General features: G+C 47.3%; 1 protein-coding gene across 1 annotated transcript; it reads right to left on the reverse strand.

The window, feature by feature from the left end:
• Nucleotides 1-5,930: 5,930 nt before the first annotated feature.
• Nucleotides 5,931-41,142, reverse strand: LOC144000271 (glycine N-methyltransferase-like). The gene is made up of 5 exons (XM_077494002.1): nucleotides 40,962-41,142; nucleotides 40,523-40,636; nucleotides 16,148-16,290; nucleotides 15,954-16,072; nucleotides 5,931-6,264 (listed from the first exon to the last, which is right to left on the reverse strand). The coding sequence occupies exons 1-5, from the start codon at nucleotides 41,125-41,127 to the stop codon at nucleotides 6,093-6,095; spliced, it is 714 nt and encodes a 237-aa protein (XP_077350128.1). The 5' UTR covers nucleotides 41,128-41,142; the 3' UTR covers nucleotides 5,931-6,092.
• Between the last annotated feature and the right edge of the window lie 30,947 nt (nucleotides 41,143-72,089).

Genomic DNA, 72,089 nt, shown 5'->3' on the forward strand with positions numbered 1-72,089 from the left:
TTACAATAAAAACAAACAAACCGCTTAATTTACAAAACATTTGCTAAAAAGAAAAGTCTTCAACCCCTTTTTAAAATTTTCAGTAGACTGAGAAACCCTCAAACTATCAGGCAAAGCATTCCACAGACGTGGGGCAGCAGCACAAAAATCCCTATCTCCCATTGTTTTCAACCTAGTTTTTGGAATCTCTAAACAATTCAAATTAGTTGAGCGAAGGGAACGCGGTAAATTTTGTAATCTAAGAAGTTCCTTAAGATCAGGTGGAGCTTGTCCATGTATGCATTGATGGACAAGAAGAGAGACCTTATACTCAATCCTTGTAGAGACCGGCAGCCAATGCAGAGATTTTAAAATTGGAGTGATATGCTCATGCTTCCGCACTCTCATTAGGATCCTCGCTGCAGAGTTTTGAACATATTGTAAATTCTGCATGCTCTTTCTCAGAATCCCAATGAGAAGTGCGTTGCAATAATCCAGCCTGGAGGAGACAAAGGCAAGAATCAACCTTTCAGCATCGGAAAAAGAAAGGATAGGACGAAGTTTAGAGATATTACGAAGGTGGTAGAAAGAAGTCTTGCATACTTGATTTATATGAGCTTCAAAAGTGAGTTGGGAATCCATTTTTACACCAAGATTAGTGACAACAGACGAAACTGGAATTTTAGAGCCTGAAAAGGCAATACTTGTTATCAGCGATGATTTAATCTGGTGAGATGTTCCAATCATAATAAACTCAGTTTTGGAGCTTTTTAGTTGCAAGAAATGTTGTTCCATCCACTCCTTTATCTCCTCCAGACAGGCGGTAAGGACTGATAGGGGTGACTGCACTGAAGGAGTTTCAGCTGCAGCTTTTACATAAAGCTGTGTATCGTCAGCATAACAATGGAAAGAAATATTATAACGATTTATAATATGGCCCAAGGGAGTAAGATATAGAATAAATAAAATCGGGCCAAGCACTGACCCTTGGGGAACTCCGCAGGTAACCACATGCGGTTTAGATTTAAAATGACCCAATGTAGTTTGTTCAATCCTATCTGTAAGATACGACTCGAACCAACTGAAGGCTAAATTTTTTAGTCCAACATTATAACGAAGACTATCTAAAAGAATGCCATGATCGACAGTGTCGAACGCAGCTGACAAATCCAACATAATAAGTAAAGACGGAGAACCGGCATCAGATGACATAAGAAGATCATTTGTAACCCGAACAAGAGCGGTCTCCGTACTATGAGCAAAACGAAAGCCTGATTGACATTTTTCAAAAAGGCTGTTATGCTTGAGATGATCCTGAAGATGACTTGCAACTGCTTTCTCAAGTACCTTAGATAAAAAGGGAAGATTAGAAATAGGCCTATAATTAGAAAGGACTTCCGGATCAAAAGTGGATTTTTTAAGCAGTGGTCTAATAACAGCACTTTTTAAAACGGAAGGAACATGGCCAGTTCGAAAAGAGTAATTTACAACAGCAGTAATCAATGGACTTAAAACTGAAACATACGTTTTTACCAGTGGAGTTGGAAAAGGATCCAAGGAACAGGTTGTGGGCTTCATTCGCTTAACAATACCCTGTACCTCTTCCAATGACACCTCTGGTAAATGATCCATTTGTCGGGGCACAAAACAATTTAAACGGACAGTTTCATGGTTCCTTGCAGCTGTCTTCAAAAACAATAAACATTCAAGTTCAGTACCAGTATTTGGCCGCTAGAAGGCGCCAAATACTAAACCAAAGAAATGTCCATAGGCTTGTGTTTCTAGCCTGAAAACACACATTATTAAGCGAGGATGTCAGCGCTACAGCTATTTCACCGTTTCATTGTTTTTTCTGCTCCATTCTAAACCCTGCGTGTCTTTCTCCAGTTTGTAATGAGGAGGAAAAAAAGGGGGGAGGAAGAATGACAAATTTTCAAACCAATAATACTAACCGCTCTAATTCTAGCCAAGTTTGTGACCCAGTAGGACAACTGTCTTTCTTTGATGGAATTTGAATCAGCAAGCAGCAGTCTGGTGAAGGACGCTCCAATAAGAACCTTTTTGTCAATGATTCCAGGTAGTACACCCCAGATGGTAAGATGCAGGGACCACAGTTATTAAGTTCCCTCATGTCTGGCTTATTGCCAGATGAGGTTTGATGGAGGTCAACCAAGACCAGAGTTATACTTTCCTTAGCAGCTGTCACCTACATTCTCCGCTGATGGGGTAGGTGCAATCACTGTAACATGAACTTCAAAAGGCCCCCCACAGGGTTCATAAGTCCCTCCTGGACCCGGACACAATAACCAGTTTCCATTCTAACCAGGTGACTGGGCCGTTGTAAAGAAGCTTGAGGGACAAGTCCAGGCCGGTCACTGCAAGAAGCTGCTCAACTACACCAAAGGATGAGGAGTATCTTTGTTTATTTATATTTTTAAGTGTATTTTCCAACCAGCTAAGAAAGTGAACAGGACACATGGTGGGTCTACTCCGGGTCTCCACCGAGCTCTAGGGCCCCAGAGATGACAATGGTACATGGTATATAGGATGTTCATATTGGTGTGAGGAGTTTTGACAAACCAGTAAAATCCACACAGACACTTGTCTATAGAATTTAATGATACATTTCTAGAGGGTAAAATGAATTATAATTTTAACAATCACTCTGGTTCTTGCCAGTTTTGGTATCGGGATAACTAGGTGGCCCACAAGTGTGCTTCAACTTTAGCTTGTTATTAATGCGAATCTACAGCTTATAAAGGTAATTCCCCGAAGGCGAGAGGTTCATGTGTGCTGGTGAATCTCATCCCAGCATCTCATGTCATGGCCGATCACGAGGATCTGATGGTGCGAGAGAAGGGAGGAATGGCGGGGGCAGCTAGAAGGGAATCGTTCACCAACCCCAACCAGGTCTGGGCATGGTTCCCTGCATGTACAAGGTGGGGGCTTAAAGAGGAAGTAAACCCTGATGAGTGGTACTTCCTCTTTCATTCCCTGCAAAGGCAAAGCATAATGGACTACTATGCATCGCATCGCATCACATCACATAGTAGTCCATTGTGGGTCACTTACCTGACACAGGAGCCAGCGAAGTCACTGCTGTCCCCTGTAGTCCGGCGCATCCATCTTCTCGGTGGGTCTCACAGCTCTGCCGCTGTCATTCGGCGAAGCCGTGATGACGTCACTCCCGCGCATGCGCATGGGAGCCGAGACGCGTGGCATCTTCGTTATTGAGAATGCCACGCTCAGTGCGCCTGCGCACCGCTGTCTACGGCGCATGTGCCGTAGACAGCGGTGCCCATCCTCGAGCAAATATCTCCTAAACCATATAGGTTTGGGAGATATTTCTTGAACCTACAGGTAAGCCTTAATCTAGGCTTACCTGTAGGTCAAAGTGGTTTGTAAGGGTTTGCAACCACTTTAAGTTTATGATACGATTGAACAATTTCTCATCCGTTGTAGATGAGATGTTCATTTAAACTGTTGAAGCCACAAGGAAGACCCCACAGGAACAATGGTAGACCAGACCTTTCTATTAAAAGATGGCCCATATAGATACGTTTATATACCTGCAAGGCAAAGCCAGAGCTATAGCTAGTGAAAGTTGAAATCCTTTTAAGGGTCTAGGAATCGTTGGGAATTTTTTATTTTTCATAGTTGAAGGAAGTAGGGGTATATATTCTCGTTTTTATTTCTATTCCTTCTGTATGTCGTGATGAGGAGCTCCTGTTGCCTGATTGGACGAGTGAACAGAGCCCGAGCGGATGACCACATCTTCCTCACCAAGATGAGACTCCCACGTACCAGACACAGAGGATCCCAGACCAACCGGCGATTACTACAGCTCACCATGTCGTGTCCTCCCTATAAGTCATCCCTCCTGAAGAACAGAGTCTATAAATCAAGCCTTGTTATGAACTCGTATGGACTGTAAGGACTAATTTCCAGGTGTAAGAAGAAGATCAAGATTCATCAAGGGACACATGGGAGTATATGACAAAAAGAAGGAGCTGTTGTGGAAATTTTTGCTTTAATACACTCATGTGAGGGTATTCACACATATAGACATTGGTGGAAGACCATTGGCTGCGGAAACCTTCCCGTGGACACAGCGGATCTGTTTGCTCTTTTAAGGATGTTTGTTTATGCCTCACCAAGGGACTGGCCACTCCATGGCGACCGCATTTAAACTCCTAAGTAACCATACAAAATTATGGCCCACTGAGCCATGACAGAGTATGGCTCCCATCATTGGTAGCAGTGGGAATGTGCGCACGATCGTGTTTGGGGTCATGTAGTTAGTGTTCAAATTGTGAGTCCTTCGTGTCTCACAGGATGCTTGCAGCATGACCCTGAACACAAGAGTCTGCACAGGTCTCTACTGTATTTCTATTTGAATATATACACATGTGTGTGATTGGTTCTTTTGAAAGAATACAAGTGTCTGATTGACTGATTCTGAAGCCACCACCTTATTTTGTTATGCATGTTTTTAGTATAAATAAAAGGATTCTATTCTCTGGAGGATTCTGCTAAGCTCAAGGTAATACTAGCGTCTGTGTCTGTGTTACTCTGAGATATACAAATCGCGCTTTCACGGCATTATATAGAGAGCTGTTTTTGTGCTTTTAAGCGCAAAGAAATGATATGCTTATAGGGAGAAGCTTAAAATTTCCCTGACAATAGAAGATTTTGTTGGTGGTTCACGGATATTTAATTTTAATTAAATTTTCTTTGGAAATCATTTATATTGGACATTTAGTATTATTGCTTCAGCACACGTTTATGAATTTACTTATAATTTTTAGCACTATTATTGTTTATTTATGCAAATATGGTTATTTAGAGCACGGTATGACATTTATTTGATTTTCTTCAACACACAGTATTAGACCTTTGGTTTCACTACAAGCTGCTCCTTAGCCCTTGTACACACGGTCGGACATTCCGACAGAAAATGTCTGATGGGACCATGTTGTCGGATAATCCGACCGTGTGTGGGCTCCATCAGACTGTTTCCGTCGGAATATCTGACCAACAAAGTTTTCCAGCTTGGCTATAAAATTTTCCGACAACATGGTCCGATCGGACGTTTTCCGATCGTGTGTAGAGAATTCCGATCGGACAAAGTGCCACGCATGCTCAGATCAAATTCCTACACCAAAGCTATTGGCTACCAGCCTGAACGTAGTCCCGTCGGAACTAAATAACGCCATCACGTTCTGAACGATCGGATTTTCCGACAACTTTGTCCGACCGTGTGTATGCAACAGTTTTGGACAAAATCCGTCGGACAAAATCTGACAGATTTGGTTGTCAGAATGTCCGACCCGTGTGTACAAGGGCTTAGAGGTTTAATTTATTTACTTTAATGGGTTCAGAGTGCACAGCTTATGGTATTTCCTATATTTTTTCACTTGTGTCTGTCTGTGACCAGTCTGATTCGAGTCAGGGAACCCCCAAATGGTTTTGCCTCTCACTACTTTGTGTGAAGTCCCAGTACGTCTTGATTGTCTTTTTTCTTCATTGGAACACCCGATAATATTATAGATGTGACCTTCATACATGACAAGACAACAATGTTGGGAGGGCGGACATAGGCCTTCTGGCTTGGTCCAACCTCCATTGGGGGGGCCTACCTTCGGGGAAGCCCCCATAGTACCAAGTATCTAGGAGGTTCTGTTTCGGCAGTCCTCCCGGGGAAAGGAGGTCTTCTGGTTTCGGCTGGAAGACCACTGTTGAGTCTGGTATCTCAGTCCCTGTCTGGAGCCTAATGCCCCGGGGGATCAGGGTATGGTCCTTCTTTTGGAGGACATCAGGCACCCGTCTGCACTTTTTAGTGTTCACTCTTTATGTGTGTGCACTTTTTTTTATGCACCGGGTGGAAGTTTTTTGGGTGTGTTTGCACGCCATGGGCTTTAAAAAAAAAAAAAAAAAAAAAGACAACAATGTAAACAATATAGAAGACAATTTAATTAGCTCTTTGCAGTAGGATATCACTTGAACCTCATACATTTCATTATTGAAAGGGAGACCCTTCGAAGTTGAAGGGCTTAAAGCTGATTTCATGTTTTTAATCCGAATGGTCAGAAGACATCAATGTGCTGGTGACCTCACGCCATCCTCTTTGTCACATGGATGAAGTAACATGGGTCGGTCTCTTGTCCTGGGGTGAAGGGCAGGAAGTCTCCATACACCATGTGCTCACACTGACCCCCAAATGCCTCATGTAGAAGGCCAGTAAAGGATTCCAGGCGGTGAGGGTAATAAGACAAGCGGAATTTGCTGTGGAAACAAAAGGTGACAACACTGACTAATCTTGGACTCATCAAAGGTGCATGATCTAGAAAATATCCATGAAATAGTAATGATGGTGGCACAGGAGACTCCTCCAGGGACCGTGGGTATGTGGCACCACCAAGGGGGAATGGCTGTAATTTTTAGCTGAAAATGTACCTCTCGTTCCTGCCAATGTCATGTTTGTCTCTCTGTGTCAATGGTTCCCCCCTCGGGGACCTCCATGTCATTCCTGTCAATTCCCAAACTGTACCCAAAAAAACACTAATGGTATTTCCAGCTGTGACCCCCCTTCTGCCTTCCCCTGTGCCTGTTTGTCACTTCTGTTGCTGGGTATCGATGTCAGAAGAAAGGACTGGCGTCAGACAACCTGACCTCCTCTGCCCATCACCCCTTTCATTGCCTGTGCTGCCACTCCCAGGAGCTACCACAGTCCTGGCTGCTGAGCCGGCTGTGTGCTCAGGACATCCAGGAAGGAAGAAACATGGCGGTGAGTGTCCATCTTCTTCATTTCAATAAATGAACAAAAAGCTTCAACTAGGCTGAACAGGGGGGCACAGAGTGAACAGGGGGAGGGGGGCACAGAGTGAACAGGGGGAGGGGGGGCACAGAGTGAACAGGGGGAGGGGGGGCACAGAGTGAACAGGGGGAGGGGGGCACAGAGTGAACAGGGGGAGGGGGGCACAGAGTGAACAGGGGGAGGGGGGGCACAGAGTGAACAGGGGGAGGGGGGCACAGAGTGAACAGGGGGAGGGGGGGCACAGAGTGAACAGGGGGAGGGGGGCACAGAGTGAACAGGGGGAGGGGGGCACAGAGTGAACAGGGGGAGGGGGGGCACAGAGTGAACAGGGGGAGGGGGGCACAGAGTGAACAGGGGGAGGGGGCACAGAGTGAACAGGGGGAGGGGGGGCACAGGGTGAACAGGGGGAGGGGGGCACAGAGTGAACAGGGGGAGGGGGGGCACAGGGTGAACAGGGGGAGGGGGCACAGAGTGAACAGGGGGAGGGGGGGCACAGAGTGAACAGGGGGAGGGGGGCACAGAGTGAACAGGGGGAGGGGGCACAGAGTGAACAGGGGGAGGGGGGGCACAGAGTGAACAGGGGGAGGGGGAGCACAGAGTAAACAGGGGGAGGGGGAGCACAGAGTGAACAGGGGGCGCAGAGTGAACAGGGGGAGGGGGGCACAGAGTGAACAGGGGGAGGGGGGGCACAGGGTGAACAGGGGGAGGGGGGCACAGAGTGAACAGGGGGAGGGGGGCACAGAGTGAACAGGGGGAGGGGGGCACAGAGTGATCAGGGGGAGGGGGGCACAGAGTGAACAGGGGGCGCAGAGTGAAAAGGGGGAGGGGGCACAGAGTGAACAGGGGGAGGGGGGGCACAGGGTGAACAGGGGGAGGGGGGCACAGAGTGAACAGGGGGAGGGGGGCACAGAGTGAACAGGGGGAGGGGGGGCACAGAGTGATCAGGGGGAGGGGGGCACAGAGTGAACGGGGGGAGGGGGGCACAGAGTGAACGGGGGGGGGCACAGAGTGAACAGGGGGAGGGGGGCACAGAGTGAACAGGGGGCGCAGAGTGAACAGGGGGAGGGGGGCACAGAGTGAACAGGGGGAGGGGGGGCACAGGGTGAACAGGGGGAGGGGGGCACAGAGTGAACAGGGGGAGGGGGGCACAGAGTGAACAGGGGGAGGGGGCGCAGAGTGAACAGGGGGAGGGGGGCACAGAGTGAACAGGGGGAGGGGGGGCACAGGGTGAACAGGGGGAGGGGGGCACAGAGTGAACAGGGGGAGGGGGGCACAGAGTGAACAGGGGGAGGGGGGGCACAGAGTGATCAGGGGGAGGGGGGCACAGAGTGAACAGGGGGAGGGGGGCACAGAGTGAACAGGGGGAGGGGGGGCACAGGGTGAACAGGGGGAGGGGGGCACAGAGTGAACAGGGGGAGGGGGGCACAGAGTGAACAGGGGGAGGGGGCGCAGAGTGAACAGGGGGAGGGGGCACAGAGTGAACAGGGGGAGGGGGGGCACAGGGTGAACAGGGGGAGGGGGGCACAGAGTGAACAGGGGGAGGGGGGCACAGAGTGAACAGGGGGAGGGGGGGCACAGAGTGATCAGGGGGAGGGGGGCACAGAGTGAACAGGGGGAGGGGGGCACAGGGTGAACAGGGGGAGGGGGGCACAGAGTGAACGGGGGGCACAGAGTGAACAGGGGGAGGGGGGCACAGAGTGAACGGGGGGCACAGGGTGAACAGGGGGAGGGGGGCACAGAGTGAACGGGGGGCACAGAGTGAACAGGGGGAGGGGGGCGTAGAGTGAATGGGGGATCCGTTTTTGTGTCTGCTGTTTGGATGGCTGATATTTGTTCTGGAGCTCTGGCTGAATATCTCATTCATCAAATAAAGCCAGAACAGGCTAAACATATCTGAATAGTTGACTGTCTATAAATTGAAGCACTATATCTGGAGGTGCAATAAAAATGTGAAAACTTATTTTGGGACCCTGGTGGTCACTCTAACCCTATTGCTGGGATTGGGGGATGGGACAGCCACCATCTTTAGCAATTAACCCAGAACCGCCAAAAGATATCATACTAATCGACTGAATTAAAGATGGAAAGCTACATTTTAGGACAGTATGAATGCAATTTTGGGAGAACAGATAATCAGCCGATCGATCGCACAAGAGGTAATTGTAATTTTCAGCTTGCTAAACAGGTGTAAATCAATAATACATAATGGTCAGGATAGCAAAGATCATGCATGCACAGCAGAATAATGAAATCTGCACAGAAATATGAAAGCTGATAGACACATGAAAGCTGTACAGAAATATGAAAGCTGCACTGACAGACCTAGCCGGGACAGAGGCTTTTGGAGAGGATTGAATGCTGGCCTCTGATTAAGGGCCCTGGATTTTAAGGGAACAATACTCTTTGCAAGGTGAATGAGAAATGCAGTCTGATCTGTACTAATCTGACTCAATCTTGTATATATGTATATATTGTATATGGTCTCATTTTGTTGTGAACTCTTTGCTGTGATCGTTTGGGGTGTTGCTGTATTCCAATGTTCTATTGTGTCTGCCTCAAATATTATGGGATGTTTATCTCTATGGAGGGGGGGGGGGGATTCCTCCAGCAGCCCCCCCTGCTGATAAGACTGTTTACTGATGAACACACCTGACCTGTGTGTCTATTGTCATTGGACAGTTTACCCCGCCCTGTGTTCCAAGAGTGGGGGAAGACTCTCTGAGTTATTTTATCTGTTTTTTCCGTGTGTGATAATAAATCAGTTTGTTGTTTGCCACTCCAAAACTGATGTTGTCTGGTGACTATGTAGGCTAAAGGGTCTTGGATTGTGTGGTGCCAGACAGAGGAAGCATTTACAGCGGACATCTTGAATAAGGGGGTCCATCACATTGGCTGGCAGCGGTGGGATTGTGCTTCCTTGCTGTAAACACATCCAAACCATCACCTGGATCCAAGGTCCACATAGCAGGAGAGGAGAGGTACAGATACGTCGTCATGGAAGAGGAATTCCAAAAGGAGGTTGCGAGAGATGCAGATACAGCACAGAGGAGCAGTACCAGAGCAGGTCCTGCTGGGATGGTATCATTCTGTCCGCCTACAACTCTGGAAGGAAGCTCTAGCTCTCAAGCAGCACCACCAGGTAAAAAGTCTCCCTTCCATCCATGTGAGGTACTGGTCGCAGTATAAAGTACGAATGCTGTTATTGGGGGAACAACCAAACCAGAAGTGGACAGCTGAGTTAAGCAGGCTGATCCCGGCAGAAATGTGGTTGGACGAGAGCTACAGAGCCCTCCGGTGGTATGTAGCCCAAGTGTGCCCGTGGACAGTGGATGACAGCCCCACGGAAGGCTTTGACTATGATAGCCTGGGATTGTTGTACTGGAGGCTGTCCAGAAAACCCGACTTTGGGAGTGATCCGGAGTGGCGTTTGGAGGAAATAATGGAACACAGAGAGCAAAGACTGAATGTCTCAGAAGTTCCCTGGGCACTGGAAGACTTGGAGTTTCTGGCCGTTCAGGAATGGGAGTTGGAGATCACCTACAGATGGCTGCTAGACTGTGCTCAGTGCCGGGGCTGGTCTCCCTTTGCCTGGGACTATCAGGAAATACCAGCTGACAGCTCTGAAATCCTGGATGAAGTGAGGGCAGAGTAATAGAGTGCTTTGCAACCTACCAATGCAGCTACGGATGCGGAGGTCTTATGGCGGATGCAGCAAGTGCTGACTGACCTTGATGATCCTGTTTCAGCACAAGACGAGGTTGGATGGAGGAATGTGCCTGTCCAGCAGCATGCCAGAGAATCGGCAGTGGAAAATCTGGAGATTTCCATCCCCAAAGCTGAAGTGCTGACAACAGGGCAGAGCTCTGCTAAGCTCTGCCCAGCACCGATGGCATCTTCTGGGTTCCACGAACAGGAGATGGTGAAACTCTATCCTCAGCTCCAAGTTTCAGAGACAGGGGATTTGATAGACTTTTCTGCTGAGGAAGAACAACCTGGTGAGCCCCCAGCAGAAGAGCTGGTATTAGGGCCAAACTTCACTGTGCTCTGCCCAGCACCAACAGCAGTATCTGTGGGACAGAGGGTCCAAGGCCTCTGCCCCATGTCTGTGGCAGTTCCGGAGGTTCAGGGTGAGAAGGTGGTGGTCACTTCCCAGCAGCAGATCAGGATACGGGGGGGGGAAGGGAGAGGAGGTGTTCGTCGTCCCTCCCCAACAGTTGGCCAGGGTGGAAGAAGTGGACTTTCCTCCCCAGCAAAGATCTGTGCACCTGGAAGACAGTGATAGAGAAATGTCATCCCAGCAGTCAGATAAGGGAATGGAAAAGGAAGCAGCCGGCTCACCTCCCCAATGGCAGTTACACCATTTGGGAGTGGAGGAAGCCAGCCTCCTGCCACAGCGATTAACCAGAGCGGAGGATGTGAAGTCCTCAGCAGAAGTTCTGGCAACAGGTCAGTGCTACCAACCTCTGCCCAGCACCCGCAACTGTGGAGTTACAAGAGACTCCTCCAGCTGAAGTGCTGGCCACTGGACAGAGGGTACAAGACCTCTGCCCCACACCTGCAGTAGTTCTAGGGGCCCATGGTGAGAAGATGACGGTCACTCCCCAACAGTTAGCCAGAGTGGATGATGTGGGGCCCTCAGCTGAATGGTACTGGCCCCTACACACAACTGCAGCTTGAGCTGATATCGTTGGATGGGACTGCGGTCTCCACGCACAACAACCCAGTAGAAGGGCTGGCAACCGGGCAGAGTACTGCTGGCCTCTGCCTTCACCTAACATAAGAGGAAGTTCCTGTGAAAGTGGATGGGACTGCCCCAGGGGACATGTATCAATGCAAAAATAAGTTTTAAAAGCAGCTGTTTTTTTCAGGAGCAGTGATTTTAATAATGCTTAAAGTAAAAAAATACAAAAGTGTAATATTCCTTTAAATTTCATACCTGGGGGGTGTCTATAGTATGCCTGTAAAGGGGCGCATGTTTTCCCGTGTTTAGAACAGTCTGACAGCAAAATTAAATTTCTAAAGGAAAAAAAAAGTAATTTAAAACTACTCGGCTACAATGAATTGTCGGTCTGCAATACACGTAAAAGTTCATTGATAAAAACAGCATGGGATCCCCCCCACAGGGGAGCCCCGCAACAAAATGTAAGAAAAAAATGGTGTGGAATCCCCCCAAAAATCCACACCAGACCCTTTATCCGAGCACGCAACCTGGCAGGCCGCAGGAAAAGAGGGGGGATGAGAGAGCGCCCCCCCTCCTGAACCGTACCAGGCCACATGCCCTCAACATTGGGAGGGTGCTTTGACGTAGCAGTCCCCCCAAAGCACCTTGTCCCCATGTTGATGGAGATGGAGAAGAAGAACACTGAAGGAAGACCAGAAGAAAGAAGATGAAAAAAGAAGAGCAAAGAAGAGTCAAAAACTGTATTGTTTAATTTGTCACTTTTTTTGTGAAATGGTAGGGGTATTTGTACCCCATTACCAATTCACACAGGGGGAAGCTGGGATCTGGGGGTCCCCTTGTTAAAAGGGGCTTCCAGATTCCGATAAGCCCCCCACCCGCAGACCCCCACAACCACCAGGCAAGGGTTTGCGGGGATGAGGCCCTTCTCCCCATCAACATGGGACAAGGTGCTTTGAGGAGCACCTTGAAAGCACCCTCCCAATGTTGAGGGTATGTGGCCTGGTACAGTTCAGGAGGGGGGGGGCGCTCTCTCGTCCCCCTCTCTTTTCTTGCGGCCTGCCAGGTTGCGTGCTCGGATAAAGGGTCTGGTATGGATTTTTGGGGGGACCCCACACCATTTAAAAAAAGAAAAATTGGTGTGGGATTCCCCTTAAAATCCATACCAGACTTGAAGGGCCTGGTGTGGAATTTAGGGGGACCCCCACGCATTTTTTTTTTTAAATTTTGGTTCGGGGTTCCCCTGTGGGGAAATCCCCATGCTGTTTTTGTCAATGAACTTTTATGTGTATTGCCGACCGACAATTCATTATAGCTGCGAGTAGTTTTAAATTAGTTTTATTCCTTTAAAATTTTAATTTTGCTCTGAGACTGTTCTAAGCACAGGAAACATGCGCCCCTTTACAGGCATTCTATAGACACCCCCCAGGTACAAAATTTAAAGGAATATTTCACTTTTATTGTTTCACTTTAAGCATTTTTAAAATCACTGCTCCCGAAAAAACTGCCGTTTTTAAAAACTTTTTTTTGCATTGATACATGACCCCTGGGGCAGGACCCGGGTCCCCAAACACTCCCCTGGGGCAGGACCCGGGTCCCCAAACACTCCCCTGGGGCAGGACTCGGGTCCCCAAACACTCCCCTGGGGCAGGACCCGGGTCCCCAAACACTCCCCTGGGGCAGGACTCGGGTCCCCAAACACTCTCCTGGGACAGGACTCGGGTCCCCACACACTCCCCTGGGGCAGGACCCAGGTCCCCAAACACTCTCCTGGGGCAGGACCCGGGTCCCCAAACACTCCCCTGGGGCAGGACCCAGGTCCACAAACACTCTCCTGGGACAGGACTCGGGTCCCCAAACACTCTCCTGGGACAGGACTCGGGTCCCCAAACACTTTTTATGACAATACCATGCATATAAGCCTTTAAAATTAGCACTTTTGATTATTCATGTTCGTGTCCCATTGACTTTAATGGTGTTCGAACAGATTTTTTGCCCGTTCGCATGTTCTGCTGTGAACCGAACGGGGGGGGGGGGGAATGGGGTGTTCGGCTCATCACTACTCAGGGATGCTGGGCAGTCGGCCCAGATCCCCAACAGCTTGATGGAGTGAGCCCAGTCACCCTGCCTTCTCTCCGGCAGCTGAAAGGACTCCAGGGAGAAGGGCCAGGTCTCCTCCTGCGTTAGTCTCCTTCTACAAGGGGAGAAATGTGACAAACCTAGCCGGACAGAGGCTTTTGGAGAGGATTGAATGCTGGCCTCTTGCGTTTTGATTATGGGCCCTGGATTTTAAAGGAACAATACTCTTTGCGAGGTGAATGAGAAATCCAATCTGATCTGTAATAATCAGACTCAATCTTGTATACATGTATATTGTCTCATTTTGATGTGGACTCTTTGCTGTGATCGTTTGGGGTGTGGCTGTATTCCAATGTTCTATTGTGTCTGTCTGCCTTAGATATTTTGAGATGTTTATCTCTATGGAGGGAAGGGGGGATTCCTCCAGTAGCCCCCCATGCTGATAAGACAGTTTACTGATGAGAAGATGAACACACCTGACCTATGTGTCTATTGTCATTGGACAGTTTACCCCGCCCTGTTTTCCAAGGGTGGGGGAAAGAGTCTCTGAGTTATTTTATCTGTTGTGTCCATGTGTGATAATAAATCAGTTTGTTGTTTGCCACTCCAAGACTGGTGTTGTCTGGTGACTGGGTGGGCTAAAGGGTCTTGGATTGTGTTGTACAGAGGAAGCAATTACGGCGGACATCTTGAGTACGGGGGTCCGTCACATGCACAGACATGCATTCCTCGTAGCAATGTCTCAGGGTAACATGTGACTGCACAGCGTAGTCTCTAGAAAACTCTAATAGTGGTGGCACCCTCCCCCGTACTCTATTCCAGAACTGGATCTTCTCCCTTATAAAGGGCCATTGGTGTGCATCCAACGTAAGGTTAGAGGGACCCTCAGTAAACTTCACTGCCACTTACCACCAAGGGGGGATGGGGGTTATAGAAACACTGCCACGAACCACCAGTGGGGGATGGAAGGTTTAAATAACACTTTACCTCAGCACAAATGTGGGGGCTATTAGTATGGTGTCTGACACTAGTGCTGGGAACAACTATTTCATCCACTGACACCAATGATGGGAGTTATTATTGAAGCTCTGACACCAATGATGGGAGTTATTGTTGCATTCTCTGACACCAGAGGGTGTCTCATTGCATATGGACAGGCATTTGGCCAATACACAAGTGCATGTTTATCCACTTGCAGCCCGGACCATTTTGCTGGTCAAAGACCAGACCACTTTTTGCGATTCGGCACTGCGTCGCTTTAACTGACAATTGCGCGGTCGTGCGACGTGGCTCCCAAACAAAATTGGCGTCCTTTTTTCCCCACAAATAGAGCTTTCTTTTGGTGGTATTTGATCACCCCTGCGGTTTTATTTTTTGCACTATAAACAAAAATAGAGCGACAATTTTGAAAAAAATGCATTATTTTTTACTATTTGTTATAATAAATATCCCCCAAAAATATATAAAAAAACTTTTTTTTCCCTCAGTTTAGGCCGATACGTATTCTTCTACATATTTTTGGTAAAAAAAATTTGCAATAAGCGATTATTGATTGGTTTGCGCAAAAGTTATAGCGTTTACAAAATAGGGGATAGTTTTATAGCATTTTTATTAATAATTTTTTATTATTATTTTTTTTACTAGTAATGGCGGCGATCAGCGATTTTTATTGTGACTGCGACATTGTGGGGGACACATCGGACATTTTTGACACATTTTTGGGACCATTGTCATTTATACAGTAATCACTGCTATATAAATGCAGTGATTCCTGTGTAAATGACACTGGCAGTGAAGGGGTTAACCAGTGGGTGGCAGTGTAGGGGTTAAGTGTTCCTAGGGGTGTGTTACTAACTGTGGGGGGGTTGGGCTTTCATTTAGTGAACACTGATCTCTGCTCCAATCACATGGAGCAGAGATCAGTGTCACTAGTTGCTAGGCAGAATGGAGAAAAGCTGTTTACTCGGCATTTCCTCCATTCGGCCGCTCCGTGAGACGATCGCGGGGATGCCCGCGGCGATCGAGTCCGTGGGTCCCGCGACCGGACTCACGGGGGCAGGGCGGCATTACGCCAATATGCCTGCCCGTGCCATTCTGTCGACGTACATCGTCGTGCGCTGGTCGGGAACCGGTTAAGGCATCACCATCCATGCCATGGTTGGACCTTCTGACACTTACAGTATATCTACAATTGGCCTAACTCAAAAATGAGCATAAACCTAAACACCAACTCTTATACTATACAACTCTGACACCAACTCAAAGACTTTTACAATAGGTCCAGTAGAAGTTGAAGAGCAGCTCTACTCCTATCTTGCAGAAGGTTCATAGGAAATCCATTGTGTGGAATAGTGGTCAGGGTCAGCACATTGCAATGGAAGTAATATTGGGAATCAATACCTGACGTCAGCCTGGGACTCCTCCGTGGCCGGAATGTGGACTGTGTAATCCAGCGTCACCATGTGTGCTTTGTTATTCACCAACAAGACGGAGGTAGAGATGTCCTGGGTCAAGTCACTCTGTGGAGACATGAAACCACATATCTGTCAGCAGGAAGTGTAATACCAGAAGAGTCCTGTGGAGGCGCCCCTCACCTTGTAGTAAATGTTCTTCCCCTGAGGAGCACAGCCAGTGTTCAGGATGTAGTCATAATTTCTATGATCAATAATAAATATTCCTCCCGGTCGGACCATGCTTGCAATGTTGCGAAGAGCCAGACGCTGGTCACTCTGATCTCCTAATATGAAATAAAGCGAATGGTGAGTATAAATAACTCCACAAACCTGTCATACTGAGGGTCCTCTGAACCCATCTACCACTGAGGGTCCTCTGACCCCATCTACCACTGAGGGTCCTCTGACCCCATCTACCACTGAGGGTCCTCTGACCCCATCTACCACTGAGGGTCCTCTGAACCCATCTACCACTGAGGGTCCTCTGACTCCCCATCTACCACTGAGGGTCCTCTGACCCCATCTACCACTAAGGGTCCTCTGAACCCATCTACCACTGAGGGTCCTCTGACCCCATCTACCACTGAGGGTCCTCTGAACCCATCTACCACTGAGGGTCCTCTGACTCCCCATCTACCACTGAGGGTCCTCTGACTCCCCATCTACCACTGAGGGTCCTCTGAACCCATCTACCACTGAGGGTCCTCTGACTCCCCATCTACCACTGAGGGTCCTCTGACCCCATCTACCACTAAGGGTCCTCTGAACCCATCTACCACTGAGGGTCCTCTGACCCCATCTACCACTGAGGGTCCTCTGAACCCATCTACCACTGAGGGTCCTCTGACTCCCCATCTACCACTGAGGGTCCTCTGACTCCCCATCTACCACTGAGGGTCCTCTGACCCCATCTACCACTGAGGGTCCTCTGACCCCATCTACCACTGAGGGTCCTCTGACCCCATCTACCACTGAGGGTCCTCTGAACCCATCTACCACTGAGGGTCCTCTGACTCCATTTACCACTGAGGGTCCTCTGACTCCCCATCTACCACTGAGGGTCCTCTGACTCCCCATCTACCACTGAGGGTCCTCTGACTCCCCATCTACCACTGAGGGTCCCCTGACCCCCATCTACTACTGAGGGTCCTCTGACCCCATCTACTACTGAGTGCACTCTGACCCCATCTACTACTGAGGGCACTCTGACCCAATCTACTACTGAGGGTCTTCTGCCCCATCTACCACTGAGGGTCCTCTGACTCCCCATCTACCACTGAGGGTCCTCTGAACCCATCTACCACTGAGGGTCCTCTGACCCCATCTACCACTGAGGGTCCTCTGACCCCATCTACCACTGAGGGTCCTCTGACCCCATCTACCACTGAGGGTCCTCTGAACCCATCTACCACTGAGGGTCCTCTGACTCCCCATCTACCACTGAGGGTCCTCTGAACCCATCTACCACTGAGGGTCCTCTGACTCCCCATCTACCACTGAGGGTCCTCTGACCCCATCTACCACTAAGGGTCCTCTGAACCCATCTACCACTGAGGGTCCTCTGACCCCATCTACCACTGAGGGTCCTCTGAACCCATCTACCACTGAGGGTCCTCTGACTCCCCATCTACCACTGAGGGTCCTCTGACTCCCCATCTACCACTGAGGGTCCTCTGACCCCATCTACCACTGAGGGTCCTCTGACCCCATCTACCACTGAGGGTCCTCTGACCCCATCTACCACTGAGGGTCCTCTGAACCCATCTACCACTGAGGGTCCTCTGACTCCCCATCTACCACTGAGGGTCCTCTGACCCCATCTACCACTGAGGGTCCTCTGAACCCATCTACCACTGAGGGTCCTCTGACTCCATTTACCACTGAGGGTCCTCTGACTCCCCATCTACCACTGAGGGTCCTCTGACTCCCCATCTACCACTGAGGGTCCTCTGACTCCCCATCTACCACTGAGGGTCCCCTGACCCCCATCTACTACTGAGGGTCCTCTGACCCCATCTACTACTGAGTGCACTCTGACCCCATCTACTACTGAGGGCACTCTGACCCAATCTACTACTGAGGGTCTTCTGCCCCATCTACTACTGGGGGTCCTCTGATCCCCATCTACTACTGAGGGTCCTCTGACCCCATCTACCACTGAGGGTCCTCTGACCCCATCTACCACTGAGGGTCCTCTGACCCCATCTACCACTGAGGGTCCTCTGAACCCATCTACCACTGAGGGTCCTCTGACTCCCCATCTACCACTGAGGGTCCTCTGACCCCATCTACCACTGAGGGTCCTCTGAACCCATCTACCACTGAGGGTCCTCTGACTCCATCTACCACTGAGGGTCCTCTGACTCCCCATCTACCACTGAGGGTCCTTTGACCCCATCTACCACTGAGGGTCCTCTGACTCCCCATCTACCACTGAGGGTCCTCTGACCCCATCTACCACTGAGGGTCCTCTGACCCCATCTACCACTGAGGGTCCTCTGACACCATCTACCACTGAGGGTCCTCTGACCCCATCTACCACTGAGGGTCCTCTGACTCCCCATCTACCACTGAGGGTCCTCTGACTCCCCATCTACCACTGAGGGTCCTCTGACCCCATCTACCACTGAGGGTCCTCTGACCCCATCTACCACTGAGGGTCCTCTGACCCCATCTACCACTGAGGGTCCTCTGACCCCATCTACCACTGAGGGTCCTCTGATCCCATCTACCACTGAGGGTCCTCTGAACCCATCTACCACTGAGGGTCCTCTGACTCCCCATCTACCACTGAGGGTCCTCTGACTCCCCATCTACCACCGAGGGTCCTCTGACTCCCCATCTACCACCGAGGGTCCTCTGACTCCATCTTCCACTGAGGGTCCACTGACCCCTCATCTACCACTGAGGGTCCTCTGACACCTCATCTACCACTGAGTGTCCTCTGACCCCCCATCTACCACTGAGGGTCCTCTGACTCCCCATCTACCACTGAGGGTCCCCTGACCCCCATCTACTACTGAGGGTCCTCTGACCCCATCTACTACTGAGTGCACTCTGACCCCATCTACTACTGAGGGCACTCTGACCCAATCTACTACTGAGGGTCTTCTGCCCCATCTACTACTGGGGGTCCTCTGATCCCCATCTACTACTGAGGGTCCTCTGACCCCCAACTACCACTGAGTGTCCTCTGACCCCATATACCACTGAGGGTCCTCTGACCCCAATCTACCACTGAGGGTCCCCTGACCACATCCACCAATGAGAGTCCTCTGACACAACTATCTACAACTGAGCGTACTATGACCCCATATACCACTGAGGGTCCTCTGACTCCCAACTACCACTGAGGGTCCTCTGACCCCAGTCCACCACTGAGGGTCCTCTGACCCCCATCCACCACTGAGGGCCCTCTGACCCCAATCCACCACTGAGGGTCCCCTGACCCCAATCCACCACCGAGGGCCCTCTGACCCCATCTACTACTGAGGGTTCTCTGGCCCACATCTACTACTGAGGGTCCTCTGACCCCCCATCTACCACTGAGGGTCCCCTGACCCCATCCACCAATGAGAGTCCTTTGACACCCCCATCTACCACTCAGGGTCCTCTGATCCCATATACCACTGAGGGTCCTCTGATCCCATATACCATTGACGGTCCTCTGACCCCATCCATCACTGACAGTCCTCTGACCCCATCCATCACTGACAGTCCTCTGACCCCATCCACCACTGATTGGCTACTAATGTTGGCATAGTGTGCTAGAAGAGTAATGTCTTTTTGAGAGTAGGTACATTTTCAGGCTTGGCTGGCAGAAAGACCTGGGTGTGTTCTGGTGATCTGGGTTGGGAGTGGCTCAGAGTAGAGCTGGGCGACTCACAGGCAGTATCACCAATACCTCTCACTTCTTTCCACAATGTTCTGGTACTTTCTGTAAAGAAAGGTGGAGAGGGGATGTGGAGCCACCTGGGGTATTCTTAGGAGCCCTGACCAATCCCCAACTTGGATGGACAGGGAGCAGGCCTCCCTAATTATGGATCAGCACTAAATGGGTCGGCATATAGAAAAATTGGTTGGAGATCAATACTCACTATTAGTGTTCAATATACCTGTGTGATGTCCCAAAATGTGCAGGGGCTCACCAGTAGTAAGTGCGGCCTCTGTGCCTAAATACTATAGAGAGACTCCCACTGAGAAGAGACACAGGCCGACCATGCTGCTTAATAAGGGATACATTTTATTAGAAAAATATATTTAATACAAAAGGGGCCAAGACCAGGTCCCCAGCACCAACACCAAGATCATAATAAAAATAGACAACGTTGTCTGTTTAAGAGCAGCTGCATCACGCTTCAGCCATGCATGCGCACACCATTGTATTAAATATATTTCTCTAATAAAATGTATCCCTTATTAAGCAGCATGGTCCACCTGTGTCTTCTAAATGGGTCAGTCCAGCTGGGGAGGAGTTTTTTGGGACGAAGTTGGAGATGGAGTGTTAGGCTGTCGGTGCCTTGGAGGGATTTCTCTAGTCGGGGGAGGGGGGGGGAATGACCTTGGGCCTGGGCTTGGGTGCGGACAGGGCCCACTTTCAACCCACAGAGGCGGTCTGGCCAGAAGGCACAGGAGGAGCAAGAGAGGACAGCAGGAGAACACTGCTGGGTAAGTCTCCAGGAGTTCCACAGAGGCAGCCAGGAGGGCTGGTGAGTGAGCGCACCATCAGGAGGACTGGGAGGCATGCCTGAGAGGACTGAGATAGAGCAGTCTGGGATTGGTGCAGAGCCAGTCTGGAGGATGGTGGTGGCACGGGCAGTGGAGAGAGGCAGCTGCAGCCAGGAGGGCTAGCAGTGCCCAAAGAGGTGGTACTGGCAGAAGTAGCCACAGGTACAGCTAGCACTGCAACTTTCTATATTTTGCTACACCATAGGGGTCCGCAGTCCCTGCCTGTAAAGGGCCTTTGCTTTGGGCCTGGCTGAGCCAGTGTCAGCCCTACAGTGCTAGCTAGTGTACGGCCCCCTTGAGAGAGAACTGCTTGGATTTACCTGCTCATCTGCATTACCATGACCCTGTAAACCTTCCAACCCACCTGATACTCTGGATTCAGACATCTTTCCACCAACACCTTTAAATGACATGTCACACAGATCAATATGTTTATATTAACTCAGATTTTACTGGAGTAGCAAAGTAGTATTCATTTACATGGAGGGCAATGGATCAATCAAGTTCTGAATAACAGTCCAGACTATGTAGAAGAATTCCCCAGAGACAGCTTAAGAACAGTTTAACAGTATGAAGATACAATATATATATATGTAGTGCCGGTATTTTTGCCATGTAATGTTGTACAATAGGCAATGATGCTAGAATGGTATTTGGCTTCCTCTGGTGTATTCAATCTAAAATGACTTGTTTCATTTTCACCTGTTAATTAAGCAGGAAGTGATTCACTTATTTACTTTGTGAAAGGACTCACCTACCCACAATGCCCACTCACCTACCCATGAACACTGAGGCCGCGTACACACGCGCGGACTGTTCGCCCAACTTTGTCCGTCAAACAGTTTCGGCAAACAGTCCGCTCAAAATTAGCATGGACGGACATGGCCACACACGACGTACGAACAGTTTGCTGAAACCGTGCGCGATGACGTGAACGGCACGTACGACGGGACGAAAAATACGACGTCCTATACACTGCATTATAGCTTTCGGCGTGTTAAGCCTTTCTGAGCATGCGCGGAACTTAGTTTGTCGAACAAGCCTACACACGAGCGGACTGTTCGCTCAAACAAAGTTTCAGCGGACAGTTTTTCAGAATTTCCGAAAAACCTTGTTCGTCAAACTGTCCGCTGAAACTGTCCGCTGAACGCCCACACACGAGCGGACTGTCCGCCCAAACACTGTTCAGCGGACAAAGTTGGACGAACAGTCCGCCCGTGTGTACGCGGCCTGAGTGGCTGAACTGCATGCTGGGTAGGTAATAAAAGGCCCGCCATTTTCTTTCTCTTCTGAATGCATGGTCTGCCTGCAAGGATCTCTGCAAGAGTATTCTAGACTGTGTGGAGCGGAACAGCTCTCATTGACTGTGCCTTACTACAGAGTGCTGGAGAAGCTGTGTGACCAGATCTGAGGACTCAGAACATCTTACGGAGCCAAGCGAGGGTCCCGGTTATCTTGCAGAGAGGAGCAGCGTGATGGTGCTGGCTGGCAGCAGGACACAGAACCGGAGCGGAGGTTTCCAGCTTTCCAGGCCTGGTGTGGTGAGAGGGCTGATGCCCAGAAGTTATTTAATGCACCTAACACATTTAGACTCATCCTACAGAGTTATTGAGACCTGTAGTGCCACACGGAGAGGTATCATCCCTATAGACTGGGCTCAATCAGGCCTCAAGCCTATATTTCGCTGATAGGTGACTGGCGGTTAAGGGATATCTACACCGGAGACATTTATAAGTGTGTTGCAGAGCAGGAATTGTTGCCACTCTCCACTGTATACCACTTCAGTATTTGTTAAACCCTTGGATTACAAACACTGCAGTATAATAGCTAGCAGAAGAAAGAAGATCAAAGATTACACTCTACACTGGGAGACTTTAGCTTTCATTTACAGTAGCAAAGGACTGCATCATACCTCAGGGGGAAGCCCTTGAGTAATTGTACTGACTGTACTGTGATAACTTTGCATTAGTGTGCTCAGTGCGGCCATACTGGAAGTGGGAAGGTGCCCAGAGTCGAGGCATTGTCACTCTGGACACTAGTCCCACTTGGAGATGTGCTTACATGGATTATTCAAGGAATCTTTAAGTGTTAATAACTTGTGAATGCCAATTGCATTATCACATTAAGTTTTGATGTTGATATAGTTATTGTAACCATTGTTTTAAACCAGTCTCAGTAAAGTTACATTCTGGTTAATCATAATTGGTAGTGGTGTGAAGCTTATTTATTCTCCTAACAGGTGGAACAAAGGACGCCCCGGTAACAGTCAAGATATACTATATGCACATTGTTATTGTGGTATTGTTCCTGGTTGTTAACCACTTCCCGACCGCCTCACACCGAAATACATCGGCAGAAGGGTTCGTACAGGCAGAATCATGTACTTGTACGTGGCCCTTTAAGAGGCGGCTAGTGGGCGCGCACACACCGCCAGTGGCAAGCTCCATGAGTCGGATCGCGGGCCCCGCGGACTCGGTCGCCGTGGGGATACCCGCGATGGCCTCAGAGAAAGGAAGAACAGGGGGATGCTAATGTAAACAAGCATCTCCCTGTTCTGCATAGTCAGAGTGCCACTGATCTCTGCTCCCTGTGATCAGAGCAGAGATCAGTGACGTGTCATACACAGCCACGCTCCCCCACAGTTAGAAACACTCCCAAGGGCACACGTAAACCCTACACCCTAGTAGTTATCCCTTTCACTGCCAGTGTCATTTGCACAGGAATCAGTGCATTTGTATTGCACTCATTGCTGTATAAATGACAATGGTCCTAAAAACGCCCGATGTGTCAGCCATAATGTTGCAGTCATGATAAAAAAAAAACTCAGAATTTTTTTTTTATAAAAATGCCATAAAACTATCCCCTATTTTGTAAACGCTATAACTTTTGTGCAAACCAATCAATTGCTTATTGTGATTTTTTTTCAGCAAAAATATGTAGAAGAATACGTATCAGCCTAAACTGAGGAAAAAAATGTTTTATGTATATTTTTGGGGATATGTATTATAGCAAAATGTAAAAAAAATTTTTTTTTTCAAAATTGTCGCTTTTTTTTGTTTATAGCACAAAAAATAAAAACCGCAGAGGTGATTAAATACCACCAAAAGAAAGCTCTATTTGTGGGGAAAAAAGGACGTCAATTTTATTTGGGAACCACGTTGTACGACCTGCGCAATTGTCAGTTAAAGCAACGAAAATTGCAAAAAGTGCTCTGGTCAGGAAGGGGGTAAAATCTTCCGGGGCTGAAGTGGTTAAGCTTCACATTAACACTGTTACACAGCTGTGTCAAGCGGGTTGAGCCAATTTGTTTGGGGGTAAGAGAGCAGAGTACAGGCCCAATGAAATATCATCAGATCCTTGGGGGGTCAGCGGTACATTAGATGTCTCACTAAGTTCCATCTTAAGTTCCTCCTTTCCTCTTGTAGGGTGGGGCTCCAACTTCAGGAAGAAGAAATCGGGCCTTCCGGTCAGAATGTGCTTCCTCACGGTTTCCCCTTGAAATCTGACGAGGGGTAGGGTCGTCTTCAGAGGGGGGAACCCATAGCTAATCAAGGGCTAGTTCTTGCTCATCACTCTCCTTATATGGAGGCATGGGTTCATGGCCAGATCAATCCCAGGCCTCAAGGTAGGAGTCTGATAGGCCTCTGTGCAAGGGGATGAAGGCATTCTGACAGCCTTGGATATAAGCACAAACGATTTTAATGCCAAGTTTTCAGGGGGCCAGTCTAGCCTTCAGGGTGGATCTGATACACTGGGTGGTAATCTTTTACAGACAATATAGGGCTGGGAGTGCCATCGACCAGCCAGCTTATGTTTCCCAGGCCCTCCCAGATTGCACAACACCCGATCTCCAGGTTGCAGGTCTTGAACCCTTAAGCCCCATACACACTATCAGATTTTCTGCAGATTTTTGTCTTCAGATTTACCAAAACCATATAATATGAGGTCAAACCTTAGGAGTTTCAATGTGTATGCAATCAGGCCGGCCCTTCACTACATGGTTTTGGTAAATCTGAACACAAAAATCAGCAGAAAATCTGATAGTGTGTATGGGGCTTTACACTGAGATCAAAGTTTTACTTGTTTCTCTGTTCTCTGGTGGTAGAAGCTTTTCTAGCTTTCTCATAGGCAGTCTTTACATTTTTTGAAGTCTATCAACGTACCCTCAGTAAGAGGCCTGGGCTGTGTGATCTTTGTCCCAAAAGCCAAATCCACTAGCGAAGGAGCTTCCCTGCCGAACATCAACCGGTAGGGGGAGTATCCAGTAGAGTCATTCGCTGTGCTATTGTAAGCATGAACCATTGCAGCAATGTGATCTCCCCAATGTTGTTTCTTCTCCAAAGGAAGGGTTCCTAACATGTTCATTAGGGTACGATTGAAATGCTCAGGTTGTGGGTCTCCTTGGGGATGGTAAGGAGTGGTTCTGGATTTTTTGATACTCAAGAGTTCACACAACCTTCGGATTAGCTTGCTCTTAAAATCCCCACCTTGACCTGAGTGTAGACGCTGAGGCAGTCTGTAATAAATGAAAAACCTCTCTACTAGGGTCTTTGCTACAGTACTGGCTTGTTGATCCCTAGTGGGGAAAGCCTGAGCATAATGAGAAAAGTGATCTGTTCCAATCAGGACATTACTCCACCTACTCAAGCCAGGTTCCAAGCACAAGAAATCAATGCACACCAGCTCGGCGAGGACGGGCGGTATCAGAGAGCCATTTTTGACAGCGTACAGACCTTGTTTGGTGGACGCAGCTTTTAACTATATGTGGTTCCTATCCGAGGTGTGGACATCTGCAAGCTTAGAGGCTCTAGGCTGGGTTTAGCCGATCGCCTTTAATGCTTGCTATTTGGTAAGCACAATCTACTTCTGGGTGATCGGGCACACTTTTGGAGTTCATGCATGTGCACCGCGGTCTTCATAATTCAGAGACTTTATGATTTTTTATTTATTTGTGATCACGTTATCTGGCCTTAATTGGTTTGACACAATATATGGACTATTTGTAATTTAATTAAATTTTTATATTTTTATTTTGTATAGCGCAGCTTTTTTGATTTTAGTAACACCAGCTCCATTGGTCCCCGATTCTTCGGACTCTAACTTAAAGTTTCTATCTGGACCTAAGTGGCCATGGTCATCTTGGAGAGCAGTCAACACTGTTAATCGGTGTCTCTCAGGAAGGAACATTTGGCGAACACCTTCTGGTTCCTCAGATGGGCCTTTTCGGTAGACAACCGTCTTCTAACCGCATTCATTCCCATTCTTTATGAACTACTTTAGCTCCATCAAGGGAACTACTTAACAGCATCTGAGGATCTCAACCTGACAAGGATTTTTTTATAAGGCTACTCAATGAGTATTCACGTTGGTCCCTCCTCATGTCCTCGCTAGTTAATTGAGGCTATTCTTTACTATGCACTTGTGTCAAATCACAGTAATGTCTTGGCACTCCAGCAGGAGTGACCCCCACAGCTTCAGTCCCTGTTGCCCCTTGATGCCTATGTTCTACTCCATGGCATACAGCCAGTACTCCCTTCATTGGCAAATGGACCCAACTCTTCTGACCAGTATTCATGGCGTAAAGTCTTTTGGAAAGAGCATCAGCGTCTCGGTTTCCCACTCCTGGCCGATATTTCAGACTGAACCAGAACTCAGACAGTGTCAGGCCACCTGAGACCAGGTGACAGATACACACTGTTGGGATCAGGAGTGCACTGCAAGGTTGTTGACCCTACGGCTGACTTCTGCGGATGGGAGTCTGGGTGATAAAGGAAGGCAGGGCTGCTGGAACACCAACACAGATCCCACCAGGGTACAGCGTAAGATTCCCTAAGGTGCGGAGTCTAAGAGCCAGCAGGTGTTCACCAGAGCCTCTAGTGGTGAGGATGGACTGAGCTGCAACTGGCTCCAGGTTGCCACCCCCAGGGTCCCCTAACTCAAGCCCACAGTAGGCAACAGGAGGGTAGGTATAGTAAGGGAATAAGCCACGGTCAAGGCCACAAGCAGACAAGGACAACAGAGTACACGCCAAAGGTTCAGGGTCACAGGCAAACAGGGATAGTCAGTCGGGGACACGCCAAAAGGTCAGGAGGTGAGCAGACAGCAATAGTCGAGAACACGCCAAGGTCGGTAACAGAGACAAACAAAGAGCACATGGCAAGCAGGAAACAGGAAGCCAAAACACACAATGAATACACAATGGTTGATCAGCACCGCTGGCTTGAAGTGCAAAGGTTAATATAGGGTTCCCTGATAGGGCCTGGGGTGGAGCCATGCTTAGAGGAGAGGTTATAAAAACAGCCAGGTGAGAGTAGCTGGTCTCTTTGTCTGAACACATGAGGAGAGGTAAGCTGACAGAGAAAGATTACTGCATAACCACGATAGTACCCCCCTCTTAAGCGGCCTCCCCCTCCCCCACCTGGGCCCAGGCTTAAAGGAAACTCCAGATGAAACAACCTCAACAGACGAGGCACAAAGATCTCAGATGCAGTGATCCAAGACCTCTCCTCAGGACTAAACCCGTACCAATGTACGAGGCACTGAAGAATGCCTCTACAGCACCGGGAATCCAGAACTTGACTAACCTCGTACTTTAGGTTATCCTCAGAGACCGGAACTGAGGTAGGGAGAGGACAAGAGGACTTACTGAGGACTAAAGGCTTCTTAGGAATGAATAAGGGCATGAGAAGACCATCAGGAGTCTGAGCAGGGTACCCCAGACCCTTAAAGATGAGCTGGACATCCAGCACAGGATCATGACTGGGCAGAGGTCAGTGGATCCCTGAGACCAGGTTGGTTAGAAGGTGATGTGTCACAGGAGTCAAGCTGGATAGCTGAAACACAAGCAGAATGCAGAGAGTCCTGAAACAAAGGTTGAAAACTCTGAATGGGGCAGTCTATCCAAAGGATGGATTGAGCCTCTTAGACAGGTTTGAATGGACATAGTAGTAGTAGGGTGAGACCAGGTTACAGAAGGTCCTGAATAAGAAAAAGCAGGAAGCTCACTGGGCATGGGCTGGACAGGCATAACTCATGCAGAGGCCTACTGAATAGTATCTCAATCACATCACAGGACATAGCGACTGTGGAACTTGCAGACAAGTTAGCCTGGCTGTGCATCCAAGGGAGATTAGGGACAGGAAAAGGTAAATGGTAATGCAAACTGGAGTAAATTATCGGCTCAGGTTCATGGGTGGGCTCCTCATGCAGAGTGCCACATGATCTAGAGAGTACATCAGTCCGACTATTGCAGGACACATCCCAGAAATTGCTATATACAGCGGGAAGAGCAGAAGATACTGGGATGGTGGCAACAGGAAGTTTTTTTCTGGGGTACCCTTGAGTAGGCAGGAAGAGGAACAGGAGGAACCCCAAGCCAGGATCTGTCCAGCTGTCCAGTCAACGTGTGGAGAATGGAGCCATAACCAAGGAAGACCTAATATGATAGGAGATGAAGCCTTAGGTAAGACAAGGAAGGATATCCACTCCCGGTGGAGTGTCCCTACCGACATCATAACAGGGAGGGTCTGGAAGCGGATAGGGCCCCCTGGGACAACAGTGCCATCAATCGCCAAGACCACCAATGGTGTTGTAAGGGGCAAAAGGGTAAGTCTCATGGAAGATGCAGTTTCCCAATCCATGAAATTGGCAGTGCCTCTGGAATCCAGTTCTGCCGAGACCAAACGAGAGGAAGCTCCGTCATGAAGGAATACAGAAAGGAGAAGTCGAGAAGGTGAAGGTGATATCTCAGGATCTAATACTCCACCTTCCAGATGTATTAGCCCTGAGCTTTTTCCGTAGAAAGGAAACAAGTGTCACGGAAATGACCTTTGGCCCCACAATAGAGACATAGGCCCAGAGTTCTGCGCCCAGCGTGTTCTTCGGGAGATAACTTTGTCCGGCCCAACTGCATAGGTTCCTCGGTAGGCAGGGGGTGCTCCTCGGATCGAAGAGAAGGGACTGGGGGCTCAGGCTGCCTAAAGAACGGGGAGTGCTGGCGTCTTTTTTCCAGGGCCCTCTCCTGAAATATCGATCTGGTTACACAAGGTGATGACACTGTCCAGATCAGCAGGAAGGGATCTTCCTGCTAATTCATCCTTCACTCTATCAGAGAGGCCATGTAAAAAGGTTGCAACTAGGGCCTCATTATTCCAGCTCAATTCCGCTGTGAGGATACAGAACTGAAGAGCATACTGTCCCACAGAAGTGGACTCTTGACGGAGACATAAAAGAGCTCTAGCCATTGAGGAGACACGACCCGGTTCCTCGAAGATATTCCGAAAAAGTTTCAAGAAATCAGGTAGGCTAGAAAACACTGGATCATTCAGTTCCGACAGAGGAGCAGCCCAGGCCAACGCCTCACAGGGCAGGAGGGATATAATATATGCTACCTTCACCCGATTGGACAGAAAATTTTGGGGCTGGAGTTCAAAATTAATTGTGTACTGGCTAAGGAATCCCCTGCAGGCCTTGGAGTCCGCAGAGAAGCGGCCCGGAGCTGGCAGTTGTAATGAATGTGTGGCTGTGACTGGTTGAGGTTGTTGAACCGGGGATCCTAATGAGGTCTGAACCTGTGCAAAATAGGAGACCAAATCCCAAAGGAATCGCATCACTTGGGTCTGATGCGATTCCTGGGTCTCAAGTCTACGGACTAAGCCCTGTAATGGATCATCTGCAGGAAGCGGCACGTCAGCTGGGTCCATGGCTGATCAAACTGTCAGGCCACCTGAGGCGAGGTGACAGATACACACCGTTGGGATCAGGTATGCACTGCAAGGTAGTGAACCCTACAGCTGACTGCTGTGGATGGAGGTCTGGGTGGTAAAGAAAGGCAGGGCCGCTGGAACACCAACACGAATCCCACTGGGGTAGATCGCAAGATTCCCTAGGGTGCGGAGTCTAAGAGCCAGCAGGTGTTCACCAGAGCCTCTAGTGGTGAGGATGGACTGGGCTGCAACTGGCTCCAGGTCGAGACCCCCAGGGTCCCCTATCTCACGCCCACTGTAGGCAACAGGAGGATAGGGATAGTAAGGGAATAAGCCAAAGTCTGGACCACAAGCAGACAAGGACAACAGAGTACACGCCAAAGATTCAGGGTCACAGGCAATCAGGAATAGCCGAGGACACGCTAAAAAGGTCAGGGTCACAAGCAGACAGGAATAGTTGAGAACACATCAAGGTCGGTAACAGAGACAAATGAAGAGCACACGGCAAGCAGGAAACAGGAAGCCAAACACACAATGAATACACAATGGTTGATCAGCACCGCTGGCTTGCAGTGCACAGGTTAATATAGGGTTCCCTGATAAGGCCTGGGGTGGAGCCACACTTAGAGGAGAGGTTATAAAAACAGCCAAGTGAGAGTGGCTGGCCTCTTAGTCTGAACACATGAGGAAAGGTAAGCTGACAGAGAAAGATTACTGCATAACCATGACAGACAGAGCAGCCAACCACTGATGTCCGGAGGAATACAGGAATACAGCAAGTAAGTCAACGGGTTATTATGCATTGTCACCACAAACATGGCCCCATATGGAAAATCTCTTAGCTTGTCCACTAAAGCCCACTTGAGGGCCAGGAACTCCAATTTGTGTACCAGATAATTCTTCTCAGGGGGAGTGAGACTGCGACTCCCATAGGCCACAGGGTGGAGTTTTCCCTCCGACTCTTGATACAACACTCCCCCTAGGCCATCTCTGCTAGCATGCACATGCAATTCGTAAGGTTTAGAGGGATCAGCATAGGCCAAGACAGGTGCTTCAATAAGGCTCCTTTTCAAGCGTTCAAAGGCTCTTTTGCATTTCACTGTCCATTGCTCTTGAATTGACTCTTGTTGCTTCCATGGGCCTCCAGTGTGGGCCTTCTGCAGGTCATCACCCGTTTGCTTCTGTTATAAGTAATTCGGAGATTTGGCAGTCTGTGAAAAATTCTTCACAAATTTTCTATAGTATGAGCAGAAACCCAAAAATGACCTCAATTCAGTGACAATGCTTGGGCGAGGCCAGGAAGTAACAGCCTCCAACTTCTGAGGATCAGTAGCTACTCCCTTGGCTGAGACTACATGTCCAAGATGTCTGAAGTCTGATAGAATTGACACTTCTCTAATAACAACTTCTAACCCTTAGCCCCCGTACACACGGTCGAACACTTCGACAACCAAATCCGTCGGATTTTGTCCGAAACAGTTGCATACACACGGTCGGACAAAGTTGTCGAAAAATCCGATCTTTCAGAACGTGATGACGTAATTTCGTTACGATGGGACTACGTTCAGGCTAGTAGCCAATAGCTTTGATGTAGGAATTTGATCTGAGCATGCGTGGCACTTTGTCCAATCGAAATTCTCTACACATGATCGGAGTATATCCTATCGGACCAGTTGGTCGGAAAATATTTCCAACATGTTGGAAAATTTGGTCCGACAGATATTCCGACGGAAACAGTCCAATGCATACCACACAGTCGGATTATCCGACAACACGGTCCGATAGGACACATTCCGACGGATTCTCCGACCGTGTGTACAAGGGCTTAGTGTGTAATCATTGGAAAACTTTCTCCAAATTGAGCTTCATGCTCCTCCAACGTTTCGCCAAAAACGATGATATCTACACTGACACTATCCAATTCATGTCTCCCGCTGTTTTCTCCATCAGTCTCGGAAAGGTGGCAGGGGCCCCTGTTAACCACCGTGGCATTCGGTCAAATTACAATAATCCTAGAGGAGTGATGAAGGCCGTCTTCTCTCGGTCCCCCTGATGCATGGTTATCTGATAATATCCACTCTTCAGATCCAGAACACTGAACCATCTAGCCCCTGATAAGCATTGCAGGGCCTCTTCTATGCAAGGGGTTGTGTACTGATCTGGAATAGTCCTCAGATTCAAAGTTAGGTAGTCAATACACATCTGGAGGGACACATTTTTCTTTCTCACCACCACAATAGGAGAGGTATAAGGGCTCTTGGATTCCCTAATGACCCCCGACTTTTTCAGCTCAGCCAACTGTTCTCCAAGGTCCTCCAGGTCACACGGAGGGATTCTTCTAGCTCTTTCTTGGGAAGTTCAGTATTGAGCACTCCGGGCACAACCCACATTCAAGTAATTCTTGGAGAACATTTTCTGCTAGTTGAGCTTTAATCCTCTCTTCCCATCTGGGGGGGACAGATTTGGGCACTGGACAGGAGTCTCTCTTCCATTTTCCTTCCGCATTAAGTCTTCCCCTGTCACTGAGGTGGCAGTATTTACTTTCCCAATCACCATTTGAGGCCTCGGGCTGATTGGATGGCTGGTAACGTTCCGGAATTTGGCCCCCGCTTCTCAGTAAAGCCCTAGTGGGTGCGATCTTCCGGAACCAGTTTAATCCTGTTATGTTCCTCCAGTGGGTCAGCTTCTACCACCACATAAGGGCCCGGTTGGTCCCATGACAACGTAACAGTGGCTTTCATACAGTGATTACAGATTATACAGATCACTCCCGCTGTGATTACAGATTATACAGATCACTCCCGCTGTGATTATAGATTATACAGATCACTCCCGCTGTGATTACAGATTATACAGATCACTGCCGCTGTGATTACAGATTATACAGATCACTCCCGCTGTGATTACAGATTATACAGATCACTGCCGCTGTGATTACAGATTATACAGATCACTCCCGCTGTGATTATAGATTATACAGATCACTCCCGCTGTGATTATAGATTATACAGATCACTCCCGCTGTGATTACAGATTATACAGATCACTGCCGCTGTGATTACAGATTATACAGATCACTCCCGCTGTGATTATAGATTATACAGATCACTCCCGCTGTGATTACAGATTATACAGATCACTCCCGCTGTGATTACAGATTATACAGATCACTGCCGCTGTGATTACAGATTATACAGATCACTCCCGCTGTGATTATAGATTATACAGATCACTCCCGCTGTGATTATAGATTATACAGATCACTCCCGCTGTGATTACAGATTATACAGATCACTGCCGCTGTGATTACAGATTATACAGATCACTCCCGCTGTGATTATAGATTATACAGATCACTCCCACTGTGATTATAGATTATACAGATCACTCCCGCTGTGATTATAGATTATACAGATCACTCCCACTGTGATTATAGATTATACAGCTCACTGCCGCTGTGATTATAGATTATACAGATCACTCCCGCTGTGATTATAGATTATACAGATCACTCCCGCTGTGATTATAGATTATACAGATCACTCCCACTGTGATTATAGATTATACAGCTCACTGCCGCTGTGATTATAGATTATACAGATCCCTCCCGCTGTGATTACAGATTATACAGATCACTGCCGCTGTGATTACAGATTATACAGATCACTCCCGCTGTGATTATAGATTATACAGATCACTCCCGCTGTGATTATAGATTATACAGATCACTCCCGCTGTGATTACAGATTATACAGATCACTGCCGCTGTGATTACAGATTATACAGATCACTCCCGCTGTGATTATAGATTATACAGATCACTCCCGCTGTGATTACAGATTATACAGATCACTGCCGCTGTGATTACAGATTATACAGATCACTCCCGCTGTGATTACAGATTATACAGATCACTGCCGCTGTGATTACAGATTATACAGATCACTCCCGCTGTGATTATAGATTATACAGATCACTCCCGCTGTGATTATAGATTATACAGATCACTGCCGCTGTGATTATAGATTATACAGATCACTCCCGCTGTGATTACAGATTATACAGATCACTGCCGCTGTGATTACAGATTATACAGATCACTCCCGCTGTGATTATAGATTATACAGATCACTCCCACTGTGATTATAGATTATACAGCTCACTGCCGCTGTGATTATAGATTATACAGATCCCTCCCGCTGTGATTACAGATTATACAGATCACTCCCGCTGTGATTATAGATTATACAGATCACTCCCGCTGTGATTATAGATTATACAGATCACTCCCGCTGTGATTACAGATTATACAGATCACTGCCGCTGTGATTACAGATTATACAGATCACTCCCGCTGTGATTATAGATTATACAGATCACTCCCGCTGTGATTACAGATTATACAGATCACTGCCGCTGTGATTACAGATTATACAGATCACTCCCGCTGTGATTACAGATTATACAGATCACTCCCACTGTGATTACATATTATACAGATCACTCCCACTGTGATTACATATTATACAGATCACTCCCACTGTGATTATAGATTATACAGATCACTGCCGCTGTGATTACAGATTATACAGCTCACTGCCGCTGTGATTATAGATTATACAGATCACTCCCGCTGTGATTACAGATTATACAGATCACTCCCGCTGTGATTACAGATTATACAGCTCACTCCCGCTGTGATTATAGATTATACAGATCACTCCCGCTGTGATTATAGATTATACAGATCACTCCCGCTGTGATTACAGATTATACAGCTCACTCCCGCTGTGATTATAGATTATACAGATCCCTCCCGCTGTGATTACAGATTATACAGATCACTCCCGCTGTGATTATAGATTATACAGATCACTCCCGCTGTGATTATAGATTATACAGATCACTGCCGCTGTGATTATAGATTATACAGATCACTGCCGCTGTGATTACAGATTATACAGCTCACTGCCGCTGTGATTACAGATTATACAGCTCACTGCCGCTGTGATTATAGATTATACAGCTCACTGCCGCTGTGATTACAGATTATACAGATCACTGCCGCTGTGATTACAGATTATACAGATCACTGCCGCTGTGATTACAGATTATACAGATCACTGCCGCTGTGATTACAGATTATACAGATCACTCCCGCTGTGATTACAGATTATACAGCTCACTGCCGCTGTGATTACAGATTATACAGATCACTCCCGCTGTGATTACAGATTATACAGATCACTCCCGCTGTGATTACAGATTATACAGATCACTCCCACTGTGATTACAGATTATACAGATCACTCCCGCTGTGATTACAGATTATACAGATCACTCCCGCTGTGATTATAGATTATACAGATCACTCCCGCTGTGATTACATTTTATACAGATCACTCCCGCTGTGATTACAGATTATACATCTCACTCCCGCTGTGATTATAGATTATACAGATCACTCCCGCTGTGATTACAGATTATACAGATCACTCCCACTGTGATTACAGATTATACAGATCACTCCCACTGTGATTATAGATTATACAGATCACTCCCACTGTGATTACAGATTATACAGATCACTCCCACTGTGATTACAGATTATACAGATCACTCCCACTGTGATTACAGATTATACAGATCACTCCCACTGTGATTACAGATTATACAGTGTCAAGTATATGCAGTAATGTTTGTCTGTCATTTTACCTCTCCATGTATTCTGTTTAAGAGGCCAGCCACTCTCACCTGGCTGCTTAAAGTGATTGTAAAGGATCATTTTGTTTGTTTTAATAAAACATGTCATACTTCCAGGGATGAGCTTCGTGTTAGACTCGAACATCATCTGTTTGCCCGTTCGGTGAATTCCGAACGTTATGGGCGTTCGAGCCGAGTTTGATTGGCACGTCACAGCAAATAATTCACTGGGGTATCACAGTGCATTGCTGGCTCTTGATTGGCCAAGCATGCACTATGACCTGCATGCTTTGGCCAATTACAGAGCAGAAAAAACAGAGAGCCATGATTGGCCAAAGCCACCCTGTCTCAGGGGGTTTAGTACGCTCTCCACACTATATAAGGCCGCCAGCCATGGCGGCCTTGTGTAGTGTGTTGTGGTGGTGGAGAGAGATAGACAGAGAGACTGTGTCATTTGATTTAAGTTAGGTAGAATAGGCAGGCGAGTCAGTTAGCTTCAGTTACAGTGTGTAGAGGATATATATGCATCCCAGGTGTTTTGTATATATATATTTATACACTGTATTCAGTTTAGCTAGATCCGTTCCTGTTATTCTCTTCCTAATATACTAACAGGCAGGGAGCTGCACTGTTTTCACTTACTGTACTGTGTCCTTTGCACAGTGTGCACCTAAAGCTTTACCTGAATACAATTGCCGGCGTTCTCATACAAATACAGGCAGGGAGTTGCACTATTTTGTTTTAGTGTCCTTTGCACAGTGTGCACCTAAAGCTTTACCTGAAGACAATTGCTGGTGTTCTCATACTAATAATACTACAAGCAGGCAGTTGATTCTGCTAGCTGCAGTATAATTATATATATATATATATTTTTATATATATATATATATATATGTCCCAGCTTTGTACAGCTACATCTCCTTGCAGGCCATTAGTATGTCTGGAAGGCCAACAAGGAGAGGCAGACAGTCACAAGCCAATAAAAAAGAAGGCAAGCAGGCTTTGTGTCTAGAGGCAACAGTACTGGTCGTGGACACGGTGCATCCTCATCAGCACGTGGCTGTGGGACACGCTCATCCTTTTCTTGGCAGTTGGCCGTGTTGAGCCACAACATGCCGAAGACTTGGTAGAGTGGATGACCAAGCCGTCCTCATCATCCTCATCCTCTCTCACTCAGGCTTAGGGTCATTTGGCAAAGCAGCACCAAAGAACAAAGTGGACTTCTCTTTGCTCCTCATCAGCTGGGATCTCCAATCCCACTACACCTTCAGTCCTCTCTGAAACCTGCACTGAGATGAATGAAGGTGTAGAATTAGGTGTTTAACAGCCAAGTACTTGCGAGCAATCTGCTATCGGTACACCGAGGTCAGATTGTACAGGGCAAATTTCCCTGCCCCAGCTGCTGCACCGTCGAAAGAAGTTCATTCCCAGCCATCCACATGCCCAGCGGTTGAATGCTAGCTTGGCTAAATTGCTAGCACTTCAACTGCTGCCTTTTCAGTTGGTAGACTCGGCCCCCTTCCATTAGTTTGTACAATGTGCGGTTCCTCGGTGGGAGGTTCCCAAATGCCATTTTTTCTCACGGAAGGCGATTCCGGCTCTCTACCGGCATGTGGAAGGCAATGTCCTTGCCTCGCTGGACAGGGCGGTCAGCGGTAAGGTGCATATTACCGCTGACTCATGGTCCAGCAGGCATGGACAGGGACGTTACCCGTCTTTCACGGCCCATTGGGTCACTCTTCTGGCAGCTGGGAAGGATGCAGGACAAGGTGCAGTAGTGTTGGAGGTTGTTCCGCCACCACGCCTCCAAAATGCTACTATTGGTTGTGACACACCTCTCTCCTCCACCCCCTCCTCTTCTTCTTCCTCCATGGCCTCTTCCAGTGCTCTGTCCTTGATTAAAAAAACTAACCAAAAAATTTAAAACAAAAAAAAACAAAAAAAAAAGATTGGGGAGATGTGACGAATTAAAATATTATATTCATGAAATGAGGAAAAAGAATAAAGAAATAAGTTTTGGAGAAATGAGAGTGAATATGAGCACCAAAACAACTTAATTCTTGTAGTATCATAAATAAAAAGAGAATGCGCTGCATTAAAGAATTTTTAACATTGCAGTGTGACAAATGTGCTATATCGATTACGAACGGTAGTTTTACCTGACCGAGCGCTTCTGTCTCAGATTTTATGAGCATGCGTGGCACTTTGTCCGTCGGACTAGGCTACACATGATCGGAACTGATGCACATCGGATCATGTTGTCCGAACTTTTTTAGCCAGCTCTCAAACTTTGTCGAATGAAGGAACCGAAAAAACTCTGGATAGCTGCACTCCGGATCAGGTAAAATAAGTTGTGCCTTTATTATTTCCACCAAAAAACCTTCACATCATACGAGTTACAGCAGCAAAGGGAATGTAGAACAGGGAATGCTGACGCGTTTCACGCTAAAATTAGCGCTAGCGTGAAATCCCTTTGCTGCTGTAACTCATATGATGTGAAGGTTTTTTGGTGGAAATAATAAAGGCACAACTTATTTTACCTGATCCGGAGTGCGGCTATCCGGAGTTTTTTCGGTTCCTTCATTTGGCTAGTGCAATCAGCCTGCACCTGGGACCCCTATCTGTTTGGAGTGGCCAGTTTCTTGGTGGATCAGCCTGGAGCGGTGGATTTTTCTTTTTTATTGTCGTTTTTATGGATTCTTCTACACATCTCAAACTTTGTCGGTCAGATATTCCGACGGAAACAGTCTGATGGAGCCCACACACGGTCGGATTATCCGACAAACATGGTCCGATCGGACATTTTCCGTTGGAATATCCGACCGTGTGTACAAGGGCTTACATTCATGAAGATTCCTGAACATTGCTTTGGAACTCGGAGGTCAGAAGAAGTAATTCCTCTTTAAGAGTATCCATCTTGAAAGCCACGGCAGCCATTCTAAAAACTCTGGTAACCAGCAATTCAGACCAGTAGCCATTTTGGAATGGGTAATTATGTCGTGTTGATTTTATCTCATATTCATTTGTGTTCTCTTAAATATTGATGTATTGAGTATTTTACAATTGATAATTTTTCTCCCAAATCAATAACCGCCTTGTAGATTTTTCTATAAAGATTCAATTTTCAATATATATTTTTTATTTTGAATAGTTTCCATTTTATGACATAACAAACGTCCAATTTTATTTCACGCTGTTAACCACTTACTTACCTGCAGCATAGTAACGGTTGAATTTGTGAAATACAGACGTTCTGTCTAATTATCATTTTACAAGGTTATGGATTCTACAGAGAAGTTTATCACTGTTGAATCACATCAAAGGTACTACACTCCAATTTAGCGGATGTTTCAAATTGATATTCAAGATTTTATGTAACACAATCGGTATTTAATATTTTATGTAACGTTTGTTTATGTCAACCAATATATATAACTATTTTTGTATGATTACATGTCTGGTGAATAAATGTCATATTTTTAGACTGTGGTGATAATAGATTGAATTTGTATATTAAAAATATCATTGTTAAAAATTACTGAGTTATAAATACTGTGCAGGAAAACTTTCCTTAATAAGCACAACAGCTGGAACGGGCCCTGCTGTGAACTAATAGATCAAAAATCTTAGTTACATGCCCCTGTTAAACAGGGACAGTAGAAAATGGGGCCTTAGGCAGTGGTGGTGGTACTATAAACCAAAAATATTGTTGGTCAGTTAGCATCATCAAGATTGAGGAGGAATAGGATAGTCACTCAGCATAGGCAGTCTACAAGGGATCCCACATCCATAGAAAAATGAATCAGTTACATCAGCATCCGGTGCTTGATACTGTAGCTGCTGGTCCAGGACTGATTCATTTGTAACGGAGTCGGTGGACAGGCGCGGTCTACGATCCGTTACAAACCCTGCAGCAGCACTGAAGGTGCGTTCAGAAAGAACGCTGGATGCAGGGCAGGCCAGTAGCTCAATTGCATTTTGAGTAAGTTCTGGCCAGTGGTCCATCCTCAAGACCCAGTAACCCAGTGGATGGTCTGTTGGAAAGCTCTCCAAGTCTGCTCTTGCCCCTAGATATTCCTGCACCATGTAATGCAGACACTGGTGATGGTTGCTTGAACCGATCAGACCTTGGCGCCGAGGACTGAAAAATGTTCTAAAGGCATCGGTCAGCCATCCACCTTCTCCACCACTCTTCCTCTGACTGAACGAAGCCTCATTGCACAAACCTTTCTTCAAGGCATCCTGAAGATGTTGTTTCATCCTCTGCTCCCTCATCAAGGGCAGGATGAGTTCTGCAACCTTACCCTTGTAACGTGGAACAAGAAGGGTTGTCAGCCAGTAATGATCCCTCTCCTTGATACCACGAATCCTGGGTTCCTTTCGCAGGCTTTGCAAAATCAGGATGCCATGCAGCGTAAGTTTGCAGAGGCATTTGATTCTGAGTGCTCTGGGTCACTAAGGGTCACATGATCAGGAACAACTTCCTCCCAGCCACATACTCCTTGGGTTTCTTGGGGACTGAAAACCATCCCTTGAAGACTGCTGCTGAGTGTTATCCTCCACGTCCATGCTGACACAATCCTCCTCTTCTTCCTTTATGTTTGGTGGGCCCACAGGAAAAGGTGGCCTTGAGAGGCAAGGAAGTCCTCCTCTTCCTACCGCTGTTCTGCCTCAAGTGCCCTGTCCATTTTTCCATGAAGCGTGTGCTACAACTGGAAGACAAGAGGAACAGTATCACTGAGGTATGCATTGTCGCTGCTCACTATCCTCGTGTAGGAAATGTAGGGAATGAAGGACATTCCCGCTGAAGGGAATGCCTCTTTCCTGGATTGGGATTTCTCTTTGCGGGACGAGCGTGTCTCCTTGATGGCAGGGCTGTCTTTTTGCTGTAAGGGATGTTTCTTTGCTTTGATTTGGATGTTTCTTTGTGGGATGGGGATGTCTCTTTCATGACAGGGCTGTCTTTTTACTGTAGGGGATGTCTCTTTGCTGGATTGGGATGTCTCTTTGCGGGATGGGGATGTCTCTTTGCTGTAGTGGAATGAAATGGCCATGTAAAGGAAGGAGAGGTGAAATGTAATGGTGACAGGATTCAGGTTTTTTTGGCAAAAATATAATTGCTTACTGTTAAATCTTGAAAGCACTGATGACTTGGAATACACTCTTCATTTTCATACACCAAGTTGTAGGAGTGGCAAAATAAAAGTGGGTGCACTGAAGGTCTTGGTGAGATGGCTACTAGGCCCTGGAGAATGTTAGTGGTCAGGTCCGGGGTGCCCCAGTCTAAAGCTGTGTAAGGGGCCCCAAAATTTCTGATGGCTGCCCTGCACACAATACAGGTAGAAGCTAGATGCTGGTATATTGTTAGGAAATCAATTACCTTTAAAGTCTGGAAGATGAGCGAATGAGTTCCCCAGACAAATAACAGCATCGAATCCCCTTCCCGGAGGAGTGACATCCCGATCCAATGTCAGCCAATTCCCCTCCTCAATCACTGAAACATACAGAAATGATGAGGACAGAGGACACAGGACATGGACATAGGACACAGACAGAGAACAAAGACATGGACACAGACAGAGGACACTGGGACACGGACAGAGGACACTGGGACACGGACAGAGGACATGGACACAGGACACGGACACAGACAAAGGACACAGGACGTGGACAGAGGACACAGGATGCGGACAGAGGACATGGACACAGGACACGGACAGAGGACATGGACACAGGACACGGACACAGACAAAGGACACAGGATGTGGACAGAGGACACAGGGTGCGGACAGAGGACATGGACACAGGACAAGCCATACCCCATCGATCGAATGCCGGCTCTTTCCTCCGGTTCCAGCGTGTCTTTAGGGCGTATTTCAGCATCTTATCGCTGGCGTCAACACTGACCACTGAGAAGCCTTCCTCCACCAACATCTCCGAATCCACACTGAGGAGCGGGAAAAGACCATTAGTCAGAACTTCCATGGATGATCTAATCTGACCAGAAAAGAGCCCCCCAAACAATGTATGAAGAAAGATACAATGTTATCAAAATCTGTCTCATGATGTGTCTTATGATCTGTCTCATTATCTGTCTCATTAAAATTATCTGTCATTGCCCCGGATTTGCATTTCCTTTGTTTTCACAGAAATTGATAAATGCCCCCCAGACTGAGATAAAGTGCTATGAGGTTTGAGGATGATTTTCTCCACAGTGATTGCTGCTAAGTAGGTGAGTGCAGAATTCTGTATCTTGTGATGTGGAGACTGAGGCTTTTCCTTCCTCCAGAGCTGATAATAGATTTGAACTCCCATCTTCTGTTTCTCTCACACCTTCGTCAGCCAGAAATAATGAGATTCAGTGGAGTTCCCCTTTAATAACATCTCAGATGCCTCTAGATCAGCTTTTCCCACATTTCCTGGACACACTCAGGCAGATGTGTTCCTCTGCTTCCCTCCCTTGGCTCAGGCAGATCCGTTCCTCTGCTTCCCCCATTGGCTCAGGCAGATCCGTTCCTCTGCTTCCCCCATTGGCTCAGGCAGATCCGTTCCTCTGCTTCCCCCATTGGCTCAGGCAGATCCGTTCCTCTGCTTCCCCCATTGGCTCAGGCAGATCCGTTCCTCTGCTTCCCTCCCTTGGCTCAGGCGGATCCGTTCCTCTGATTCCCTCCCTTGGCTAGAAACAACATGATCCCTCAACTTATTCTTTATTACTAGAACCAACATTATCCTCCAACTTGTCCTTCATTACTAGAACTAACACGATCCCCCAACTTGTCCTTCATTACTAGAACTAACACGATCCCCCAACTTGTCCTTCATTACTAGAACCAACACGATCCCCCAACTTGTCCTTCATTACTAGAACCAACATGATCCCCCAACTTGTCCTTCATTACTAGAACTAACACGATCCCCCAACTTGTCCTTCATTACTAGAACTAACACGATCCCCCAACTTGTCCTTCATTACTAGAACCAACACGATCCCCCAACTTGTCCTTCATTACTAGAACCAACACGATCCCCTAACTTGTCCTTTATTACTAGAACTAACATGATCCCCTAACTTGTCCTTTATTACTAGAACCAACACGATCCCCCAACTTATCCTTCATTACTGAAACCAACATGATCCCCCAACTTGTCCTTCATTACTAAAACCAACATGATCCCCCAACTTATCCTTCATTACTGAAACCAACATGATCCCCCAACTTATCCTTCATTAGTAGAACCAACATGATCCCCCAACTTTTCCTTCATTACTAAAACCAACATGATCCCCCAACTTGTCCTTCATTACTAGAACCAACATGATCCCCCAACTTATCCTTCATTACTAGAACCAACATGATCCCCCAACTTGTCCTTCATTACTAAAACCAACATGATCCCCCAACTTATCCTTCATTACTAAAACCAACATGATCCCCCAACTTGTCCTTCATTACTAGAACCAACATGATCCCCCAACTTATCCTTCATTACTAAAACCAACATGATCCCCCAACTTGTCCTTCATTACTGAAACCAACATGATCCCCCAACTTGTCCTTCATTACTAAAACCAACATGATCCCCAACTTGTCCTTCATTACTAAAACCAACATGATCCCCCAACTTATCCTTCATTACTAAAACCAACATGATCCCCCAACTTGTCCTTCATTACTGAAACCAACATGATCCCCCAACTTGTCCTTCATTACTAAAACCAACATGATCCCCCAACTTGTCCTTCATTACTAAAACCAACATGATCCCCCAACTTGTCCTTCATTACTAAAACCAACATGATCCCCCAACTTATCCTTCATTACTGAAACCAACATGATCCCCCAACTTGTCCTTCATTACTAAAACCAACATGATCCCCCAACTTGTCCTTCATTACTAAAACCAACATGATCCTCCAACTTGTCCTTCATTACTAAAACCAACATGATCCCCCAACTTGTCCTTCATTACTAGAACCAACATGATCCCCCAACTTGTCCTTCATTACTAAAACCAACATGATCCCCCAACTTATCCTTCATTACTGAAACCAACATGATCCCCCAACTTGTCCTTCATTACTAAAACCAACATGATCCCCCAACTTGTCCTTCATTACTAAAACCAACATGATCCCCCAACTTATCCTTCATTACTAGAACCAACATGATCCCCCAACTTGTCCTTCATTACTAAAACCAACATGATCCCCCAACTTATCCTTCATTACTAAAACCAACATGATCCCCCAACTTGTCCTTCATTACTAAAACCAACATGATCCCCCAACTTGTCCTTCATTACTAAAACCAACATGATCCCCCAACTTATCCTTCATTACTAGAACCAACATGATCCCCCAACTTGTCCTTCATTACTGAAACCAACATGATCCCCCAACTTATCCTTCATTACTAAAACCAACATGATCCCCCAACTTATCCTTCATTACTGAAACCAACATGATCCCCCAACTTATCCTTCATTACTAAAACCAACATGATCCCCCAACTTATCCTTCATTACTGAAACCAACATGATCCCCCAACTTATCCTTCATTACTAAAACCAACATGATCCGCCAACTTATCCTTCATTACTAAAACCAACATGATCCCCCAACTTGTCCTTCATTACTAAAACCAACATGATCCCCCAACTTATCCTTCATTACTAGAACCAACATGATCCCCCAACTTATCCTTCATTACTAAAACCAACATGATCCCCCAACTTATCCTTCATTACTAAAACCAACATGATCCCCCAACTTGTCCTTCATTACTAAAACCAACATGATCCCCCAACTTATCCTTCATTACTAGAACCAACATGATCCCCCAACTTATCCTTCATTACTAGAACCAACATGATCCCCCAACTTGTCCTTCATTACTAAAACCAACATGATCCCCCAACTTGTCCTTCATTACTAGAACCAACATGATCCCCCAACTTGTCCTTCATTACTAGAACCAACATGATCCCCCAACTTGTCCTTCATTACTAGAACCAACATGATCCCCCAACTTGTCCTTCATTACTAAAACCAACATGATCCCCCAACTTGTCCTTCATTACTAGAACCAACATGATCCCCCAACTTGTCCTTCATTACTAAAACCAACATGATCCCCCAACTTATCCTTCATTACTAGAACCAACATGATCCCCCAACTTATCCTTCATTACTGAAACCAACATGATCCCCAACTTGTCCTTCATTACTGATACCAACATGATCCCCCAACTTATCCTTCATTACTGAAACCAACATGATCCCCCAACTTGTCCTTCATTACTAGAACCAACATGATCCCCCAACTTGTCCTTCATTACTAAAACCAACATGATCCCCCAACTTGTCCTTCATTACTAAAACCAACATGATCCCCCAACTTGTCCTTCATTACTAAAACCAACATGATCCCCAACTTATCCTTCATTACTAAAACCAACATGATCCCCCAACTTATCCTTCATTACTAAAACCAACATGATCCCCAACTTATCCTTCATTACTAAAACCAACATGATCCCCCAACTTATCCTTCATTACTAGAACCAACATGATCCCCCAACTTGTCCTTCATTACTAGAACCAACATGATCCCCCAACTTGTCCTTCATTACTAAAACCAACATGATCCCCCAACTTGTCCTTCATTACTAGAACCAACATGATCCCCCAACTTGTCCTTCATTACTAAAACCAACATGATCCCCCAACTTATCCTTCATTACTAGAACCAACATGATCCCCCAACTTATCCTTCATTACTGAAACCAACATGATCCCCAACTTGTCCTTCATTACTGATACCAACATGATCCCCCAACTTATCCTTCATTACTGAAACCAACATGATCCCCCAACTTGTCCTTCATTACTAGAACCAACATGATCCCCCAACTTGTCCTTCATTACTAAAACCAACATGATCCCCCAACTTGTCCTTCATTACTAAAACCAACATGATCCCCCAACTTGTCCTTCATTACTAAAACCAACATGATCCCCAACTTATCCTTCATTACTAAAACCAACATGATCCCCCAACTTATCCTTCATTACTAAAACCAACATGATCCCCAACTTATCCTTCATTACTAAAACCAACATGATCCCCCAACTTATCCTTCATTACTAGAACCAACATGATCCCCCAACTTGTCCTTCATTACTAGAACCAACATGATCCCCCAACTTGTCCTTCATTACTAAAACCAACATGATCCCCCAACTTGTCCTTCATTACTAGAACCAACATGATCCCCCAACTTGTCCTTCATTACTAAAACCAACATGATCCCCCAACTTATCCTTCATTACTAGAACCAACATGATCCCCCAACTTATCCTTCATTACTGAAACCAACATGATCCCCCAACTTGTCCTTCATTACTAAAACCAACATGATCCCCCAACTTATCCTTCATTACTAAAACCAACATGATCCCCCAACTTGTCCTTCATTACTAAAACCAACATGATCCCCCAACTTGTCCTTCATTACTAAAACCAACATGATCCCCCAACTTATCCTTCATTACTGAAACCAACATGATCCCCCAACTTGTCCTTCATTACTAGAACCAACATGATCCCCCAACTTGTCCTTCATTACTAGAACCAACATGATCCCCCAACTTGTCCTTCATTACTAAAACCAACATGATCCCCCAACTTGTCCTTCATTACTAAAACCAACATGATCCCCCAACTTGTCCTTCATTACTAAAACCAACATGATCCCCAACTTATCCTTCATTACTAAAACCAACATGATCCCCCAACTTATCCTTCATTACTAAAACCAACATGATCCCCCAACTTATCCTTCATTACTAAAACCAACATGATCCCTCAACTTGTTATTGTTAGTGTCTGAGAAGGCTGAACATGAGTACAGTAGGTGCCGCTGATATTGTGTTTCCCGGCGACAGGCTCCTCTAATCAGCGCGATACCGTTGCGCTGGCTGCAATAGGAAAATGTCATTTTCCTATAGCAGCCAGAGCGAGGCGATAATGCCGCCTCACTCATGAAGCCTGCATGCCTTCTCGGGGGCATACCAGGTCCTTAGGTCCGGTAGGGATTTTAAGGGGAATCCCCTTCGCCGGAAAAACTGCGTGCCCCCCCCCCCCCCCAAAATCCATACCAGACCCCTATCCGAGCACGCAGCCCAGCCGGCCAGGAAAGGTGGTGGGGACGAGCGAGGGCCCCCCCTCTCCTGAGCCGTAGAAGCGGCGAGATATATCGGCGGCACCTACTGTAATAGACATGTGCATTTGTTTCCGTCTGAATTTCGGGTATTTTCGTTATCGATAACGAATGTGCATAATCCGAAAACCGAAAGATCCGACATAAACGAACACTTTATTTTCGTTGCAACAACAGTTTGATATAGATAGGAGATTTGACATGACGCTGACAATAGCGATCTGCGTCCATCAAACCTGTGGTCGAATGTGCCTAACCTTAGCTCTATTAGTCGACTTAGAGAGCAAAGATTCGACATGAAGCAGTCGCCGTGAGTGGATAGTTATGGTGAAATGCTCCGCCCATAGGCTATAGAAGAATTCTAATGTTGGTTGACTAGTAATAATAATGAATAAATACAATTATTACTGGTGTCATACAACATTAGAATTCTACCATAGCTTGTAGGCGGAACATTCCACCAGAAATCTAGGATTGCGTCGTACAGTTCAGCTGCTCCGTCGGATCTTCTTAGAACATTCGACAGACACCATCAGCCTTCCATGACAGATTCCACCTTCATTATTTCCGATTTTCAGAAAAATGCATTTTTTAACTAAACAAAATAAATATAAACAAATTTTGGGAGTAACTAAAGTGGTTCTGCACCTAAAAAAAAAATATTAAAAGCCAGCAGCTACTAATATTGCAGCTGCTGACTTTTAATAAAATCACACTTACCTGTCCCGGGGTCCGGCGATGTCGGCGGCAGATGACGAGCGATCGCTCGTCTCGCTGCCGCCCCCGCCGCCATCCTCTGTCAGGGAATCGGGAAGTGAAGCATGACGGCTTCACTGCCCGGTTCCCTACTGCGCATGCGCGAGTCGCGCTGCGCGTCTCTTATGGTCCCCCGCTGTGTCTCTGGGAACTGTGTGTTTCCCAGAACACAACGGGGGGGGGGGGGGCGGGGGGCATCTGCGGGGGTCTGCGGCGGTCTGGCCGGAAGTGTGTGCAGTTACCTGGATTATTGTGGCACCGGAGGGGGGGAGGGATCAGAATAGCGGAACTTCCCCTTTAGGGTGAAGAACCGCTTAAATAAATTTATTTTTCGGTGAAAACAAAATCCCAAAACAAAATATCTCAGTGTGCACATGTCTAAGGCCGCGTACACACGCACGGACTGTTCTCCCAACCTTGTCCGCTGAACAGTGTTTGGGCGGACAGTCCGCTCGTGTGTGGGGCTTCAGCGGACAGTTTCAGCGGACAGTTGGCCGAACAAGGTCTTACGGAAATTCCGAAAAACTGTCCGCTGAAACAAGGTTTCAGCGGACTGTTCGCTCGTGTGTAGGCTTGTTCGGCCAACTAAGTCTCGCGCATGCTCAGAAAGGATTTCCACGTCGGAAGGTTGCATTGCAGTGTATAGGACGTCGTATTTTTCGTCCCGTCGTACGTGCCGTTCACGTCATCGCGCACGGTTTCAGCAAACTGTTCGTCCGTCGTGTGTGGCCATGTCCGTCCATGCTAAGTTTGAGCGGACTGTTCGCTCAAACTGTTGGACGGACAAAGTTGGGCCAACAGTCCGCGCGTGTGTACGCGGCCTAATAAGTGTTTAAATGGTTTGCTACATCCCTCAACATATATGTTGTGCCAAGTTTTCATTTTAGTGATCCCATTGTATTTTTTCCTTCTATCACTAATGTATCAAAAAAAGGCTTTATCTCCTTTAATAGATTCAGCAATTTCCTCCTCTTTCTGTACTTTGGCAGCACTGATAATGTGTTTGGCCTCCTTTTGTCTATTTTTATACTCCTCTCTGTCAGCTACATCTCCTGTTTCCTTGAATCTTCTATATGCGTTTTTTACTTTACTATCCTACTTACCTCTCTAATGAACCATATTGTTTTTTCTTCTGTTTACTTATACTAACTTACCTGACATATAATCTAGTTGCCTCCAGGATGGTAGACTTTAACCAATTACAGACCGGAAGATTTTCCCCCTTAATGACCAGGTAATTTTTTGCGATTCGGCACTACGTCGCTTTAACCACTTCCCGACCAGCGCACGACGATGTACGTCGACAGCATGGCACGGGCAGGCATATTGGCGTACAGGTACGTCCAATATTCAATGCCGCCCTGCCATCGGGAGCGCGCTGCCGGCGGCGCGCTCCCACGCTGGTCAGGACCCCCGTGAGTCCGGTCGCGGGACCCGCGGACTCGATCGCCGCGGGCATCCCCGCGATCGTCTCACGGGACGGCTGAATGGAGGAAATGCCGTGTAAACAACATTTCTCCATTCTGCCTAGCAACTAGTGACGCTGATCTCTGCTCCATGTGATTGGAGCAGAGATCAGTGTTCACTAAATGAAAGCCCAACCCCCCCCACAGTTAGTAACACACCCCTAGGAACACTTAACCCCTACACTGCCACCCACTGGTTAACCCCTTCACTGCCAGTGTCATTTACACAGGAATCACTGCATTTATATAGCACTGATTACTGTATAAATGACAATGGTCCCAAAAATGTCCGATGGGTCCCCCACAATGTCACAGTCACAATAAAAATCGCTGATCGCCGCCATTACTAGTAAAAAAAAAAAATAATAAAAAATATTAATAAAAATGCTATAAAACTATCCCTATTTTGTAAACGCTATAACTTTTGCGCAAACCAATCAATAATCGCTTATTGCGATTTTTTTTTACCAAAAATATGTAGAAGAATACGTATCGGCCTAAACTGAGGGAAAAAAATGTTTTTTTATATATTTTTGGGGGGATATTTATTATAACAAAAAGTAAAAAACGCATTATTTTTTACTTTTTGTTATAATAAATATCCCCCAAAAATATATAAAAAAACATTTTTTCGCTCTATTTTTGTTTATAGGGCAAAAAATAAAAACCGCAGGGGTGATCAAATACCACCAAAAGAAAGCTCTATTTGTGGGGAAAAAAGGACGTCAATTTTGTTTGTGAGCCACGTCGCACGACCGCGCAATTGTCAGTTAAAGCGACGCAGTGCCGAATCGCAAAAAGTGGTCTGGTCTTTGACCAGCAAAATGGTCCGGTCTGCAAGTGGTTAACTAACTATTTTGCACGGCCATGAGACATTGTACCCAAACAAAATTGACGACCTTTTTTCCCCGCAAATACAGCTTGCTTTTGGTGATCACCTCTGCAGTTTTTACACAAAAAAACAAAAAAAGAGTGACAATTGTAAAAAAACAACACAATATCTTTTACTTTTTGCTATAATAAATATCCCCAAAAAAATAAAAATAAAACAAATTTCTTAAAGTGGGGCTCCACCCTAAAGTGGAACTTCCACTCATCGGAACCCTCCCCCCCAGCGCCACAATTGCCACCTTTCAGGGGGGAGGGGGTGCAGATACCTGTACAGTACAGGTATTTGCACCCACTTCCGGCATAAATATCCGCAGAATCTGCAGATATTTACGCCACTTCCTGCGGGTCCCCCGCTGTCCACTGGGAAACACACGGATCCCAGGGACAGCGGGGACCATCCTTATTGCGCAGCGCGATTCGTAGTAGGGAACCGGGAAGTGAAGCCGCAAGGCTCCACTTCCTGATTCCCATACCCAAGATGGCGGCGGCAGCACCCGAGAGACGATCGAGAGATCGGCTTCGGGTGCCGACATCGCGGGCACGCTGGGCGGGTAAGTGTCCTTATTTTAAAAGTCAGCAGCTGCAGTATTTGTAGCCACTGACTTTAAAAAAAAAAAAAAAAAAACGGCCGAACTCCCGCTTTAATCAGTTTAGGCCAATATGTATTCTTCCACAAAAAACAAAAATCACAATATTGATTGGCTTACGCAAAAGTTATAATGTCTACAAAATAGGGGATATATTTATGGAATTTTTATTATTTTTTTTTTGTTTCATTAGTAATGACGGTGATTTGCAATTTTTAGCGGGACTGCAACATTGCGACGAACAGATCAGACACCTTTGACACTTTTTTGGGACCATTGACATTTATACAGTGATCAGAGCTAAAAATGTGTTTCAATGTTTTTATTGATTATTATTGATAAAACAAATATTGCATGTTACATACACATAGTAAAACATAAATCTGAATATCATTGTAATTATGAAATACAGAATTCGAAAATAAAGCAACAATATGAATTGATATTTGGCATAAGATAGAAATGCATAGATCAATAAAAAAAAAAAAAAAAACACACTTGTAAATATCTATCATATAGATGAAATTACTCCAAGCTGGATAAAATTGATTTAAACAACACATGCGTTTATATGGAGTCATATTAGTCGCATACCTACATCTCATAAGAAATCAAAAAAAAGTGTAACAAACTAGAGTAACAATGAATCTGTGAATTCCATATTATCTCACGCACCCCTAATGGGATCAAACTGTGCGCGAAAATAATTTGAGTCCTAACATCAGACTATATATAAGGTAGTGGTCTGTATGGCTTTAATCTGAGCTACAACCAATATGGTTGTCTACCTTATAAGGGATTAGTAATCAGAGCTAAAAATAGCCACTGATTACTGTAAAAAATGTCACTGGCAGGGAAGAGGTTAACACTAGGGGGTGATCAAGGGATTAAGTGTGTTCCCTGGGAGGTGTTTCTAACTGTATGTGGCTAGGCTGACTGGAGGAGGAGAAAGATCACTAATCACTAGGAACAGCAGATCTCTCTCTTTTATTCCAGAATGGGAATCTGCACCGTTCTGGCTCTCATTCCCGCGCTCACGTGTGGCCGGCGGACATTGCGACATTGCCTGTATGTTTTCTAATGTGGGTCTACCATCCAAAATGTGGTCACCGATATCTAACTGTGGTTAGGTAAGCTGCAATGGCCTGGTGGGCTCCATCCCCTTCCTTTTTCTAGGTTGTAAGAAATGAGGTGGGGAAAAGAGAAAAGAGGTATAGATATTGCTCCAGAGCACTGGGAGCAGGAGAGCAGAGGTAGTAGGAAAGCGTGGGAAGCAAGGTTGACGACTCAGGTCTGAGTCTACAGGTCTTTCCAGGATGCGTAATCGATACAATCTATTATATATCTATAATATATCAACATTGGTTCAATGGAGAGGGAGCTATGTAGTCATGGTCTGGTGGGCTTCTCTAAGTGCTTGACCCTCTTTCGAGTATCTGAATACATTCCACAGTTGCCATGTTTTTGGAGCATATCACCTCTCTATTTTGACTTGTAAGTATTAGGGATGAGCTTGGTGTTCGAGTCGAATGCATGTTCGACTTGAACACCGGCTGTTCGGCGCCATCGCAGTGCATTGCTGGCTCATGATTGGCCAAGCATGCACTGTGACCTCGCATGCTTGGCCAATCACAGCGCCGGCAGCGAGGAGAGCCATGATTGGCCAATTATAGCTCAGGCTGTTTAGTACATGCCCCATACCATATAAGGCCGCCAGCGCGGCGGCCTTGTGTAGTGTTCCGGCGCCTGCAGGAGTTAATGGGTGTTGTGTGCCTTCAGCGCAGTATACACCTGTATCTACCTATATTGCTGTTCTCTAATTGAGCCATCTGCAGGAGTTAGTGGGTGTTGTGTGCTTCCAGCACAGTATACACCTGTAGCCCCTCCAGACAGTGTTCCTGCTGTCCCACCCATCACACAGGAGGAGGAGGATGATTGTGCCAGCATGGAGGTGGAGCCTGGCACTTAGCATCAGCAGCAGTCTTGTAGGGATGATTTACAGTCCCAAGAAACCCGTGGACTTGTACGTGGCTGGGAGGAGGTAGCTGCGGATCATGTTGTCTTTAGTGACTGTAAGGGATCTTCCCGGGGTAGGGTGTGTTTGGACACAGTTCACAGCAGACTTGGAATTTATAAAGCAGATCTTGGCGTTTATTCGTGGTACAAACAGTCCAGCAAACAAAATATACAGCAACACCGTGCTTTCTAAGTACAACAAAAATAAAAGTCCTAGCCCGGCTGGGCGCTTACTAACAGGTTCTGCTCACCTATCTGACACTTACAAACACAGCGTCTTTCACCTGGATATCGCAGGGTGAGTTTTAGCTCCAGCAGTGGCTGTGCTTGCAGCTTCCTTCAACACACAGATTGTTCGTTCCCTGGCTGAGAGCAATCACCTGCAGACCCTGCAGTGCCTTTAGCTTCCCAGGCTAATTAGGTTTAAAGCTCACCTGATCCCAAACCCAGAACTGGATCGGGGGATGTGGAATGACAGGTCCCTCTACCAAACCTACCTGCCATTCCATATAAACCCAGGCCCGGCAAAATTAAATAACAACTCAGCAGCATATCGCTGCTGAGAAACTGATCCATCCTGGATTTACCATCTCACACTGTGTAGCAACCTAGGTGAGATGTACACCCCCTCGATCACTTCTCCAGTGACATGTCTACATATCCCCCCCCTCTTTTTCAGACCGGAGGGCTGAGCCTTTTGTCCCCACAGACAACTTACCCTTGACAATGCGTCAGCATTTGCCTGTAATTTCCCTGGCCTGTGTTCCACAGTGAAATTAAAGTTTTGTAAGGACAGAAACCATCTAGTCACTCTTGCATTTCTCTCCTTGTTTAACTTCATCCATGTTAGGGGGGCATGGTCTGTCACCAACTTGAATTTCCTGCCTAGCAAGTAATACTTTAAAGATTCTAGGGCCCACTTTACTGCCAAACATTCTCGCTCCACAATGGCATAATTTTCTCGGCCGGGGTTAGTTTTCTACTCAAGTACGTCACCGGATGCTCCTCACCATTCACTACTTGTGAGAGTACTGCACCTAAGCCTGTGTTAGAGGCATCTGTCTGGACCAGAAATTCTCATTTGAAATCGGGGGTAACTAAGACAGGTGGTTGGCACAAGGCAGACTTAAGGCTTTGGAAAGCCTTCTCGGCCTCTGGGGTCCACGTGACCATTGCTGTCTTTCCGCCCTTTGTCAAGTCAGTTAGTGGAGCAGCAACTGAGGCAAAGTTCGGCACAAATCTACGGTAATACCCCGTAATACCCAGGAAAGCTCTAACCTGTTTCCTTGTCAGGGGTCTAGGCCAATTCTGTATTGCCTCAATTTTATTTAGCTGTGGCCTAACCAATCCTCTTCCAACAATGTAGCCCAGATATTTGGCCTCTTCTAGGGCTAGAGCACACTTCTCGGCATTTATGGTCAACCCTGCATCACTTATGGCATCCAACACGGCCTGTACCTTACAGAGGTGACTTTCCCAATCAGGGCTAAAAATGACCACATCATCGAGGTAGGCGGCTGAGTAATCACGATGTGGTCGCAGAATCAAGTCCATCAACCTCTGGAAAGTTGCAGGCGCTCCATGTAACCCGAACGGCATCACTACATACTGGAATAGCCCATCAGGGGTGGAGAAAGCAGTTTTCTCTTTAGCCTCACCAGAAAGTGGAATCTGCCAGTAGCCCTTTGTGAGATCGAGGGTGGTTATGTACCTGGCGTTACCCAACTTCTCAATCAACTCATCTACCCTGGGCATAGGATACGCATCGAACTTGGAGATCTCATTCAACTTTCTGAAATCGTTACAGAACCTCCAAGTTCCATTGGGCTTTGGGATTAGCACAATTGGGCTGGACCATTCACTCTGTGACACCTCAATTACCCCCAGAGCAAGCATACGTTTTACCTCGGCAGATACGGCTTCCCTACGTGCCTCGGGTATCCTATAGGGCTTAAGGTTTACTCTGCTTCTAGGCTCAGTTTCAATGTGATGATGGATGAGGTGTGTACGCCCTGGGAGGTCAGAGAACTTGTTTTTGTTTTTCTGTAAAAATTCCTGAGCCTCCTGTTTCTGTGACACTGATAGAGTATCACCTACCTTGACTGGAGGGATTGGTTGTGACAAATTATTAACAGTATTTGTCGCCACCAAGGATTCCCTGTCTTTCCAGGGCTTGATCAAGTTTATGTGATAAACTTGGAAAGGCTTCCTTCTACCTGGTTGGTGCACCTTGTAGTTCACCTCACTGATCTTTTCAACAATTTCATAAGGACCTTGCCACTTCGCCAAGAATTTACTCTCAACAGTGGGGACTAGTATAAGGACCCTATCGCCTGGGTTGAATGTCCTGATTCTTGCGGACCGGTTGTAAATTCTACTTTGGGCCTCTTGAGCCCTCTGGAGGTGTTCCCTTACCAGGGGCATTACAGTGGCTATACGGTCCTGCATTTGTGCTACATGCTCAATAACACTCTTGTATGGGGTGGACTCATTCTCCCATGTCTCTTTTGCAATGTCTAGTAGACCCCTAGGGTGATGACCATAGACCAACTCGAATGGTGAGAACCCTGTGGACGCTTGGGGCACCTCCCTAATAGCAAACATGAGGTAGGGTAATAAATGATCCCAGTCACGCCCATCTTTTGCCACCACTTTCTTCAACATATGTTTCAAAGTTTTATTAAATCTCTCCACCAATCCGTCCGTCTGGGGGTGGTATACAGAGGTACGGATGTGTGAGATTTTAAATAGTCTGCATAATTCCTTCATTACTTTCGACATAAATGGCGTACCTTGGTCAGTTAGGATTTCTTTGGGGATCCCAGTCCTAGAGAACATATAAAACAACTCACGTGCAATTGTTTTAGATGCAGTGTTTCTTAAGGGTACAGCCTCAGGATAGCGGGTCGCATAATCCAGGACTACCAAAATATACTGGTGTCCTCTAGCTGACTTTACAATGGGACCCACTAAATCCATGGCAATACGCTCAAAAGGCACCTCTATAATAGGGAGCGAAACCAAAGGACTGCGAAAATGTGACACTGGGGCACTAACCTGACATGTGGGGCACGACTCACAGTATTTTTTAATGTCATCATATATGGCCGGCCAAAAAAACCTCTGGAGAACCCTCTCTCGCGTTTTGTCAGTCCCCAAGTGTCCCCCAAGAACATGGTTATGTGCCATGTCAAGCACCTGACGCCGGTACGGCTTAGGTACCAGAAGCTGTTCCACAATCTCATCCTTAACCTTATTAACTCTATAGAAAAGATCATTAGTCACCGAAAAATGTGGAAATCTTTTTTCAGCATCTGGTTCCTGAGGTACCCCGTTCATAACAGCAACCTGCTCTCTCGCATTTTTGAGAGTGGGGTCCTGTAATTGTGCAGTCCCAAAATTATCGCTAGACACCTCTAAGTCTAGTATATTTTGCTCAGTGGGAGGAGCCTCCTCCTCCCCAGCCAGGACCTGTAAAGGAAAACAATCATTTTCATCCTGCATACTTTTATCATTCACAGTGGACAAGGCAACCCCCTTAGAGGTATCCTCACTCCTTTTGGGGATTTTTCTTTTTTCCCAAAGAGCCCAGAATAATGGAAAATCGCGCCCCAATATTACATTATGCATGAGGTTTTTAACCACACCCACTTCATATTGTACTGTGCCTTGTTCAGTCCCGACTTTAGCCAGCACTATAGGGTACATTTTTGTATCACCATGTATGCACACAACACTCATATGCTTTTTAGACTCTAAGTCCCCAGTCACCAGGCTAGCATGCACCAAGGTTACGAGGCTTCCTGAGTCCATTAACGCTTTAACAGGAAAGTCATTGATTGTAATATCGCAGATTTGCGGTTCAGTCTCTAGTCCAGGAACTGCAGCACAAGATGGTTCCGCAAATAGCGACTGACGCCGGCTAGCGTCACATTCCATGGGTTCAGAGGTAAGAGGGCAATGGGCCGACACGTGTCCCGCCTCATGGCATCTCCAACACTGGATAGGGCCTGGTCTCTTTGGCAAGGAGTCCTTTTCAGAGCCCCTTAGCCACCCGGGACCATCACCAGTCTTTTGTCCCTGAGACACCACTTGAGCCCTTTTCCCCCCATCAGCACCCCTCCACACTCCCCCAATAGATGGAAGTCTCTTACCAGCTGACGGCACAGATCTGGCGCTCCGGGGAGGTGAAAATTCTGCAGGAACATCACGGAGGTAGTCCTCAGTCGCCTGGAACCTCTCCACAAGGTTGACAAGTTCGTTTGCGTTCCTAGGATCACCTTGTCCCACCCAGCGTTGCAGGTCAGTAGGAAGCGCTCGGAGGTAGCGATCCATCACGACCTTCTCTAGGATTTGTGCAGGAGTAGAAGTGTCTGGCTCCAACCACTTTCTTGCCAAATGGATTAGGTCATACATCTGGGACCTCGCTGATTTGTCCAGACTGTAGCTCCAGTTGCGTACCCTCCGGGCACGGACTGCAGTAGTAACTCCTAGTCGGGCAAGTATCTCCTCTTTTAGCCGAGTATAGTCCTTAACCTCTTGCTCACTGAGGTCATAGTAGGCCTTTTGAGGTTCACCTGTTAAATAGGGCGCAATTACCTCTGCCCACTCAGCGGCTGGTAACTTCTCTCGCTCAGCCACGCGCTCAAATAGTTAGATAGGCCTCAACATCGTCCTCAGCAGTCATCTTTTGCAGCGCTTTCTGCACAGTCCTTCTCCCAGAAAAAATCTCTGGAGCGGCTCCCATCACCACAGGCGCCTCTCGATTTGCTATCAGGTGCTCGATAAGTTGTTGTTGTGCAGCCATGGACTGTTCATGTCGTCTATTGGCCTCTATCTGAGCCTGCTGTTGTGCAGCGATCATCTGCTGTTGTTCAGCCATGGACTGTTCATGTCGTCTATTGGCCTCTGTCTGAGCCTGCTGTTGTTGCAAACTCACTTGCATAAACTGCTTCAGCATCTCCTCCATGTTGCTGGACTGTTTTTGGAGTGTAGTTGCAGCTTTCACCCAGGACATCAGCAGCTGTAGCCAAGTCTGTCCACACCGTTGCCCCTAGCAACCGCGTTGCCCGCTACCTCCACCAATTGTAAGGGATCTTCCCGGGGTAGGGTGTGTTTGGACACAGTTCACAGCAGACTTGGAATTTATAAAGCAGATCTTGGCGTTTATTCGTGGTACAAACAGTCCAGCAAACAAAATATACAGCAACACCGTGCTTTCTAAGTACAACAAAAATAAAAGTCCTAGCCCGGCTGGGCGCTTACTAACAGGTTCTGCTCACCTATCTGACACTTACAAACACAGCGTCTTTCGCCTGGATGTCGCAGGGTGAGTTTTAGCTCCAGCAGTGGCTGTGCTTGCAGCTTCCTTCAACACACAGATTGTTCATTCCCTGGCTGAGAAGCAACCACCTGCAGACCTTGCAGAGCCTTTAGCTTCCCAGGCTAATTAGGATCAAAGCTCACCTGATCCCAAACCCAGAACTGGATCGGGGGATGTGGAATGACAGGTCCCTCTACCAAACCTACCTGCCATTCCATATAAACCCAGGCCCGGCAAAATTAAATAACAACTCAGCAGCATATCGCTGCTGAGAAACTGATCCATCCTGGATTTACCATCTCACACTGTGTAGCAACCTAGGTGAGATGTACACCCCCTCGATCACTTCTCCAGTGACATGTCTACATGACCCAGAGGACTCCGGACCGAATGCCTCAGCTAACCTACGCTGCATGGCCTCCCTGATCCTGCAAAACCTGCAGAAGGATCCTCGTAATCTTCGGATCAAGGAGAGGGACCATTACTGGCTGGCCATTCTCCTTGATCCACGGTACAAGGGTAAGGTTGCCGATTTTATCTTGCTGTCGCAGAGGACATCTCCAGGAGGCCTTGCAGAAAGCTCTGTGCAACGCGTTCCCAGAGACTGGGAGGTTACAAACTCCTGGTCCTGGACAACGTGTTGCTGAGGCATCGGTCAGAAGGAGCGGTGGAGAAGGTGGCCGTCTGACTGATGCTTTCAGACAATTTTTTAATCCGCAGCCCCAAGGTATGATCGGTTCCAGCACCCATCTCCAGCGTCTGATTTACATGGTGCAGGAATACCTAGGGGCAAGGTCAGACTTGGACACCTTTCCCACCGAAAATCCTCTGGCTTACTGGGTCTTGAGGATGGATCACTGGCCAGAGCTTGCACAGTATGCAATTGAGCTACTGGCCTGTCCTGCATCCAGCGTTCTTTCGGAACGCACCTTCACTGCTGCTGGTGGCTTTGTAACCGATCACAGGGTGCGCCTGTCCACCTACTTGGTTGATTGACTGACCTTCATCAAGATGAATCAATCTTGGATCACCACCAGCTACCAAGCACCTGAAGCTGATGTAACCGAATTTTTTTTTTGAAATATCACATCCCTTCAAGACTGCCTATGCTGATGCTGAGTGACTGTCCTGTTATGTTGACTGACTATCCTCTTCCTCCTCCGCTGATATGTTGGAAGAACATTTCTGGTTCTGGGTGATGCCATCAGCCCAATTTTTTCAGTCCCTGTTTAACAGGGGCCTGTAATTACAATTTTTGATGCAATGCTTTGCAGCAGGGCTCATTCCTGCACTCCAACTAGAGCAGTGGCGGCTGGTGAAGTTTTTGGATGGGGGGGCGCCAGACCCCGCCCATCATGACCCCGCCCACCAATTTGGCCCCTCCCACTTCTCATAAAACACGCCCCTTATGTAATCGGAAAAAAAAATTGACGTGGGTTCCCCCTCCGAGAGCATACCAGGCCCTTAGGTCTGGTATGGATTCCAAGGGGAACCCCCTACGCCGAAAAAAACGGCGTGGGGGTCCCCCCCAGATCCACACCAGACCCTTATCCGAGCACGCTACCCGGCCGGCCAGGAAAGGGGGTGGGGACGAGCGGGCGGCCCCCCCCCTCCTGAGCCGTACCAGGCCGCGTGCCCTCAACATGGGGGGGTGCCTTGGGGGAGGGGGGGGGCGTGCGGCCCCCCCACCCCAAAGCACCTTGTCCCCATGTTGATGAGGACAAGGGCCTCTTCCCGACAACCCTGGCCGTTGGTTGTCGGGGTCTGCGGGCGGGGGGCTTATCGGAATCCGGGAGCCCCCTTTAATAAGGGGGCCCCGGATACCGGCCCCCCACCCTATGTGAATGAGTATGGGGTACAATGTACCCCTACCCATTCACCTGTGAAAAAAAGTACAAAAAAAAAACACAACACAGGGTTAAAATATTTTATTGCACAGCTCCGGGGGTCTTCCGTCTTCGGGGGTCTTCTCGCCGGACTCCTCCGCTATCTTCTTGTAGCTCTTTTGCTAGCGGAGGAGTCCGGCTTTCTTCCTCGCCGCCGGCCCCTTCTCCCGACTTCGGGGGTCTTGTCCCCCTCTTCGGTTCTTCTGCCGGGCCACCGCGCCTTCTTATAGCTCTTTTAGAGGCGGTGGCCCGGTCTTCTGCTGCCGCCGCCGCCCGTTCTTCTTCTTCTTCTTCTTCCTCTCCTTCTTCTCCAGGAGATGTTGCCTCGACGATCTCCCTGGCCGGAATGCCAGGGACGCGCTGCGCTGCTACTTATATAGGGACAATGGGGCGGTGTCACATGGGTTGATGTCACATGGGTTGATGTCACATGGACTGTCGCCATGTGACATCAACCCATGTGACCAACCCATGTGACATCAACCCATGTGACACCGCCCATTGTCACTATATAAGTGGCAGCACAGCGCGGCTCTGGCATTGCGGCCGGAGAGCTCGTCGAGTCAACATCTCCTGGAGGAGGAGAAGAAGAAGAAGAAGAACAAGAAGAAGAAGAAGAAGAATAACGGAAGGCGGCGGCAGCGGCGACAGAAGACCGGGCCACCGCCTGTAAAAGAGCTACAAGAAGGCGCGGTGGCCCGGCAGAAGAACCGAAGAGGGGGACAAGACCCCCGAAGTCGGAAGAAGAGGCCGGCGGGGAGGAAGAAAGCCGGACTCCTCCGCTAGCAAAAGAGCTACAAGAAGATAGCGGAGGAGTCCGGCGAGAAGACCCCCGAAGACGGAAGACCCCCGGAGCTGTGCAATAAAATATTTTAACCCTGTGTTGTGTTTTTTTTTTTGTACTTTTTTTCACAGGTGAATGGGTAGGGGTACATTGTACCCCATACTCATTCACATAGGGTGGGGGGGCCGGTATCCGGGGCCCCCTTATTAAAGGGGGCTCCTGGATTCCGATAAGCCCCCCCGCCCGCAGACCCCGACAACCAACGGCCAGGGTTGTCGGGAAGAGGCCCTTGTCCTCATCGACATGGGGACAAGGTGCTTTGGGGTGGGGGGGCCGCACGCCCCCCTCCCCCAAGGCACCCCCCCATGTTGAGGGCACGTGGCCTGGTACGGCTCAGGAGGGGGGGGGCTGCCCGCTCGTCCCCACCCCCCTTCCTGGCCGGCCGGGTAGCGTGCTCGGATAAGGGTCTGGTGTGGATCTGGGGGGGACCCCCACGCCGTTTTTTCGGCATAGGGGGTTCCCCTTGGAATCCATACCAGACCTAAGGGCCTGGTATGCTCTCGGAGGGGGAACCCACGCCAATTTTTTTTCAGAAATTTGGCGAGGAGTTTCCCTTTCAGAGCTCATTCTCTGATTGGCCACGGCAAAAGTCGCCTGGCCTGGGGAAACCTTTCTGGCTGAAGTGTGAAAGCTTTTTTTCCATTCATTCAGCTAAATGCATGAACATTTAACAAAGTAGAAACTAAGGTCTTTATGCGGTGACTTGACTCACCTCCTGCCTGTCTTGCAGCTCCGCTCGGGCTGAGGAACGGAGCTGCCGACGTCACTTCCGGGTTTCGTAAAGCAGCCGAAAGCCGGAAGTGACGTGCCTGTCTAAGAATGACAATGCTCCCGCCCGTAGAATCACAGTGATTTTACGGGCGGAAGCCAGTCGGCGTTCTGCAGTGCGCCGCAAGGCGGGTTTTTAACCCGCAAATGAAGCGCCATGGATGCAATCTTGTGATTGCATTGACGTGGCGCTTCTCATAGTGCACTGTGACCGGCGCCACAGTACACTATGTCAAATTGTTAAATGACATTTTTATTTTTAAATGTCTTAAAGGGCCCGTTTTTTTTTTTTTTTTTAACTTTTTTTTTTTACACCTGGGGGAGGGGGGGCGGCGCCCGGGCGCCCCCTATGGGCGGGCCGCCACTGAACTAGAGTATCTGGGAGAGGTTGCAGTGTTGTGGAACCAGCACCAGTGCCTAAGGCACAATTTTTCAGCCCTTGTTTAACAGGGGCATGTAATTACAAGTCTTGATATAATATTTCACAGCAGGGCCCCTTCCTGTGCCCACCGAGAGTAACTGTGAGGACTTATAGTGTTGTGGCACCAGCTCAACCACCGAAGGCCCAATTTTTCTACCACTGTTCAACAATGGCATGTAATTACAATTCTTGATATAATCGTTCACAGCAGGGCGCTCCAGCGCCCACCAAGAGTCAGGCCGCGTACACACGCGCGGACTGTTCGCCCAACTTTGTCCGTCCAACAGTTTCAGCAAACAGTCCGCTCAAAATTAGCATGGACGGACATGCCCACACACGACGAACGAACAGTTTGCTGAAACCGTGCGCGATGACGTGAACGGCACGTACGACGGGACGAAAAATACGACGTCCTATACACTGCATTATAGCTTTCGGCGTGAAAATCCTTTCTGAGCATGCGCGCAACTTTGTTTGACGAACAAGCCTACACACGAGCGGGCTGTTCGCTGAAACAAGGTTTCAGCGGACAGTTTTACGGAATTTCCGAAAAACCTTGTCCGTCCAACTGTCCGCTGAAACTGTCCGCTGAAAGCCCACACACGAGTGGACTGTCCGCCCAAACACTGTTCAGCGGACAAAGTTGGGCGAACAGTCCGCCCGTGTGTACGCGGCCTCACTTTGAGGGCTTACAATGTTGTGGCAAAACCAACACCTTGTTCCGCCATTTCTGCAGAGCATATAGAGCAGGCCCCTACTTTCAAACATCCAATTTACAAACATCTCCTACTTGCAAACGGAAGGAGACAACAGCAAGTGAGATGAAAAAAGACGGACAGCAAAACAAATTATACAGGGGTGATAACCCTTCCCTATGTTTTCCAAAAAGCTTAAAAATAGATTTTTAGACTGGAGCGACACTTTAAAAATGTAGCAGTTCAAAATTACAAACAGATTCTACTTAACACAACAAACCTACACAGTCCCTGTCTTGTTTGCACCGCCTGTATACTGCTGTTCTGAGTATATAGGGCCTGGGGGCCACACGCATTTCCTTTTTTTAATATGGGTACGGGGTTCCCCTTAATATCCGTACAAGACCCAAATAGGCTGGTAATGGGCAGGGAGGGCTACCCATGCCATTTTTCTCAATGATTTTCATCCGTATTGCCGGAACCAGATATAACATTAAAACCGCAAGCAGTTTGAAATTACTTTTTTCCATTAACCACTTGACCACTGGGCACTTAAACACCCTTAATAACCAGACCAATTTTCAGCTTTCGGTGCTCTCACATTTTGAATGACAATTACTCAGTCATGCAACACTGGACCTATATGACATTTTTGTCCTTTTTTTCACAAATAGAGCTTTCTTTTGGTGGTATTTAATCACCACTCGATTTTTTATTTTTTGTGCTATAAAAGAAAAAATACAGAAAATTCTGTAAAAAAATGAATTTTTCTTTGTTTCTGTTATAAAATTTAGCAGATTAGTAATTTTTTCTTCATAAATTTTGGCCACAATTTATACCACTACATATCTTTGGTAAAAATAAGTACAAATTGGTGGATATTATTTGGTCGTTGTGAAAGTTATAGAGTCCACAAGCTATGGTGCCAATATCTAAAAATTGATCACACCTGAAGTACTAATTTACCCCTTTTTGGAAAGAAGACATTCCAAGGTATTTAGTAAGAGGCATGATGAGTTTTTTGAAGTTGTCATTTTTTCCCACAATTCTTTGCAAAATCAAGATTTTTTGTACTTTTTTTTTTCACAAAATTGTCATATTATCAGTTTATTTCTCACACACAGCATATGCATACCACAAATTACACCCCAAAACACATTCTGCTATTACTCCCGAGTACGGCGATACCACATGTGTGAGACTTTTACACAGTGTGGCCACATACAGAGGCCCAAGATGCAGGGAGCGCCATCAGGTGTTCTGGAGCACCCAGGACAATTCTGACATTTCTCTCCTACATGTAAAAATCATCATTTATTTGCTAGAAAATTACATAGAATCCCAAAACATTATATATGTTTTTTTAGCAAACACCCTGGAGAATACAATGGTGGTCGTTGCAACTTTTTATCTCGCACGGTATTTGCGCAGCAATTTTTCGAATGCTTTTTTTTGTGCTTAAAAAAAAAAAAAACACAGTAAAGTTAGCCCAATTTTTGCATAATGTGAAAGATGAAGTTACGCTGAGTAAATAGATACCTAACATGTCACTCTTCAAAATTGCACACGCTCGTGGAATGGCGCCAAACGTCGCTACTTAAAAATCCCCATAGGCGACGATTTTTTTTTTTTTTTTTACTGGTTATATGTTTTGAGTTACAGAGGAGGTCTAGGGCTAGAATTATTGCTCTCGCTCTAACGTTCGCAGTGATACCTCACATGTGTGGTTTGAACACCGTTTTCATATGTGGGCGGGACTTACGTATGCGTTCGCTTCTGCATGCGAGCACATGGGGACAGGGGCGCTTTAAAAAAAAAAAAAAATTTATTGTTCATTTTACTTTATTTATTTTAGTTTGAAATTTTTTTTCCCCAAAAATTAATTTTTTGATCACTTTTATTCCTATTACAAGGAATGTAAACATCCCATGTAATAGGAATATGGCATGACAGGTCCTCTTTACAGTGAGATATGGGGTCAATAAGACCCCGCATCTCACCTCTAGGCTGGGAAGCCTGAAAAAAAAAAAAAAGGATTCTGGATTTGATCGTATTGGCGAGTCGGTAGAAGCACCGGAGGGCGGCGGGAGGGGGGGGGGTGTCTATGGCTGGGTATTGCAGGGTATCACCGACTATGGCTGGGTATGGCTGGGTATCTCAGAGTATGGCTGGGTATCTCAGAGTATGGCGTTGCAGAGTATTGCGTTGCAGAGCATTGCAGGATATTGGCGGGTGTTGCAGAGCATTGCAGAGTGTTGCAGGGTATTGGCGGGTGTTGCAGAGCATTGCAGAGTGTTGCAGGGTGTTGCAGCGCATTGCAGAGTGTAGCAGGGTATTGGCGGGTGTTGCAGAGCATTGCAGGTTATTGCAGAGTGTTGCAGGGTAATGCAGAGTATTGCAGGGTATTGCAGGGTATTGCAGAGTATTGCAGGGTATTGCAGAGTAATACAGAGTATTGCAGAGTATTGCAGAGTATTGCAGGGTAATGCAGAGTATTGCAGAGTATTGCAGGGTAATGCAGAGTAATGCAGAGTAATGCAGGGTAATGCAGAGTATTGCAGGGTAATGCAGAGTATTGCAGGGTAATGCAGGGTAATGCAGAGAAATGCAGAGTATTGCAGTGTAATGCAGAGTATTGCACAGTAATGCAGGGTATTGCAGAGTATTGCAGAGTAATGCAGAGTATTGGCAGGGAATTGAGGGGTTAATTTTCGGTGAGCAGTGATGTGGGCACTGCAGATGCAGCCCACATCGCTGCTGACACCGATCTCTTCACCCTCCGCTGTTCCGATCGGTACAGAGAGGGGGAGGGAGGAACCGGCGTCATGTTATGACGCCGGTTTGTTTACAAGTGATCACTCCGTCATTTGACGGAGCGATCACGTGGTAAAGGGCCGCTATGAGCGTCCGTTTACCGTGATCCATGATGCGCCGGGTCCTGTGGACCCGGCGGTCACGGATGCTCTCGAGTGCGCGCCCCAGGGGGCGCGCGAGAGCGGAATTCTGGGAGGACGTCATATGACGGCCTCCCAGAGTTAAGAAACCGCCCTGTAGCCGTCATTCGGCTATAGGGCGGTTGTTAAGTGGTTAAATGTCATTTTGTGCAGGGACTGTTCTAAACACGGGAAACACGTGGCACTTCACAGGTATACTACAGACACCCCCCAGGCACAATAGTTAAAGGAATATTTCACTTTTTTTTCACTTTAATCAGTCATTAAAATCAGTGCTCCCAAAAAAACAGACGTTTTTAAAAACATTTTAGGCATTGACCCATGTCCCCTGGGGCAAGAGCCAGGTCCCCAAACCCTTTTTAGGACAGTATCTTGCATATTAGCCATTAAAATTATCACTTTTTATTTCAAACTTTTGAGTCCCATAGACTTCAATGGGGTTCTAAAGTTCGTACGAATTTTCGGTCCGTTCGAAAGTTCTGGTGCGAACCGAACCGGGGGGTGTTCAGCTCATCCCTAGTAAGGATAAGGTCTTCCATCTTGTTAATCTCGTCTATTTTTTGGAGCCATAAATCTATATTTGGTGGGTTCATGACATTTGTAGGACTCAACCCAGTGTTGTATCTATATACCTCGTAACCTTAAAACCCGGCTTCCCGCCCCCTCCCAACCTTGTCCCTCTTAAAAAATGACTGGACAGATTTTTGGAGTAAATGGCCATCAGGCCTAAACTTTTTTATTATTAACCAAAATATAATCTTTAATAAATACCAACATTAAATACGAAAATAACTTTCCCAGCCTTTCCAAGGGGTCATGGGTACGTAGCATCCCAACATCAAATTGGTCACTGCCTACAACTTCAACTGTAACCTTTTGACCTCCAGATGGCAACCCCTGTCTCGGAGGCAATAACCAACTGTAGCAGTGACCTACCCGTTTTAAACCCTTCCAGGTTAAACCCTCGTAACCTGGAAGTACCTACAACCACTCCCATCCCATGGATGGGTACAACAGGCCTTTTTACCTGTACCTCACTTCTTCATCTAAAGCCCCCTGAACCGCCCAATGAAGCAAACGAGCACCCGAGACCAAAACCCCGTACCAAAAAACCAGGGAGGGTGGGTGGGGATTCCTTCCTCCTCCGCTCTGCAACTGCTGTCACTGACCCTTGCTGGCACGAGATGGCCGCCGTGGCTCCGCCCCCCGGCTCCGCCCACCCCACGTCCTTAAAGCGGCCACACCTCCCCTTAAAACGGCGACTGTGCAGTCCAGCACATGTCATGCCGTCCCTGCGCCTACCTCCCCCTAGTGGATGCTAGCTGCGGGACTCCCTTTAGTTTCCAGTTGAGAGGGGCACATGCCTTAGCTGCGTCTACCAAATGTCGCACTATTGACCTTTTGTAGACCCGCACAGGGATGTCGTTGGCATGGAGGAGGAAGAATGCTGGGTCGTTTGGAACATTACGAATCGTAAATTTCTGTATTATCCGGCGAACCTCTCCCCAGAAACCTTGGATCCGGGGACAGGACCAGAAGAGGTGCAGCAGTGTCCCTCTTTCTTGCTGGCAGCGCCAGCATAAGTCCGATGTCGCCGGGAAAATCTTGTTTAGTACCGCTGGTGTTCTGTACCAGCGTGTGAGGACTTTATAATTGGTCTCTTGAATTTTGGTACATATAGATGACTTGTGAGTGAATGTTAGAATACATTGTTTTTTGCTGGCAGAGATTTTGCAGTCTAAGTCTCTCTCCCACCTGGCCTGACATAAGAGGTGGTATTCATCCGGTGGCGCAATTAGTATGTAAGGGAGAGTGTGTGTAAAATTATTCCTGATTCTGTACAAAGCTCTTCCATGTTTTGAGGGATTGGTTTGTAATGCTGGGGGGGGGGGGGGGGGGGGGGGGTCATGGTGTTAAGAAAGTGGCATAGCTGTAGGGCTGGCAGAAAGTCAAGTCTATATTGGCCTGCCGGGTCCGCAATCTGTTATTGTTTTCCATAGTCCACCCGTACTGAAATGAGATGCTTGGTGTATACCCGAATCACTCAGGGTGCGGAATCTCATGTCTCGCATGCCCAGGTTGAATCGAGGGTTGCCCAGAATTGGGCGGAGTGGCGAATCGCAGGAGGATAGTGAGGCTTGGGATATCAGTTTTGCACAGGTTTTAATGGTTCTGTCTATCAGTGGTTGTCGTTTAATGTCCGGTGGCAAGTCTGTGTGGCACCATGGAGCTCTACGTAGGGGGACCTCACTCTGAGCTTGTTCTAACTGCATCCAAAATTTGGTCTCACCATGTCGGCACCAATCGAGCAGTCTACTTAGATGTATCGTGTGATAATAGGTGCGGACATCCGGCATTGCAAGGCCGTTTCGGGAGGGATAGTATTTTCTTATGTAATCTGGGCTTCTTCCAGGCCCAAAGGAATGTTATGAACGTCGAATGAATTTGTTTGAAATATATCGCAGGGATATGTATAGAGAGGGCCTGAGAAGGTATAGGAATTTGGGTAATATTGTTATTTTGAGGATTTACAGTGGCCAAACCAAGAGTGTAGGCCTTTGTCCCATTGATTAAGTAATGTCTGTACTTTTTTTAATAAGGGTGGGATGTTCATTTCGAACAGCTGGGAGTGTTTCGGGGAGTATATGTCCCCCAATATTTCAATGCTGTATCTGTCCATCTCAAGTTAAAACTGGTTTGAATGTATGTGAGTAGTGTTGGGGGTATGCCAATGCCCATCGCCTCTGACTTGTTGAAGTTGATTTTTAAGTTGGAGAGTTTACCATAAATGTCGAATTCACGCATGAGATTAGGGAGAGAGGTAATTGGGTTTGTGATAGGGAACAACAAGTCATCTGCGTAAGCGGATACTTTGTACTGTGAGTTGGCAATTCCTATTCCGGTAATGTTTGGATTTAGTCGAATATGACACAAAAATGGTTCTAGGGACAATGCAAACAATAAGGGTGAGAGTGGGCACCCCTGTCTAGTCCCGTTGGTGATTGGGAACGGATCAGAAATCATACCGTTCGCTCTGACTGTGGCCGAGGGGTTGAAATATGCCACTGAGATCCAGTTCAGCATTTTGTTGCCTATTCCTATATGTTTTAATGTTGTAAACATGAACTGCCAACTCACTTGGTCAAACGCCTTTTCGGCGTCCGTTCCAAGGAATATGCATGGCATTTTGTTGTTGTTGGCGATGTGCAGTAAATTTAGAACTTTTATGGTGTTGTCCCTGGCCTCTCTAGTTGGGACAAAACCCACCTGATCCAGATGTATTAAGTAGGGTAGATGTTGTTGTAGTCAGGAGGCTAGGATTTTGGTGAAAAGTTTGAGATCTGTATTTAGGAGGGAGATAGGGCGGTAGCTACCACAATATGCTGGGTCTTTACCTTCTTTAGGTATTACTGCAATTTGTGCTTGTAATGTAGATCCATGTAGATTTGATCCTGAGCTAAGGGCATTAAATAGGGCAACTATATGGTTTCCCAAGGAGAGGAGCAAGATTTTGTAATATGTGATGGTAAGCCCGTCAGGGCTCGGTGCCTTACCTGGTTTGGCACTGCTTAGTGCACCCTGAAGTTCTGGCAGGGTGATGGCTTCCTCTAACAGATCCTTAACCTTGGACGACAGAGTTGGCATCAGGGAAGCAGTTATGTAGTCTAAGGTAGTTTCCTGCGGGGGTGGCGGTGTGTTTAGATTGTATAGGGAGTTGTAGAAAGAATGAATTCCTGTGCAATTTGTTGGGGTAGTGAGGCTTTTTGGCCATTGGGGGGTATTATATGTGGAATGTAAGATGCTAGTTTTTGTGATTGTAGGGCCTGGGCTAGTATTTTCCCAGATTTATTTCCTGATTCATAAATTCTACTCCTGCATATTTGAAGTGCTGCTTTGGCCTTGTAATGTAGCAGGTCAGTGATCTGTCTGCGGGTGGTGTCTAGTTCAGCATCTAGATGCGGGGACGGAGCCTGTTTGTGGTTTGTCTCAAGATCTTGTAGTTTGTGCAGCAGTGTGGTCAGTTGAGCTGTCTTTTGTTGTTTGAGTCTGGAGCCATGTTTAATTAGTACCCCCCGGATTACAGCCTTGTGGGCTTCCCAAACCACCCCCCGGTTCACTATCAGGGTGGAATTAGCAGTGAAGTAATGTTCTATTTCCTTCACTACGTCTGCTAGTACCTCCAGGTCCCGTAGTAGACTTTTGTTCAATCTCCATGTAATTGATCCTATTGCGTTGTCTTTGATTGCTTGTAAGTGTCTGTGGGGTATTAGGAAATAGTCAATACGTGAATATACCTGGTGCGGTTTAGAGTAGAATGTATGATCCCGTTCCCCAGGATGGAAGAGACGCCACACGTCTATCAACTGCATTGAATGTAGGGTAGTGGAGATTAGTTTGTGTATGTCTGCGTGATGTTGAGGAAAGCCCCGATGATGTGTCTTCTTTTGGTGACAAGGGAATGTTAAGATCTCCTCCTACAATAAGTTGTCCTTCTGTGAATTGCATGAGTTGTTCTCATTTTTTTTTAGGAATACATCCTGATGTGTGTTTGGGGCGTAGAGGTTGGCAAAGGTCACCTTAACCTCCCCAACACGACCCTTGAGATATAAAAATGGACCCTCTTTGTCAGTCATTGTGCCTATGTGTGACCATGGTGTTTTGGCTGAGGTTAGAATGGAGACCCCTCTAGATCTGGCCTTTGTATACGTGGAGTGAAACACCATGGAGTAATATTTGTTTTTGAGTATAGGTAGCGTATTGTCTCTGAAATGGGTCTCTTGCAGCATGATAACGTCTGCCTTCATGTGACGCATGTCATGCAGCACCATTCACCTCTTTTCTGGTGTATTCAGACCTTTTGTGTTAAGTGAGACTATATTTAGGGCTTCCAATTTGGGGGGGGGGGGGGGGTGGAGTGAGAAAAGGGATAGGTGGGGGAGGGTGTCAGACAATTCAGGACAAGCAAGCCCGGGGAAGGTTAGCTGGGTTAAGGAAAGGAGGGCGCAGTCACAGGGTGAGCAGACTCTAGAAGAAAGGGGAGAAGGAGCGCAGTCCTAGGTGGGTTCGTGGATAAACAGGGCCGAGAGGTGAGCATCTAAACCCCTTTTCCCCACCCCTGGTTGTAAGGTTTGTTGTTTCTTAAACCGGAATGTCACCGAAATGTGTATGGCCCCAAGTCTCACCAGTGTCCAAGTGAGGTGTGTCCCTTTAGGTGAGTAGCCTGGGGGCTAGATCCAGTACAGGCAGTTACACTCCAGGAGGTTGTTAAGGGTCATCAAGAGCAACGTCAATTCTGGGTTTCAGACCCTGGGTTTCATCTAAGTGCATGTCTGTCAGATTGATAGGAGACTCTCGTCTGCTCTTTCAATGATCCAGCAGGCAGTAGAGCTCCGATTAGCATAATGCCAGCATCCACAGGGGGGTTGAGAAGCAGACAAATCATGGGGTAAAGGCTGCCGGTATGCGGCTCTGGGGGTATGGGGGAGACCGGTACAGCACTCATTATATCCGCTGAGGATGCAATTCCCCTCCCAATGTGGGTTCACAGAGAGTCATGCGTCATTGCACTGTATGGCATGTATGGCGACTTGGTGGCCGGCAGCTATTCAGGTGCCCATTTGAACAGTGGGAGGAATACGCCTCCTGGTCTCCTGTTACTAGGGTGTTAGAAGGTTCCACGCCGGGGTCCTAGACATCAGCACGGAGTGCTCCATTGGAGGACCTAGTCGCTGTCTTGGTCAATAGTGTGGTGGGGTCTCAGACCGATTCCACTGGTCACTGGGTGTAGGTTCTTAGATGAACAACAGTACAGTTTCCGACAATGAGAGGTGAAGAACTGCCCACATATCAGTGAGGGGGGTCGGATCGTCGTCATTGGCCAGCGGGTGCGGGACTTCAGCCGGATGTCAGTTCAGCTCTCCGTTGGTGAGAGGAGCGGAATCGCCCGTACAATGGAGGAGGGGGGGGGGGTTCGGATTGATGCCAACAGCCACTGAGTGCGGGCCTTCAGCGATCATCAGAACAGTTTAGAGTAAGGGGAGGAGGACCGCTCACCAAAAAAGGGAGATAGTAGAGGCACCGCCTGTAATGTTTTTAACATGGCATGCAACTTATAGTCTTGGTGGAACTACTGCTAGGGAGTGTGGACAACTGTGGGTCTATGTACAGGTATGGTCTGGGTCAGGGCACTATTTGCAAAATTTACTCACGTTGTTCTTCCCCTGGTGCAGCTCTTGGTCTCCGCCTGTTTCTCTGTTGGCGAGGTTGCAGTTGCCCCCTATATGTGGAGGGGCCCGATCTGTCGGTTCAGAATCAAGGAACTGAAAAAGACCAGGAAGGTCTGCTGGTGTTTGCAGGGTGGAAGCGGATCCGTCCTTCCTGAATGTTACCACAAGTGAGTAGCCCCATTTGTATGTGAACTCCTTTTGTTTTGTCAACTCCAGGATGGGTCGCAGCATGCCCCTGCGCCGCAGGGTCGCCCTGGAAAGATCAGGCAGTATTGTGACATGTGCGCCGTCTAGCTCTATTTCTCCCTGATCCCAGGCTCTACGCAGGATGGCATCTTTCTGCATCGTAACAGTCTGCATATTAAATTGTGCGGTCGTCCCTGTTCCACTGATCTTGGCCCCAGAGCTCTGTGTGCCCTATGTCAATTGGGTCATTGGGGTCCTCCAGAATAATGCGAAAAATCTCCTGTACCTTTTCCTCCAGGTTCTCAGCCCTTGTAGATTCCGGTAGTCCTTGGAGCCGTAAGTTGTTCCGGCGGCTCCGGTCTTCTACGTCATCCAGGTGGAGCTGGAGGGTAACGGCAGTGTTCCGATGTTGGTCGCGGTCCCTCTCCAGCTCTGACACCCGGTTCTCTAGTGTGGACAAGGAGGCCTCTCCTGTGGTCTCTCTTTCGGCAAGGGCACACACATCGTCTCCCACGTCTTGGATATTGCGGCGGTGTGTTTCCTCCAGGCAGAGGATGAGTGCCTTGATGGCGGTCCTTGTAGGGAGGGCCTGTATGAGAGTCCGTATGTCTGTTTCCATCTGGCTGGTGTCTGGGGATTGCATGGAGATAGCCATGGCAGGTTGTAATGCCTCCGGAGTGTCCAGGGAACAACCAGGGATGCTG

The sequence above is a fragment of the Lithobates pipiens genome, unplaced genomic scaffold, assembly GCF_037356315.1.
Source record: "Lithobates pipiens isolate NorthernLeopardFrog02 unplaced genomic scaffold, aLitPip1_a1.2 Scaffold_199, whole genome shotgun sequence".
NCBI lineage: Eukaryota > Metazoa > Chordata > Amphibia > Anura > Ranidae > Lithobates > Lithobates pipiens.

Excerpts from the sequence above, each read along its gene's own strand:
- LOC144000271 (XM_077494002.1), bottom strand. The coding sequence starts at position 41,127 with ATGGAAGTTCTGACTAATGGTCTTTTCCCGCTCCTCAGTGTGGATTCG. Across the intron at positions 16,291-40,522 it reads TCATCTTCCAGACTTTAAAG|GAGATCAGAGTGACCAGCGT; the intron begins GTAATTGATTTC and ends ATTTCATATTAG. Across the intron at positions 16,073-16,147 it reads GGAAGAACATTTACTACAAG|AGTGACTTGACCCAGGACAT; the intron begins GTGAGGGGCGCC and ends ATGTCTCCACAG.